Source organism: Gossypium hirsutum, chromosome D11 (genome assembly GCF_007990345.1).
Source record: "Gossypium hirsutum isolate 1008001.06 chromosome D11, Gossypium_hirsutum_v2.1, whole genome shotgun sequence".
In the NCBI taxonomy this organism is placed as follows: Eukaryota; Viridiplantae; Streptophyta; class Magnoliopsida; order Malvales; family Malvaceae; genus Gossypium; species Gossypium hirsutum.
The window spans coordinates 26,623,604-26,695,692 of record NC_053447.1 but is presented as its reverse complement, the minus strand read 5'-3'; the positions used below and the strand labels follow the sequence as shown (position 1 = coordinate 26,695,692).

The 72,089-nt window shown below is 33.7% G+C and overlaps 3 protein-coding genes across 19 annotated transcripts in view; 1 reads left to right on the top strand and 2 right to left on the bottom strand.

Annotated features, from left to right (window-relative positions):
• LOC107900516 (putative oxidoreductase TDA3) overlaps positions 1-1,855 on the top strand; it is a 1,914-nt gene extending 59 nt beyond the window's left edge. The window contains exons 1-2 of the mRNA XM_016826141.2: positions 1-1,127; positions 1,220-1,855. The exon at positions 1-1,127 is cut by the window's left edge and continues 59 nt beyond it. Of these exons, the coding sequence (XP_016681630.2) occupies positions 347-1,127; positions 1,220-1,602 (1,164 nt within the window). The 5' untranslated portion in view covers positions 1-346 and the 3' untranslated portion in view covers positions 1,603-1,855. The remainder of the gene's footprint in view (positions 1,128-1,219) is intronic.
• Positions 1,856-34,235: 32,380 nt separating this feature from the next.
• Positions 34,236-57,902, bottom strand: LOC107900527 (UDP-glycosyltransferase TURAN). Of its 14 annotated transcripts, none has more exons than XM_041103947.1 (23): positions 57,809-57,896; positions 56,730-56,827; positions 55,694-56,504; positions 54,961-55,589; positions 54,276-54,374; positions 53,997-54,168; positions 41,751-41,852; positions 41,252-41,362; positions 39,717-39,750; positions 39,350-39,405; positions 39,123-39,263; positions 37,750-37,898; positions 37,565-37,654; positions 37,401-37,467; positions 37,262-37,325; positions 37,068-37,182; positions 36,353-36,519; positions 36,166-36,276; positions 35,998-36,059; positions 35,849-35,901; positions 35,673-35,748; positions 34,854-34,982; positions 34,236-34,625 (listed from the first exon to the last, which is right to left on the bottom strand). In XM_041103947.1, the coding sequence occupies exons 8-23, from the start codon at positions 41,342-41,344 to the stop codon at positions 34,602-34,604; spliced, it is 1,431 nt and encodes a 476-aa protein (XP_040959881.1). In that variant the 5' UTR covers positions 41,345-41,362; positions 41,751-41,852; positions 53,997-54,168; positions 54,276-54,374; positions 54,961-55,589; positions 55,694-56,504; positions 56,730-56,827; positions 57,809-57,896; the 3' UTR covers positions 34,236-34,601. The 14 variants fall into 14 exon arrangements, with proteins under 14 accessions (XP_040959881.1, XP_040959886.1, XP_040959887.1 ...); XM_041103952.1 differs by having other exon boundaries at positions 54,276-55,589; positions 55,694-56,052; positions 56,345-56,504; XM_041103953.1 differs by having other exon boundaries at positions 54,276-55,589; positions 55,694-56,052; positions 56,423-56,504.
• A 708-nt stretch (positions 57,903-58,610) lies between these two features.
• Positions 58,611-60,519, bottom strand: LOC121223034 (UDP-glycosyltransferase TURAN). 4 transcript variants are annotated; one of them, XR_005920381.1, is made up of 7 exons: positions 60,084-60,519; positions 59,859-60,007; positions 59,675-59,764; positions 59,510-59,577; positions 59,385-59,437; positions 59,192-59,305; positions 58,611-58,654 (listed from the first exon to the last, which is right to left on the bottom strand). XR_005920381.1 is itself a non-coding variant. In XM_041103963.1 (5 exons), the coding sequence occupies exons 2-5, from the start codon at positions 59,867-59,869 to the stop codon at positions 59,205-59,207; spliced, it is 246 nt and encodes an 81-aa protein (XP_040959897.1). In that variant the 5' UTR covers positions 59,870-60,007; positions 60,084-60,518; the 3' UTR covers positions 59,192-59,204. The 4 variants fall into 4 exon arrangements, 2 of the variants coding, with proteins under 2 accessions (XP_040959897.1, XP_040959896.1); XR_005920382.1 differs by lacking the exons at positions 59,859-60,007; positions 60,084-60,519 and having other exon boundaries at positions 59,385-59,448; positions 59,675-59,684; XM_041103963.1 differs by lacking the exons at positions 58,611-58,654; positions 59,510-59,577 and having other exon boundaries at positions 59,192-59,296; positions 60,084-60,518.
• Between the last annotated feature and the right edge of the window lie 11,570 nt (positions 60,520-72,089).

Here is a 72,089-nt window from a genome sequence, read left to right as displayed (position 1 = left end):
ACCAGAAAGTGGAAGTTAAATGGGCTATAGATTTAGTGGACTAAACCCATTTTGATGGAACTGTGGAATCGACTATAGAATATCCAACCCATTTCCATTTGTCCAACGAAAACTGGTTACATTCCTCCTAGCTCCGTCACGCCCAGAAATTGATTCTAAATAACACGTGTCCTCAAACTACAACTTTCCTACAAAAGGCAATCGGTTTGATATCAAGGCGGTCATATCATCAGCATCGCCGGTATCCATAGCATCGCTCTTCCGACCAATCCGAAAATATCCAACACTCCCCGACCTCGTCATAACCGCCACTTCCACCTCCTGCTTATCGTCTTTATCGCAACCAATGGATGACCGGCAACAACCTGGATCGAAAAAGCGCGTGGTGGTCTGCGGGGGAGGCATAATCGGCGTTTGCACGGCTTATTTCCTTGCCAAGAAAGGCGCAGCCGTCACTCTCGTTGAAAAATCTTCGGTAGCTTGTGCCGCTTCCGGAAAAGCAGGCGGGTTCCTCGCCCTAGACTGGTGCGACGGTGGTCCCGTCGAATCACTCGCGCGTGCTAGCTTTAATCTCCACCGTTCACTCTCCGAAGAACTCAACGGCCCCGACTCGTACGGGTATCGGCCCTTGACCACTCTTAGCATCACAGTAACCGAATCAGGGCCTTCTTCTCCGTCCGGTTCCAAGTCGTCCGGTGACTCTATGATCCCATCATGGGTCGATGGGGCGACACGTGGGCCTAGAACAATCGGGACGACGCAAACAACAGCCCAAGTACATCCTCAATTATTCACAAGAACTCTGCTAAACACAGCCGTCGAGAAATATGGTGTTGAGGTGGTGATTGGGAAACTGGAGCAGCTACGTGTTGAGGAGGGGAGAGTTGGATCGGTTGTACTCGAAGGGGGACGAGTTATTGAGTCGGACTCGGTCGTTCTATCACTTGGGCCTTGGACTGGAAAGTTTGAGATGTTAGCTTCAATGTTCAGAGTTTCTGGGCTTAAGGCCCATAGTATTGTTTTGGAGCCGAAAGACCCTGGTGCCATAACGCCCCATGCCCTCTTTCTTAGCTTTCATCCGCAGGGCGGCAAAGCCATGGACCCCGAAGTTTACCCTCGTCCAACTGGTAAGTACGACTGTGATTTTTAAAAAAAAAAAATTGCATAGCAATGTTACGATAGTTGTAGTTATAAAAGTAAGCGTGATTTGGAATGGTAGGGGAAGTGTATATATGTGGGATGTCAGCGGAGGAAGAGGTGCCAGATGATCCAGAGCAAATAGTAGGCAACCCAGCATCAATAGCGATGCTAAAGAGAGTGGGTAAAAGTGTTTCGAGCCATCTGAGGGAAGGAGAAGCGCGAGTGAAGGCAGAGCAAGCTTGTTTCTTGCCATGCACCGACGATGGGGTGCCGATAATAGGAGAAGTTCCAGGGATGAAGGGGTGTTATGTTGCCACTGGTCACAGTTGTTGGGGGATACTCAATGGTCCAGCTACAGGTGCTGCTGTGGCTGAGCTTGTTCTTGAGGTACGTGCTACCATTGTTGATCTTAGTCGGTTTAGTCCTGCTAGATTTATTGGGCGTAGGAGGGTTAAAGTTTAAGTTGTATTTTCAGACACCATTTTTATGAAGCAAGTAAACGACCATGGGGGGATCAGATTTACCTTTATTTGTTTGTAAATTAAGGCAGAGATAAGCACCAGTTTGCTCTAAATCGTCGGTGGGATACCCCTCAACTGTGCTTGAGCTTTTCAAGTTATCAAATTCCACCTCTTTTAGTTTTTGTGAATGATACAACTTTAGAATAGTTTCACTGTACTCTTTTTGAAAATTTTAAAATTTACTTTTGAGATCATGAGTTTTTATATTTTTATTTTATTTAAAAATTTTGAGTTTTCTATCTAATTTTGCGGTTTTGTAGTTGAAATATTTTTTTAGCTCTGATATTTACAATTTTTTGATAATTTGAGTTTCATTCTTTGAAAGTATATAATTTTTTTAAATAATTTAAATAAAAACATAAAAATTTTAAACATATTTTTAAAAAATAAAATAAAATAAATAAAAATAATTTTAAAATATAAAAATCCCAAAAGTCAGTGTTATCTAAACTAAATCTGATCAGTTAGTCAATCTAATTGGATTGGGAACCAGTTGGGGTATTAATTTGCGGAGAGGTAAAAGATTGGTTGGCTTGAAAACTGGTATAAACTATTTAAATCAATAGTTGAATCGATTCAAATTTCATGCAGTTTGAAGCAAATAAATTATTAAAAATAAAAAATAAAAAAGTATTTAAAAAAATTATAGAAATCGATTTAATTGTATTTTAACCCAATTAAATTTGTTTGTATTGATATGTAGGTCAACCAGTTCTTTACCTTTCACAAGAAGATTGATATCCTAATCGATTCCTGATCTAATTGGTTTGTTCCAATTAGACCTATCCATGGGCCGGGCCAGGCCGAGTTCGGGCCAGGCCCGAAAAAAATTCAGCCTGCCTCTTAGGCCCGGGCTTGGCCCGGCCCGAAATATGGGTCTAAAATTTTGCCCAGGCCCGGCCCGGGAAAAAAATAATAAGCCCGAGCTCGGCCCGGCCCGGGCCGATTTTTAATAAACACAAAAAATATTTTAAAAATAAAAAAATAAAAATTTTTTTAAAGTATTTTAAAATTAAAAAATAAAAATAAAAAAATATATATTTATTATATTCGGGCCGGGCTCAGGCCAAAAAAGTTGAGCCCGAGCTTGGCTCATTTTTTAAACGGGCCTCATTTTTTTGCCCAAGCCCATATTTTGGGCCAATATTTTTACCCGAACCCTCCTATATTTCAGGCGGGCCGTCGGGCCGGGCCGGGCCGCTGGCCCATGGACAGATCTAGTTCCAATTTAGATAACATTGAAATTTGGAATTTTTGACTTTAAAGAGTTCTTATTTTTTTCAATTTTAAAAAAAATATTTTTGAACTTTTATGATTTTTAATTTGAAAAAAATAATTTTTGATACTTTTATTTTTATTTTTAATAATTTATTTGCTTTGAACCAATTGGACTGGTCATTCTGAAAATCAATTTGTCAGATTAGTCCGAAATCGTTTAAACCATTTCTTTAGCTCGATTCAACCAATCCAGGTCAACTTGTTTTTTTATCTTTCACAGACAATACCCTAATCGGTTCCTCATCCATTTGATTTGACTGGTTGGTTCGGTTTAGTTTAAATAATATTGAACTTTGGAATTTTTATGGTTTTAAACCATTTATATTTTTAATTTTTTAAAGAGCTTTTATTTTTTATAATTTTTATTTAAAAAAATATAATTTTTAAATTTATTATATGTTTTTATTTAAAATATGAAAAAAATAATTTTTATTTTTTTAAAAAAAATTATATAATTTTAAAGGGTAATGACGAAATTGATAAAAACATACTAATAACCACGGAGATATTATAAGATGGTAAGAGAGACATGACAAAGTACAGAACATTACAAAGTTTCACGTGAGAACTAGACTTTCAACTCCTAGGTCTAAGGTAGAAACTTGGGAAAGCAGTGACTTCAAATGAAACAAGAGAGTTTTACCTCGTGGAGCAGAGACCAAATCCAAATTGGATGCCATACATATCAAAAACAAAATTATGATACTAAGGTTCCATCATCACCTATCGATATTGGCATTATATGATGTTAATAATACCACAGGTATATTATGAATAAAAATATAATCATCAATGTTATTCACAAAGGCTTTTACTTAAGAATATGATCATGTATAAGAATGTACCATAGGAATTCTATTTCGTTTCAAAAAATAAAAAATAAAAAACTTTACATATCATTAGAAAAGAATGGCTACTAGAATTTGGTTGAAATTTTTTCCTTGATAAAATAAAAGTTTGAAAATGCAAAAATTGAGCAACAAAACTTATTCACACGTGCAGAGGTAGCAAGTGTACACCCCAACCATTTGCATGCACATACAAAAATAAACCCAAAAATATATAGGAGGAAATTTGCTGCACTAGTGTGAGATGACTCATTTAAAAATCATAGAAAGTTTGATAAATAAGAACCACTAGAAAAACAACCACATGCACAAGTGACAAATGTACACCAACTACTTTTGTCTATTCCTTTCTTTATCTCTCTCTTTTGAAATCATTGCTCATAAGCCACTCATCGCTCGAGCTTTAGAAAACTGTTATTTTCAACCTCTTAAGCAATTAATAGAAAGAGCTAATTTGTGGTTAATCTCTACTTAAAAATTTGATACACCATGGTAGTACATCAAACTCTTTGAAAGACAGATTCCATCAAAAGGATTCTACAATTTTTGGTGGAAAAGACACAACAACATTCAGTAACAGTTAAGAGTAAGACTATTTACTCTAAACAATATAGAAATAGAACTTGGGATCTCTCCAGTGGAAAATAAAACCTCACCTGCACTATGAAGGCATTAGGAGGAGGAACTTTGAAGCAAAGAAACCAAAGAAGTATTACAAACTGAATGATTGGCTTCAGTAAGAGCATTACTGGATGAAGTATCTTTGGGAAGCTATGAGAGTGCTTTTGCCATTGTATCTGCGAATTAATTAAAAAAATTAAACAATAGATATTGATAGCCTAGTAATAATACCTTAGCCCAGCGATACTCCTCCAGACAATACCATGGTGTGAATATGAATAGATTCATTCTCTATAACAGTAGAGTGGTATCAAAACATTTAAATTCACATTCAATTACTATATTTATTAATATAAGAAATTCTTAAGACAATCTATCTAAATTTAGAGTTCAAACAGAATAATCTTTCGTATATGGGTTCACTTCCAAGGATGCCTGCGAAATCAATTATAAGGAGAAGAATAAACAACTTATTCATTTATTTAACTACTCTTTTGTTTTAACGGAAGCTCTTCATGGCATTTACAAAAAATAAAAATAATGTTTTTTTTTCTTCATTTCTAAGACATAACCATGCCACCTAAAGCAACATGCTTTCTTTTCCGTGTTTCCTCTCAATATTTCTACTATATTTGGGAGTATATACAGATAAATAAGGTTTATTATTTTTCTACTTCTCGAATATACAAAATTAGTTGTTTTTCTTTACCATTTAAATTAAGAAAAAGAATTGTACGGGTGGGGTGGGGAAGGAAAGGATGTAGTGTACAGCATACTTGAATGATATTATATTCCCTCTGAAGCTTTATGGTTGTTTTCCCAGTGGTTCTTCTTTATCAAGTTTTCTATAAATTTTAAATGAGATTTAACTATTGTTATCTTACGCTACTGTAACAAATTTCTTCCTATATATTTTTGACCAGAGCTATCCCACACTACTACAACAAATTCCTTCCTATATATTTTTGAGTTTATTTTTGTATGAGCATACAAATACCCATCATTATATTACATGGTAAATCCATAATGCAAACAAATAAACAAAAATAACATCATTACGTCAATAACGAAGTTGAGCAAGAAATTTGTCAAAACTAAACTCCATTTTGCATAAAATAAACGTTTCAGCTCAACCAAAAATACAAGCATATTAAAGTAAAAAATTTCAAAGAAATAAAACCGTAAATCCAGATTACAGAAGAAAGGGAAAGGGCATGATACTGCATATGAGGGCTGCGACCAAGATCCCCTCTTCCCCATCTTTCTTCTTTTTCCCCTGCCAAATATGCAGTCAATATGCCAATCCAACAAAATCAACTACCTTTTAAATTTTTCAAATTTTTAGGTTTCAAGTTAAATAGCAGTGGCTGCCACTATTGGATGTAGCTTTACCGTCCACTGCCGCTAAAGACTTCAATAGCAGTGTTAACAAATTTCATATCAGGGACCGCAAACATTAATAACAGTATAAAAAATAGTACCGATATCATTTCGCTTTGTCTGTAAACTGATACCATTTAAAGAATTGGATTAAATAGAGTAACAAGCAATAGGATTGAAGGCAGAAAATCAAATACAGCAAAGTGAGTGCAAAGGCAGAGAGTAAATAACATTAACTGAGTCCTAACTGTAATCCCCAAAATCTTGAATGTTTATTTGTGGGATTTTGTAGTAATTAAGTCTCTGTATTTGTGGTTATATGCTTTGCTTTTGTATTTGAGGTCAGGTGTTCGAGTTGTGTTTTAGAAGTTTTACTAGTTAATTTTAATCAAATCACTGCTCTTGAACCGTTGACTTAAATTTTATTTTGTGTAAATCCATGATAAGAATAAGCCTGCTGGATCACTGGTTAAGCTTATGTATTCTGTTTAGTCTTGTGTTTAAGTCCCAGTGTATGCGTTAGGAAATATTTTTGCTTACTATCGGAAAACTTATTGGTGGTTAAAATAAATTTTAAAACGTTCCTCTTCTTCAAGTTCTTTTCTTTTTCTTTCTCTTCTTCGTTTTGATATCTCTTTGGTTTTTCTTTTATCGATTGTTGGACTTTTTATTCTGATCTGCTGTTCGGGTCGGGAGTAGGTGTTGGAAGTAGCGAGCCTCGACACGTCGATTCAAGTAATCAGTTTTGATCTTTCAGATTCAGATTTCTTTTATGTCATTCCTACTTCAAAATCACTTTAGGTGCTTACAGAAAACCAGAGTTTTTACGAATTTCAGATGCCAGAAAACATGGCTGTCGACGCCATACGGCCATGTTCCAGACCGTGTGGTTGGCCGTGTAATTCACTGTTTTCCAAAAACGAGCCACACGGGTAAAGTACATAAGAGTGTGTCTAGACCGTGTGTGGTTAGGTTAGTGTAGGGCTCACACGGGCGTGCGTCTAGGCCATGTAACTTACTGAGTACAAGATAGAGATCACACGGGTTAGGGATATGGGCGTGTGTTTAAGCCATGTGACTCACTGTTTACAATTTAAGACCACACAAGCTGATGACACGGGCATGTGTTAGGCCGTGTAGAACACAGGAGAAGGCACAAGGGTGTGTGCAAAGCCGTGTGAGGTTATTCGAGCATATGGGTCAGATTTGGAATTTATCTCTGAGGCCGTAAGCGTTGTCTAACATGAACATCGACTTTCCGTAGTGCATTGATGAACTGTATTAGGCTGTATGTGTTACTATCTTATAAATCTGAAATTGAATTGTGAGTATATAAATGGATACTGAATATGATAACTGTTGGTGATACCGATTTGTACCATATGAATATGAATTTGATTTGAATGACTGTGTGTACATTCTGATATCTGTAATTTACATTTGCATTGGGTGGGAATTGTGAAAAGGAGAAAGTGATCTGTATGTTAATCTATATGTTAATCTAGCACTTTAGTGCAACTTTTATCTAGCAGCTGGTCTACAACTACTTTAATATGTCGGATCGACACTACATGGTGTGTAGGGCTGGAGGGGTTTTAAACTCCCTTATCGGTGTGTTGGGGTGGTCGAAGATGGTGTGTAGCGGATAGGGGTAGGAATCACTGTATCTGTTTTTGATCTATTCTGTATCTAAATTGGATTTGTACTACCATTCAATTGATGTGTAACATTGTATTGGGAAGTCTCGAATTCTGAATAGAACTTAAACTTAGAAATTTATTATTATACTATGTTTCTAATTAAATCTATATTGGTTATACATTGAGTTCTCTATTCATTTTGTTGTTGAGTAAATTTCAGGTAACTCACAATCTTGATTGGGTCGGCGTAGTGGGAGCTCAGTCAACCTGCTTAATCACCCTTCTTATCTATATAATTAGTAGTTTCAATAGTCTCTTATGTTATAACTTTTCAAGATTGTTGGTTTGCGACTGAAGTTTATGATTGTTCACTTGTCAGACGGTTTTAATTATGTTATATAAGTTAGTTTTCCTAGCAACATTGGTATAACTCTCTAGACATGGCCTTTACGTCTGGCTGAGTTTAGGGTGTTACATTTAGTGGCATCAGAGCCAGGTTTGTCAACAGCCGGACCGTGTTTTTAGCTTATAATGTGTGTCAAAAGATAGCTAAATGAAAATATGATATCCGAGTCACTCTGGAAATCAATTTTTTTTTATAAATGATCGAGCCTCTAACGTCGAACCTGTAAGTATTTCTATTTTGTTATGGTGATTAATGGAAACACTGTAGTGATTAAATTGTTATCTGGTTAAATACTCTGATATGAACTGGTAGGAGCACTATGTTGAATTCCTGAACTGATCTATGCACTCTGACATTATAGATAGATTGCCCTTATGAGTTCGTGCGGTAGTCTTGGACGTGTGTCTTGTCGGCGTTGTGGACACCGAGGAGGAGCTCGAGTGGAGTTATCCTCTATGGGTAGTATGCCCAATCTAAAGACCAGCGAGATAATTGGTACTTCTACTGCTGAGATGAGGTCCTAGAATCCGACGGCTGGGGACGACATGTTGTCCTAGGCCATGATTCAAGTATTGAAAAGGGTCATCGAGACCCATTCTGGATCTAAAGGCCGAGGGTCGGTTACTGAACAACTCTGGTCAAATGGTACTAAGTTGTTTAGGAGTGTCATTGGAGGCGCGCCTATTGTTGCTGAATATTGGTTTGAAGCCACCGAGCGTATCATGATCAACATTGACTGTACTCCTACTCAGAAATTGAGGGGTGTTGTATCCCTGCTTCAGGATGGAGCCTATCAGTGGTGGCTGACGATTAAGCAAGGTTCTCAGCCGGAACAAGTTGATTGGAACTATTTCAAGAATGCCTTCCAGAATAAGTATGTGGAGCCTAGTTATGTAGAGGCCCACCAACACGAGTTTATGAGCCTAGTTTAGGGTGATCGATCTGTGGCTGAGTATGAGGTCGAGTTTTTGAGATTAAATTATTATCTGAGTATGAGGTCGAGTTTTTGGTAAGGCTGAGATAGTGAAATAGGTGAAGCGTAATGAGTGCGAGCGGCGTGATCGCGAGAGAGATTAGAGTAAGACTAAAAGGGATTCGGGTCCCTCTAGTTTTGGATAGCGCCCTAGGAAACGTGCAAGGTTTGACAGGCCTCTGAAGTTTGAGGCACCAGCTGCAGTGACCAAGGTTTAGCTTTGTAACAATCGTGGGAAGCGCCATCTGGGTGAGTGCTGGAGAAAGTTAGGAGTATGCCTCCGTTGTGGGTTGATGGAGCATTGAGTTAGGAATTGTCCTCGTCAACCGTATCAGATGCTAGTTGTGGCACAAACTTTCGTTCTGAGTTCTACTCAGCCTATGAGAGTAGGTCAACAACTACTTAAAGGTTGTGGTAATGTCAAAAGAGTTAATGGTTCTGGTAGGGGTAAGAGAGCACCGGGTAAAGGTGTAAGTCAAACTGAGGCACGACAGCCTGTACTGGTTTATGCAGCAAGATGCCGAGAGGATAGTGATGATACTGATCTCATAGCAGGTACAATTTTTATTTATTCTGTTCCGTACTTTGCTCTCATTGACATTGAATCTACTCACTTGTATATATCTAGTTCTATTTATGCAAATCTGGATATAATTACTGAAAATATTGTTAGAGAGTTTTTTTATTAGACCATTAGGTCAGTTAGTTCATGTTGATAGGGTATATAGACGGGTACCCTTAAAGATTTAGGGTATGGTATTTCTGGCTGACCTAATAGAGTTTTCTTTTGATGAATTTGACTTGATTCTGGGAATAGATTGGCTCGTAAAGTATCGAGTCAGTCTAGATTGTGTATATAAGAGAGTTACTCTGAGGACAGATGAGAATGATAAGGTTGTTATGGTGGGTGAGCGACGAGATTACCTTACTAATGTAATCTGCGCTTTTGTAGTTGATAAGCTAGTTCAGCACGGGTGCGAGGCATACCTTACCTTCGTATCTGATTCTGTTCCTACAAAACTTTCTGTAAGAGATATTCGCACTATGAGAGACTTTTCGAATTTTTTCTAAGGAATTGCTCGGAATACCACTGGATAAAGAAGTTGAATTCGGTATGATTTGTTACTAGGTACTGTTCTTGTGTCTATTGCACTCTATTGTATGGCATTGAAGGAGCTTGCAGAATTAAAAGCTTGACTTCAGGAACTTTTTTATAAAGGGTTCATCCAATCGAGTGTGTCTCAGTGAGGGCACCGGTACTATTTGTTAAGAAGAAGGACAGATCGATGAGAATGTGCATAGATTACTGACAGCTGAACAAATTGACAATAAATAATAAGTATCTGCTACCGAGGAATGACAACTTGTTTGACCAGTTCTGTGGGGCATCTGTTTTCTCCAAGATCAATCTCCGTTCTGGTTACCATCAGCTCAAGGTTAAAGAGACTGATGTGTACAAGACCGCCTTCAGGACTCGTTATAGACACGAGTTTCTGGTAATGCCTTTTGGGTTGACGAATGCCCCGACAACATTCATGGATTTAATTAATCGGGTGTTCCAATCGTATTTGGATAAGTTTGTGGTAGTCTTTATCGAATACATACTAATTTATTCCAAGAATGAGTCTTAGTATGACGACCATTTTCATATTGTTCTCCAAACACTTCAAGAGAAGCAGTTGTATGCTAAGTTTAGCAAGTGCGAGTTTTGGTTGCGAGAGGTTTCATTTCTAGGCATGTGGTGACTATTGAAGGGATCCGGGTCGATTCCAAGAAAATAGAAGTTGTAGTTGAGTGGAAATAGCCAAAAAATGTCCCTGAGCTTCGTAGTTTCCTGAGTTTAGAAGGTTACTACTGAAGGTTTGTCGAAGGATTTTCCTTAATTGCGTCACCTCTAACGAAGTTACTGCATAAGAACGCCCTATTTTTGTGGTCTGAAGAACAACAGTCTAGCTTCAAAAAGCTCAAGTCTGTTTTGACGCAAGCTCCTGTTCTAGTTCAACCTGAATCGGGTCGAGAGTTTGTGGTTTTTAATGATGCATTGCACTTCGGGGTAGGATATATTTTGATGCAAATGGTAAGGTGGTAGCTTATGCGTTGTGATAGCTTAAGACACATGAGGGTAACTACCTTATACACGATCTTGAGATGGCTGCAGTCGTGTTTGGTCTAAAAATCTAGAGGCATTTCCTATATGGTGAGAGGTGTATCATTTACACTGATCACAAGAGTCTTAAGTATTTGTTAACTCAAAAGGAATTAAATCTTTGGCACCACAGGTGGGTTGAGCTGCTTAAGGATTATGATTATACGATAGAGTGTCATCCTGGTAACGCTAATGTGGTAGCCGATGCTCTTAGTAGTAGAGCGATGTTTACTCGTCTGAGTATAGTTGAGGATGGAAGACTGTTAGTTGAATTACAGGTTAAAATAACTTGGGTCAAACAGATTCGAGTTAAATAATTGAACGGCGAGTCTCTAATTCAGTGACTGCAATAGATTGGTTCGAGCAAAACGTCAGATTTTAGTTTGGACAACGACGAAGTTTTTGTCTTTGTATCTCATCGTATGACGTTAAAAAAGGTTAAACCTGAACATCAGTTGCCCTCAGGATTTCTTCAACTGGTTAAGATTCCTCTGTGGAAATGAGAGCGTGTAACGATGGATTTTGTTAGTATGTTGCCACCTACTAAGAAAGATTTAGTTTGGGCTATCATTGATCGATTGATCAAATTCGCTCATTTAATTCCTATTAGAATAGATTACTCACTGAAGAAGCTTGCCAAGCTGTACATTGCTGAGATCATGAAACTACACGAAATTCCATTCTCGATTATCTCTGATATATATCCGTGGTTCACATCTCGATTTTAGAAGAAGTTTAATGAGGCTTTAGCCACCCGACTTGATTTCAGTACTGCGTATCATCCTCAGACAGATGAACAGTCTGAGCGAGTTATTCAGATCCTGGAGGATATGTTTCGGGGTTGTGTAATAGATTTTCGGGTAGTTGGGAAGATTATCTACTGTTGGCGGAGTTTGCATATAATAACAGCTTCTAGTCTAGTATTTAGATGGCACCTTACGAGGCTTTGTACGGTCGTAAGTGTCGTACTCCTTTGTGTTGGACTGAGTTAAGCAAATGTTAGGTTTTGGTCCCGAGCTAATTTCTAAAACTGAGAATATTGTCAAGTTTATCCGAGGTCATCTTAAAACCACTTCTAATTGACAAAAATCTTATGCTGATTTAAAGAAAAAATATATTGAGTTTTCTGTAGGTGATCAGGTGTTCCTGAAAATATCCTCATGGAAGAAAGTCATTAGATTTAGATATAAGGGCAAGTTAAGCTCGAGGTTCATTGGACCTTATAGTATCCTGAAACTTGTTAGACTTGTTACTTATCAACTAGAATTACTTTCAAGGTTGGAATGAATTCATGATGTGTTCCATGTCTCGATGCTGAGATGGTATCGATCCAATCCGTTGCACATTGTTCCAATTGAAGAAATTGAGGTGCAATCAGACTTAATGTTTAAGGAAGAACCTATTCAGATTTTAGATCATGACGTTAATGTGTTGAGGAAGAAAACTATTCCTCTAGTTAAGGTTTTGTGCTGGAATCACGGCACTGAGGAAGCCGCTTAAGAACTTGAAGATTTGATTCGACGATAATAATCGTATCTGTTTAAGTCAAGTAAATTTTGAGGCTAAAATTTTTTTTAGGGGGAGAAAGTTGTAATACACCAAAATATTGAATGTTTATTTATGGGATTCTACTGTAATTAAGCCTCTATATCTGTGGTTATATGCTCTGCTTATGTGTTTGAAGTCAGGAGTTCGAGTCGCGTTTTAGAAGTTTTGCTAGTAAATTTTAATCAAATCACTTCTCTTGAACCGTTGACTTAAATTTAGTTCTGTGTAAATCTGTGACAAGAATGAGCGTGTTGGTTCACTGATTAAGCTTCTGTATTTTGTTTGGTCCTATGTTCGAGTCCTAGTGTATGCGTTAGGAAATATTTTTGCTTACTGTTGGTGATACCGATCTGTACCATATGAATATGAATTTGATTTGAATGACTGTGTACACTCTGATATCTATAATTTACATTTGCATTGGGTGGGAATTGTGAAAAGGAGGAAGTGATATGTTCTGATTCAGTGGCTTCGCCGCAATCTATATGTTAATTTGACACTTTAGTGCAACTTTGATCTGGCAGCTGGTCAGTAACTACTTTAATGTCTCGGACCGACACTATATGGTATGTGGGGCGGAAGGAGTTTTAAACTCCCTTATCGGTGTGTTGGGGTGTTCGGAGATGATATGTAGCGAATGAGGGTAGGAACCACTGTATCTGTTTCTAATCTGTTCTATATCTGAATTGAATTTGTACTACCATTAAATTGATGTGTAACATTGAACTGGAAAGTCTCTGATTCTAAATACAACTTAAACTTATGAATTTATTGTTATACTATGCTTTTAGTTAAATCTATATTGGTTATACATTAAGTTCTCTACTCATTTTGTTGTTGACTGAATTTCAGGTAACTCACAATCTTGATCGGGCAGGCGTAGTAGGAGCTCGATCAGCCTGCTTAATCACCCTCTTATCTATATTATTAGTAGTTTTAGTAGTCTCTTATGTTATAATTTTCCAAGATTGTTGGTTTGCGATTGAATTTTATAATTGTTCACTTGTCAGACGATTTTAATTATGTTATATAAGTTGGTTTTCCTTAGCAACATTGGTGTAACTCTCTGGACTTGGTCTTGATGTCCAGGCCGAGTTTAAGGTGTTACACTAACTCAAAAAGTGATGACTCAAGTTTCAAAATTTACCTTAATTAAAATTTTGCTCTTTAGTTTGATCTATCGAAAGCTTGAAGGCAAGCTCGTTTTCGAGAATAGACTTTAGGAAATATAATTTTACTAGCTTTTATGAATTTATAATAAGCTGGACTTATTTTAAAATGCATAAATCAAAATAGAGTTTTTCTAACCTAAATAATATAAAAAATAAATAATTACTGAAAATGGATAAATGACCATTATTTACGAAATAGGCATTCTCTATAGTAAAAAATGGTGTGGCCTAACCAATTGGCGAATTATTTACGAAAATAGGCAAAAACAAACAGCAAGCAAAGACAATATTAAAATGAAGATTCAGGTATCATACCTGATGAAGCAATGGATTCCAAAAATCACAGAAACAAAAACGATAGAGAAAATCATTGTATAGTGTGTCTATGCCTTCTTTTTGGCTGTCGGTTACTTAAAGCTAAAAATATATGGGAGGAAAAATTAGAAATGAGACTGACAGAATAGAGGGAAAAGAAATGTTAGAAAAAAAAAGGAAAATGAAGAGAGAATAAACTTTGAAAATATGCCCATTATCACACGCCCCAAAAAATAAGCCCACTATGTTGCCCTAAACCAATGGCCCCAAAGGCTCAGAACAAAGAACACGAACCCGAACCAACAATCTCCCAAACTGACCTAGCTAAACAAACCACACTCCAAAATAGAAATTAAAAAGCAAAAAAACACGTAGTAGATGATAAACTGACTAAAGAACAATGACACCAACATCCATAGATTTGAAAAGACAAACCAAAACAGTGTTTCATAAGGCTGAAAACCAAAAAATCAGACCAAAACCGGCTAAAAAACAAGGAAAGACAAATGCAAACTTATTCTAAAGATGAAAACAAAAAAACCCATAGAAAAAAAAGAATAGAAGCATAGATCTTAAACTAAAAAATACATGAAAAGGAAAATACACGGTTAATGTAAAGATTCATACCAGAAATGACTTCCATGAAGCAGGGGATTTCAATATCACAAAAAATAGAAACGAAAAAGAAAAGCAAGTTATGAATGCAAGCTAAGAATTTTAATAGAACACTCGTCAATTACTAATTTGTAACAAAATGACGACTAATTTACTTGTAAAGATTAAGGCTTGATTTTCTGATTAGATTAGTGACAATAAAAAGAATCCAATACTAGATGCAAAAATTAAAGTAACCTTGCAGTTTAAGGAATCTAGTGAAATGAAGAATGAATAAGTAGAAAATTTTGGGTATGAAAAGTTTTTGAGAAATCAATAAAGGAAACAAAGTAGTAGATTAGAAACCCAAAGTCTCAAACACAAACAGGAATAGAGTTAAGCAGGCTCAAGCTTCGAAGGACTGACTTGTTCCCTAACTATTTAGATCCTCGCCTTTTTCATCTCAATTTACTCATATAAACCCCATGTTTTTCGTTGTTGCCAACAGGTTGGTTTATCTAATATTTTGGATTTTACTAATTTCTATTTTATGTTTTAGAATAACTAAAAAAATTTAAATTAAAATATGCCACTAGTTTCTAAAATATTTTTTCGACTAATCCTTTGTTACAATTATCTTAAGATTTAGTTATTTTTATTTATATAATTAGTATTTTTTCATCAAAATTTACCTATTGAATACATTCATACAAGCAAATTTGGAAGATTTGGAAGAAAAAAAAAGGTAATGGGTCAATAATTTAAAAAAAATAAAAGATTTAATTTTTAACCTTTTTTAGTACTTCAATGCAATTTCAAACTTTCGTAAGTAAAATAATTAATATTGTGGAACAAGAAGTTTTACGTGTTGGAATCCAGTTGTTCCATTCAAGTCTATATAATTTAAAATTAATTAAAGAAATTCTTAAGCTTGAAGCATAGATCTGAAACCAAAAAAAAAAAAAAGAGAAGGTTTATTGGATTTTATGAAGGATTTAAGAAAAATCTCTCTTTTCAAATGAGAGAAAGTATGCCAACAAGTTAAAGCTGGTGGTTTTAAGATTGAGGAGAATGCTAAAGCAAAACATCTCCTTCATCTATAAGTTTGGAGAGAGCCTTGTGACAAATACAGAAGATTTTTGGGTTTGGGTTCGTAGGCAAAAATACTGCATGATTGATATTTGTCCTATATCGATTGATGAGGCTAACTACTATCTTTTTTGCTTTGATGGGTTTTTGGAGTAATATAAGGCAAAGTCTCACTTGGTCAATAGGAGATGATACTAATGGGTAATGGCTTTGGGAAGTACTTCAACAATGGTTCACACCGAACTGGTGTACATGAAGGTGAGGTAGCTGTCAAACTTTCAAGATGATTGTTGGCCTATTTCAGATACTCGGAGACTATCGATTCCACAAGGTATACAGAACAAATTTTTCACAGCTTCCTTAATTGACTAGTTATGCAAATAATTTACAATGCTCCTCCCTTTTTTTGTGATTGTGTTACAAATAGTGCATTATATTTGGAATGTTCTATTGGAACATTTGGAAAAAAACCATAAATGAATGGAATCGATCTTAGCACACTTTATTGCTTGGACTAGACATTTGTTTGAATGGAATAAAGGTTTGTCTGAATGGAATAAAGGTTGCATCAGTATGGAGATCAACAACTAGGCAGAGACACTGGCCAGCTGAGGATATTCAAGGAACCCCCTCCAGCTATCGTTGTAGTAGCCTGTGATTTGCATTTTGTCCCAAATGATTTATATTGTAATGTTTCTGATTCATTAAGACATTAGACGTTTTGCCTCTTCACCATTCAAAAAAAAAGTATATAATATTATGAAACCATCCAATCGTTCGTATAGAAAATTTGATAAAAAAGAGATCATGTCAACACACTAGTATAGAACTTAGCGACAGAATAGCTGAAGACTCAAACAAAATAGACAAGTTTTGTAAAATGGAACAAATAAATGTCAAAATCTTCTTGAGGGAAACAAAATAGCCATTGACCTTCAACAAGGATATGTACATATATATATATTCATATCCACATATATTTGTGGATATGTATGCATGCATACACATATGCAGGCATGTATACACTCATATATTAACGTGTGTGTGCGTGTGTTTTTTTTGCCTTTGGTTACCTAAAGCTAAAAAAAATGAGAGGAAAAATTTTAAAAGAGACCGAAAGAGAGATAGAGAATTGTCGAACAAAAGAAGGTACCAATGGATTTAAGAGATAGATTTGAGGATTTAAATTTTGATTGATGGGATGGAAGCTGGCTTTTGATCGAAGGTAAGACGCCAGAAGGTGTGAAGGCTGCGGCAGGGCCTAAGGTTTGTTATGAAAGGACAAGAAAGGAGAAAGAGAGAAGGAAAACAAAAGAGAAAGAAAGGAAAATATCAAGAAAAAAAAGGAAACATAGGAGAGAATAAAGGGGAAAGGAAACGTGAGAGAGATGCTTAAACAATTTAGACAACTTCTTTATTATTTATTTTCAAAAAATTCATTTTGGAAATTGTTTTTGAATTTTAAATTATAGTAAAAATGGTATTTGTGTTTGTTATTTATTGGTCATTCGGGAGCTATTTTAAATTTACTGTTGGGTTTCATTTATGGTATGGAAACATTAATATTTTTTATATTTATCTCAAAAAAAAAATTTGTTGCACTCTACTTAACCCTAAGTGCCTTGAAAATGAAATATCATAAATAATAATTTATTTTTGGTAGAAAGGAAAATAGACCAAGCCTAAATACAAGAAAAAAAAACTAATTACTACTTGGTTCCATAAGAATACTCAAACGGATATTGTCTTCTAGTAAGGCCTTGATCTTAGACGGCGGTTCTTCAAGTACCAGTAAATGATCAATATCATTACTAATCATCTTTGCTAGATGATCAACTACTTTATTATTTGTTCTGTGGATACTCCTGAAATTCACTTTCCAATCTTTAAGACACAAGTTGTAATGCGTTGAAATTGGGGTTAGAATTATTGAGGTTAGTAGGTTAGGTTAGTGGTTTGGTGGAACTGTTAAGTTTTTTTTCGTGTTCTAAAAGTAGAATGAGTTTACTGGTTTAGTGGTTAGGTATTTGGTAACTTACCTTTAGTCTCGGGTTTGAGTCCATGTGTGTATACAATATAGGAATTTTTCTTTAAGTATTTTTGGTTTTATTTAAAATCTAAAAGGTTTAGATAAATTTGGTATTATTTATTTTGTTTTGGAATTTAGTTTTAAATAATAATAAATTCTTCCTAAAATTTCTCTCACGTTTCCACTCTCACCCATGTCAATTTTCATCCATAAATTTCCCCCAATATCAATTTTTACTTTCTTTTTGATGTAGCCTTCCTTTAACCATTATTTTGCTTTCAATTTCCCTTTGGCCCTGGGGATTCTTATCTTTTATTTGCCATTGTTATACGTCAATTGTTGTAATCTTTGTCTCGCCTCAATTGTTCTTTTGCTTTTGTTCAAACAAGTGTAGATCGGGTAAGTGATTTGGTTTGGTTAATGGTTGAGTATAGATATCATTTAGTTTCACATTAGTTCCTTTAATTTTCTTTTCCTGTACTTGTTTTCGATCAAGATTTTTATGGATTCGGCGTGTTGCATAATTGAGTTTCATCTCAAGGTTATTGAGGTGCATCGATTGATTTTTAGAGCCTGGAATTAATTCTTTAAGGTGTGTTTCTGAGCTATGATAGTTAAGGGTCGATTTGATGTTATGTTTCACGAATTTCAGCCAAATTTGGAGTGGTTTCAATGCCACACAGGCGTGTGCTGGACACGGTCGCTACTGTTGAAATTAGGTTATTTGTGAGTCACATGGCCGCGAGACCCCTATAGGGAAAATTTTCATTTTTCACACGGACATGTGCTTAAGTTACACGGCCATGTTTCTCTGCCACACGGGTATGTGTTTCATTCAGACGGTTGTGTATCTCAGCCATACAGATGTGTGTTTTAACCACTAGGCCGTGTCATCCCTGCTTCCTAAATGAGTTAATTTTGTCACACGGTATAGTGAGTTACACGATCTGGCCACATGGCCATATATCTCAGTCACACGGGCATGCCGCTTCTTCACACAGTCGTGTACCTCTATCACATAGTCTGGACCTTTCCACATGGCCTAGACACACGACTACATGGTCCTATTTTTACAGTTTTTGTTCCTTTTTTGTAACTAGCTTGCTTAGGTTCCTATGCAATCCAACACTCATTTAAGCCTGTGTAAATGTGTTTGAGATACTGTTACAGATCGAGGGGAGTCTAGTAAGAGAGTATTATTGTATGATTTGGTTTTGTATGTGAGTTCGTTTGATTTGATTATGTTGATTACATAAATGCTTGAATATTGTGTTTGTTAATTAGATAGGTAAAATGTTGTTCGTCATGTAGTAACTATTTTCGAACATGTATGATTTTGATTTTGTTAGTTTGAGTTTTTAGTCATTTAGGTTGATGGTTAAGGAAAATTGAAAATAAGCTTATATGTTACTGTAAATTGTTTACGTCAGCATTTAGGCTTGGGATATGTTTGAAGAGAAGGAAGTTTGATTCGACAATTTAACTGCAACATTTCGTTATAGTGGTTTTACCGTATTATAATATATATGTCAGCTCAGCTGCATATTTTCATTTTAGTGGCTTAAATCTACTATCGTAGTGTGTAGGGTAGATAGGTCTATCATAGCCCTTTGGGGTGTGCAAGGTGGATGAGCCTACCATAGCCCAATGGTAGTGTGTAGGGTGGTCGGAGTGGTGTTCTGGCTGGTTGGGTGGGATTTTTGGTTGTTGCATATATTTCGCATATGAGTTTGTGTTGTTTGTATGATCGTTGGGATATTTATGAAATTTTCTGAATAGTAGGTTGTGATTAAGCATCATGGGTGTCTGGAATAATGTAATTGTGTATTGAATGATCAATGGAAACTTTTCGTATATCTGATTACCGATTCGAGATTTTCATATGTTGTCTATATATACTTATCTGAAATGTTTATTTTAAAACTTCTTCATTTTCCTTTTGCTATTGTTTCGGACTCATACTGAGCTCATGTAGCTCACCTCTTTTAGTTTTCCTTTCCAGGTAATTTGTGAGATTAGGCGTTGGACTCGGTAGTTCGGGTGTCTTAAAATTTCTCAAGTGTTTTTTGGTTTTTAATAAGTTTTCATGAATTACGATAAATTGTTTTATTTTCATTTGGATTGGAAATAAGTTTTTATGGGACCGTGGATAAGTTTTAATTGGACTCGTAAAGTTTGATGGTTTCCTTTGAAATAAGATTGTAGTTTTCGTACAGGGATTTTTGTTAACCAAACTACTACGATCTTTAATAATCACTTGGGTTTTCAATTAATAACTTATGGTTTTTCGATTAAAAGAAAAATGGGTTAATTTTTTCGCATCTATGATGTTTTCGGACTTTAGATTAAATGGTGTCTAAATCGATCCGTTTTTGAAATTTTGAGGGACGATTTGTTAAATCTGAAATGTTTTCTATCAATTTGGTTTTCTTAAATCTTGACGAAAATTAAGTCTCTGTTGTAAAAAGTAAGTTAAGTTTTTATCGGATTTTTGTTAGACATAGAAAGAGGATTGTTTTTAGAATTTTTAAACGATATTCTGTTTTTGGCCATTTTAGCGGCCAAAGTAACCTTCAAAATCCAATCGAAACTTCTGGGTCGAGTTTTGGGGTGTTACACAAGTCATTAATCATTTGAATTTCAATAACATTGCTAATCGTTGCAAGTCCAGTTTGAAGAATTTCAATACGTAAAGCATTGTCGGTCTCCAATTCAACTTGTTTAAATTCTTTATCCCAGGCTAGTCTTAGGTCTTCAAGAATTACTTTGGCTTCAATCTGGAAAATATTTGTTATACCTATTGTCTTTTTGAAACCAAACAACTAGCCACTGCTTGATCCTCTTGCCACTCCATCGATTGATGCTCCTAGACATGATATTGTTTATTAATAATTTTGAACATTTTATAATTTAAAACATGATATTGTTTATTAATAAATTTGAACATTTTAAATTACAGTTTTAATGCAATATTTAAAATATTAGTATGACAAAAATGTGTTCTCATGTTTAAAATAAAAAAAATTCAAAATAAAAAATTGTTGGTAATCTATAAATATGAATATTTTAAATTACAATAAACGTGCATATAGTTAAGTGAAAAACTAATTTTAAATAATAGGATATTGCTTTTCTATAATTTTGAATATTTTATTAAATAATAAAAATATAAATTCATATATTAACGTGTAACGTGGTAATATTAAAAACTAAATTCAAAGCTTGCAAATGCAAAACTTAATAGCAAAAGCATGATTTGAATTTTAGGTGGGGTAAGTCACCATTTCATATCGACCTCCATGTTACCATCAAATTATTATGGTCCAAAGGAACATGCGCAAGAAAAAGAACAATCCATTTATGGTGTGACCATCTTGTATTTCACATTGAAAACTCAAATTAACTTCTCTTAATTTCAATAGTATTTGATGAAAACATTTACATCTAATATCATCAATTAGCATTAAAGTAGAAAGTGTCATTGTGATAGTAGAAATTGTAAGAGCTCGTTTTTAGTGAAACCGGAACAATGGTTTCCGGACCACCAATCCGAGTCCGTAAGAAAAATTATTTTAAAATTATTTTATGGTCTACCATATGATAGGAATATCATATAAAAATTTCGTTAAGAAAATTTTTCCGGTTACATGTTTAATTAGATGGAAAGGACCAAATTGCATAAAATAAAAAAGTTGAGTTCTAGTAGCTATAAGTATCAAATAGCTATGAAATTCAAAATTGGAGGTCCTTATATGATAAATAGACCATTAAGAGGAGTTAGTAGATAAGCATGATGATTCATCCATGGAAATTTAAGAAAAGAAAAGGACTAAATTGAAAAGTAAATAAAATAAAAGATGATAAATAAAATAAATATCTAATATCATCATTTTATATCATCTTTCCCAAATTAAAAGACATGGAAACCCTAGCTAAGAGAAGAGAACTCAAGCAAGTTTATTTGGCTTAATTGGGTAAGTATCTTTATCCCATTTTTAATGATTTTTATGTTTCCGAGATCGAAATAGTTTAATCTAACTATATCAGGGATTAATTTGCAAAGTTATCAAAGTACTAGGGTTTTTCCATGAATTTCTAGGGTAGAAAATGAAAGGTTGTTGATAAATAAACAACTTTTGTAAAGTGAATTTTGATGAAATTGTAATTTAGGGACTAAATTGTAAAGATGTAAAATTCATGGAAAAATTTTAAATTTTATGAAATACATGGACTGTTATTTTTATATGTAAAAATCATCTAGGCTTGGAATAAAAATCATCTAGGCTTGGAATAAGGATTAAATTGCATGAATTTCATTTTTCGAGCTTAAGGACGAAATAGTCATTAATTAAAAGTATAGGGGCAAAATGGTAATTTTGCCTAAGATGTGAATTGAATTGAATTGAATATGAATTGTATTAAATTGATATTAAATTCATTCGTATAGATCCAAATAACTCAAATACGAAGTTAGATCGTGGAAAAGAAAAAGTGTCGGGTTAGAAGATTACAATTCACGAACACTTGTCAAGGTAAGTTCGTGTAACTAAGTGTATAATTACTATTGATATGAAATTGATTACATATCCAAAAAATCCCGATACACGTTAAGTCCCGTTTGAATAGATGAAATTCGATGGATACAGGATTTCTGAATTAGTTGTGGTCCTGCATATGTTGCGGACACACCACAGCTTGAAAGAGCATCCCATTATTAGCCCTCTCAAGCTTCCCGTTATATGGTTCCTTCGAGCTTCCCGTTAATAGCTCTTCGGAGCATCCCGATCGGTTGTGATCTTGCATGTGTTGTGGGCACACCGCAGCTCTTATGAGTATCCCGATATATGGCTCTTCGTAAGCTTCCCGATTAAAGGCTCTTTGTGAGCTTCCTGATTAATGGCTCTCTAGAGCTTTCCGATATGGCTCGCTTGAGCTTTCCGATATATGGCTATCCGGAGCTTCCCGATTAATGGCTCTTTAGAGTTACCCGTTATTGACTCACATGAGCTTCCTGATTAAGGCTCTTATGAGCTTCTTGGTATACAGCTCAGATAAGCCTCCCGTTACATGGCTCACACGAGTTTCCCATTATAAGGCTCGAGAGAGGGCTTCCCGATTATGTAAACTAATGAGCACTCCCGAATATGAATTGACGGATTATAGAATAATACACTTCATGTGTACTACCCGTGTGTCCATCGATATTTCAAATAAATTCAACGGGCAAAGTTTTGACATGGGATAATCTGAATTTGAGATGAATTATTATGGAAATGTACATGTTATATGGATATATGATGTGGAAAGCATATGTACATGAAAACTTTTACATGATGAGCTCATCCTTGATTCTTGATATACACATAAAGTACATGACTAACATGTTTCTTTAGATTATTTGTGTTTAGGCAAATTGCCAAATTTTCTTTGGATGAATTTTGCATGCTTACTTTAAATATAAAAGAATGGTAAGTTAATTTCCCGTTATACGAACTTACTAAGCATTAAATGCTTACTTTGTTTCATTTCTCCTATTTTATAGTAATTCGGAAGCTTGTTGGGTTGGAAGCTTGGCGGAGATATCTCACATTATCAATCTATCCAACAGCTCGTTTCAGTATAAATAGTAAATTAAATTTTAGGTTATAATGGCATGTATAAGCTAAATATGACCAATGTTGGCATGTAAATTATGGTTGGAACAAGCCATTGGTATGACTTATAATTGATATATGTTTTGGTATGTTTAAATGATAGTGAACTAATAGGTATGGTTTGATTTGGTATAGTTAATACAAATACGTTATATATTATTGATCAATTTGGTAAGATTGAATACTTGGATGTATGAGGTAATATGATATGTTTAATACATGTATTTGGCTTGTTTTAGTTGCTTGGTTATGGCTTATATATGTGCGATTTGATGTGTTTAGGTTGAAGCTAAAAAGGGTGAGAAATATGGCTTGAAAAATGATTTTATTTTGTCCACACGGGTGTGTGTTTTAGCCGTGTGTGACACACGGCCTAGGACATGGGCTTGTGTATTGGCTGTGTGTCCCCAACATCTTTAAAATTTCAAAATAGAATGCTTAGAATTGATCACACGGCCTGGCACATGGGCGTGTGGCTTGGCCGTGTGACCCCTGCACCTACACATGGCCTAACACACGGGTATGGACACTAGCTGAGACACGATCGTGTGCGCTATTTCGATTACGCACACGGCCTAAGATACGAGCATGTCTCTTGGCCGTGTGAGCCACACGGCCTAACCACATGGGCGAGTGTCCCCTGCACCTAGGAAAAATTTTGAGATTTTGCGAAAAATTCTCTGAGTACTCGGTTTAGTCCCGGCTTATTTCTAATGTATGTTTTGAGCCTCGAGGGCTCATATAAGGGACTTTATGAATAATTTTTGACATGAATGTTAAATGTTATGAAATATTTGTATTTGATTTGTAAATTTTGGTAATGTTCCATAACCTTATTTCGACGACGGATACGAGTTAAGAGTGTTACAGAAATTAATAAAATTCCCTACCCCAGTTGATTTAAGGGATAAAACAATTACTCTTATGGCCCACTTATTCCTTCTGTTAGTTCATGCCCAACATTCTATGCTGAGACAAATCTCAAGTGACATCTATGATCTCATGAGAAACTTGGAAATTCTTCTTTTCTTGGTGTATGGCTTGACTTTATGGTTGGGAGATAGGCCATTTTACCAAAATAACTCAAAAGAATAAAATACACCTAAATGACCTGGAATGAATAATGTTGAGGGATTTTGGACACTCCATGGCCAATATCCATGTCCCCAATCCTTAAAAAATCACCTGATGATTGGAAAAATGTTTAAAAAAATACTTTTTTCGGAGCAGGCCATTGCATGGCCGACACCCATGTATTTTTTTCCACCTATACTATACTAGTATACATATTATAACAGTATCTAAAAAATTTTGGATTTTTGCTTTGTGGTGGCCGACATTACTTTTTGATTTTTTTTTTTAAAATGGTTTTAGTTTTCTGGTGGCCAACACCATTTTTTGATTTAAAAAAAAAGTTTTTTGGTTTTGGCTTTGTGGTGGCGGACACCACTTTTTTATTTTTAAAAAAATAATTTTGTTACTTTAGCATTTACTCCCCTTCACCTCATCCCCTACTCCCAAATGGGTGTTATGCTAACCTAATGTTAAGAAAAAGGAACAAGCTTTATATGGTAAATTGGATCTCCCCCAAGCTCAAAGTCGTTGAAACTCTCCTTCAACAGGCAAGTTTTTCCTTCATTTTCATAGTTCTTTTTCTTAATTTCATTTTTAGTGTCAATTTTGAATTTTATTGAAGCCAAGATTGATTTGTCCGAGCCCAAGATAAATCCAATTGAAAACCCAAAAAAATTCAAATTCAAATTGAATTGCCATATTAGACTTTAATAATTAATATAATTATATGATATTACTTAAGATAAAAATCAAAGATCAATATTTTGTCAAAAAAATCAAAGATCAATAAATAATAATTATTTATTTTATGAAAATTTATTCATAAGCATTATATATTCATATTAAAATTTTATTAATAGAAAAAATTAATTAATAATAAATTTTTATGTTAAATTATAAAGTGAAAAAAGTAGAAATTAAAATAATGTATTAAAAAACATCAAATTGTACTTGTTTATCACATTGCCGAAAATTCTAATTTTTTTAATATTGAAATTATAAATTTCAAAACATAAAAATCAATTAAATAAATTTTTGAATTTTTTTATTTAATAATGTTAGTTGATTTGATATTGTAATATTGAAATTAATTAAATTAATCTCCTTCTAAATTTTAAAATTTTATTTTATGTTTCTATATTGTTCTTAATAAAATCAACTCGATAACTCATATTTAATAATTGCTTGTGAAACTTAAATTGCTTTTGATTATATAATATCGAATCTTCCATACTAAGCTAAAATAAAATAAAAATCATTACAATTAATTAAAATAATTGTTTGTTCTTCGTTTGGGTAAAGAAGTTATGAAAAAATTCTGGGTTTTGTTTGGCATGAAATATAACATTAATTAATTTTATTTAATTGTAAGGATTTTCTTTGCTTTTAGCTTAGTACGAAAGACTCAAGATCATATAATTAAAAAAAATTGGGTTTCATGCATAATTATTAAAAATGATTAATTTGAGTTGATTTTAATTTGGGAAACCTAAAATAAAATTTTAATATTTAAAAGAAGACTAATTTAATTAATTTCAATATTATAGTAACAAATTGGTTGACATTATCAAAGGGTAAAAAATTTTCAATAACTTATTTAATTGATTTTGATGTTTTAAAATTTAAAATTTCAACATTGAAAATTTTTTTAGAACTTTGGGCAATGAGATAAATAAGTACAATTTGGCAATTTTTAAAGCATTATTTTAGTTTCTACCAATTTTTTCACTTCAATCCTTAATGTTTTTTTTACCCCAATCAATATTACAAAGAAGGATATTTTTTGGGTGACCAAAATGAAATCAACCTAGAGGATAGATGGCCAAAATGAAAGTGTGAACATCGTGTAGCTTGTACAAGTTAACCATCGTTAGAGATTTAATGGTTGGATGTCTAAAATGTAAGCGACCTAAAAGTTGAGTGACAAAATTGCAACGGTTTCATTTTAGGTGACCGAAATAAAAACGTCTTAAAAGTTGGGTTGCCAACTAGGTAGTTTACCCTAATAAATATATAAAATTAATGAACTCCTGTGATTGGCTTGGTAGCCAAGGCCTGTTCATCTTACAACTTGCCTAGGTTTGAACCTCCGGGGAGAAGTGGTAGACCTTTATTTGGATAACTCCCTTTGGGAGTATTATTTTTTACGCTTGTGGTAATATTTAGTCACTTTCATGTCTTATTTTTAATAAAAAGAAGGAAAATTTTTGCTTATTTTGAAGGTTTTATTTTGTACAAGTGGTTTTATTCATATTTCTAATTTTAAGTTTAAATTTATACTAATTATTCTTTATTTTATGTCTAATTATTTTTTGGGAGTATTATTTTTTACGCTTGTGGTTTTTTTTCTTAATATTTTTACACTAGTAACCAAATGAGACACTAGTGTTATATTTATGGCAAATTATTAAACATGATTTATTATACATTACTAATAAATTTAAATTTAAACCATATTTCTTTTAATAAAATATTATCTACAACTATATAAACTAAAATTTTTAAAAATTATTTAACAATTAAACAAGTATTAAGTTTATATTCATTAATATCAAGATAAGTTTGATATACTTTAGACTCTAATATTCATTAAAAATTTATTTCTTATATTTATAAATATACAATATAAAAATTTCCTTAAAAATAATCAACAAACTAGCGCCCTAAGAAATGAACCTGGGATACCGCTCATCTAACTTGTGGTTATGCATACTTGTGGATATGCATGAAGATAATTTTTATAAATCATCAACTTTGGATTCTAAAAAAGTAACGTTGTAGCTACTTCAAAACATACAAGAAATCTATAGCGGCCAAAGATGAAAGATAAGGGGATTTACATTCATAATTAACTATGATTATTCTGATTTATTTTATTTCCATCTACCTATGATGAAGAAGGAAGTTATCAAGCGATAATTCATGAGTTTGGTAATAACAACCATAATAGTGATTCGAAAGACTATAACGTTAATGAATTTTGAAGCAGTTCTCCAAGAGACTCTTAAGCTATAATTGAATTTTTCTAGGTTAGTATTCTTTTGTCTTTTATGTAGGCACTATTTTAAACAAAAAAACATTAAATTATTCTTAAGGTTTGTAGTTTTGTTAACAATGTTGGCTCCGTTAATAATAATGTGATTTTATTATGTTATGAAAACTTGTTGAAAATTAATTGTTTAATATGATTTGATTATCAAAATGAATGAAATATTAAACCTTTATTCATCTAAAACTTGTCCTTTGTTCATTTTTACAACAAACAACTATTAATGGAAAAGTGAAGGGAACTCGAGTCTTGAAAAATATGATTATATCTGCATATAATTGCTTATATATTATTTATCTAATTACTAACGTATAATCCCTAAAGTTTCTGATTATTTTAATCTATTCTAATGTTATTTTAATTGATATTCTTCAGAGTTAGGGCTCTTAATGACATTGGTATTATGTTAGTTTTTATTATTTTTATTCACACAAGCATTTGTTGTATAAAGTTTCATTAAATAAAAATAATTTATTTACACGTATAAAAGCCCATCATATCGAATCTTATTCATTGAAGTGAATGAAATAATAAAAAATTTAAAGGGCATCATTGTGAATATGATAAGTGGTTCTCAACTAGAAATGGAGGAGATATAATTTATGTTCTTAATGTGATATGAAAAATCATTGGTAGCAATACCTGTCATATGTGACAATAAATATTATTTCTCTAGAATAACTAATTATTTGGCACACAAAGTTAGTTAAAAACTCTAGAAAAAACTAATATATCAATATCTGAATGAACAAAATTAGTGATGGTTAATGCATAATCCTCTAGTGACATTCACTGTGATGGATCTCATATTAAGACTGTGAATAAGGAAAATATTATATTTGGTATGAATCACTCTTGCTATGTATTATATTTGTGATGTTTTTTTCTTATCATTTCCATGAAAGGTTGAAAGCAATGTATTTAACTATGAAAGATCCACTTGAATTGTGGAATATTTTAAATGAGAGATATGAGCAATAAAATATGATAATTCTATCTAAATCTCATTATGATTGGATGCACTTGAAGTTGCAATATTCTAAAATTACGAGTGAGTATAACTCTACAGTATTGAGTTCTCAATTAATATTATGTAGGAAGAATATTATTGATGCGGACTTGTTAGAGAACTTTTTCATCTTTTCATGCATCAAACGTGCTATTAAATGAAAAAAGTAAAACCTATATTATTAGATTTGTTCAATTTCTAAAGTGAATGTAGTAATATATAAAGATGAAATCTTTGACGTGGATGTAATAAGTGCCTATATAATAATTGTAAAATGGATGATCATATTAATTTTTCTCACCACTAGGAGTAGAAAAAATGAAAATAAATAAGATAAGAACAAGAATTTCTAAGAGACCGCTTTAAGGAGTGAAGATAATTTATGTTATCAATGTGGAAAAGCCATTGGTTGCGTATCTGTCGTACATCTAAACATTAAATATGAATTGCATCCTTTTTGTGGATTCTAACACTAATAATTAATTATTGGATTTCTTACTAGTAATAAATCTTATCACCACTACAAGTGGAGATATAGAGATAAATAATAGAACAACAAGAGTTATCAATATAACTCTTCAAAGAAGAGAGACAATTTATGAAAAGTCATTGGTTATTTACCTATCGTGCACTTAAAAATTTTATTATTCAATTAGTACTTCTTAAAGGAAAGGAAACATATGTCCAGTAGGCAATACAACAATGCATACTATCTTTAGGGATAATAAGCATTTTTCTTGTTTGGTAATGAATGAACCAATCTTTGGTGGTACAAAATTGATTTAAGGCTCCAAAACAACTAGTATATCGTTACCTATGTTCAATATGGTAATGGAACATATTAATATTTCATAGTACAAAATTCATTCAAGGCTCCAAAAGAGCTAACACATTGTTATCCAAAGAAATAAAGTGATAACTAATGCATTATGTTTTAATCGGTCTCAAAGAAATTATTATGTTTTAAAAGATAAATCTATCATATTGAGACAATGGATGAGGAGATAAATCTATCATATTGGGTAAGAATTTTTTATTAAAAAATTATCTTCTTTGTCTCTATTTTGTACTATACATATATTAGTATGATTAAATTACATGTACAATAAATCAGAAGTTTACTAGTCCAAATATACTAATTAGTTGGCATGACCAGTTAGACCAACCCGATCAATAATGATGTGACAATAGTAGAGTTTACATGGATATTCATTAAAGAACCTAAATATTCTTAACTTCAAAAATTTTCAAGCATTGTTTGTTCTAAAAAAAGATGAACTATTAGAATCTCACTGGCAAAACTTGAGATTGAATCTCTTGCATTTCCGAAAGAAATATGGGCTCATTTATCCAACAAGTGGATATTTTGATATAATTTTTAATAGATGCATCTACAATATAATCACATGTGAGTTATCAAATCGCAATTTGTCGTTTGCGAGATTAATTGTTTAATGATTTGTTTCAAAATAAAAAATTCAGGTTATGCAATCGAGACAGTTTTTACTAATGTTAGTGAGAGCTTTCAATGATTATTGAATGTTAGATTGTTAGTGCGAGTAACAATCACAAAAGCCTGCATTTTATGAGAAATGATTATATGAAACAAGGATATTGTCCCTTTCCAATAGTTTTATGCCACATAGCAATTTCATCCTGAATTTCATGATTTTAATTTGGATTTGATTTTTTTTAGGATGAAAATGTTGATGTGGCATAAAACTATTGGAAAAAGGGATACAAATGACGTGGCGTCACTGTTTCATACAATTTTTTCCCGCATTTTATATGTATAAAATGGGTTAGTAGAATTTATAAAGTATATGCCTCCAGTTAGTAGCTAAACCATATATTTTGAGAACAAAACTTTTTGTATATATATATAAGGATATGATATTTTTACATAAATCGACAGTTGTATGCATCATGACAATAATTTATGATAAATACTCTCCATTACAATTGGCTTTTCGTTAAAAGTCAAATACAACTCATTTTAGAAGTTTTGGATGTTTAGTCGACCTATAAGATTAAATTCCATGAACTAAAACTGTCAGACTGAATTAAAATTTGTACTTATGGTAACCTTTGTCATCATATTTTATCATTTATTTTAATAAGTATTATAATAATGTACTATATAATTATCTTTTGGCTGAATATTTCTAATTCAATATGAAAATATGTTCTTATAAAAACCTATAAATTTTTTTTGATGAACCCTAATAATTATAATTGTCATCATATTAGTGTACCAAAGGACAATATATAAACTATATCAATAAGAATTATTTTTTATTTTTTACATTATATTACTATAGTTTAGAAAATATATATGATATTTTAATTGGAATTATAACATATGGAAACATAACACAAGTTCACAAAATATGGAATTTAACTAGAGAGTTTACAACCACTAAATTTTGTGGAAAGCACGAGAATGTTTGACTTACGAACCCCACATGATTTTCAATATTAATTGGACCGTTATCGCATCTTAACAGTAACTGAGTGGCGGTGCGTGGCCCACTTAATCCTCCTGTTAATTCAAGTCCAACATTCTATGCTCAAACAAATATCAAGGAGAAAACTTGGAAATTTCTCTTTTCTTGGTGTATGGCCTGACTCTGTAGCTGGGAGATAGGGTTAATAAATCTATAACCTTAGGTTTACGAGTGACATCGAAACTAGAGACGTGATCTTTCAAAACTGCAACATCAGCGGTCAATGGTTTCTCTTTTCTCCATGACTGTTGATCTCCATTGGCTACTACAAAAGCTGAAAATTGTTTTTTAAATCCGACATTCCTTCTCAATAATGCTTATATTGGTTCCTTCAGCTGTCTCTTCATTAGAAAGGGTAGTAAAAATTGAGGAAGATGTTCATACTGGTGAACAAATGACATCACATGGCTGCCTGTGATACACTCCAAAAGTGCACGTGTCCCCTAGCTTTTCATATTCCTCTTCATTAGTTAATAGTTTCTCTTTTACCTATTGTAACACCCCTAACCCGAATCCGTCGCCGGAATAGGGTTACACAGAACATTACTGGAGTTTACAGAACAAATAGATAGAAATTTCACATCATATTATATTCATATAAAAAATCAATCAAAATCATACATATTATCCCTTTGAGCCCTCAAGGCCCAAAATACGTGTTAGAAACATATCGGGACTAAATCAGGTACTCAAAGAATTTTTCAAAAAATATTAAAATTTTTCAAAGTTGTAGGGGACACACGCCCGTGTCTCAAGCCGTGCGGACATTTGAAATAGGGGCACACGGCCGTGTCCCAACCCGTGTCCATCTCCGTATAACTCTCTGACTTAGGTCACACCGCCAAGCCACACACCCGTGTGCTAGGCCGTATGAGCATTCTGTTTTGTGCAAATTAAAGATACAGGGGACACATGACCATGTGTCACACACGGCTGAGACACACGCCCGTGCCTCTGCCCGTGTGGACAAAAATAGATTATTTTCCTAGCCATATTTCTCACCCAAAATTGACATCAACCTATACACATTAATTTGCAGACCACCAAGCCATAACAAGACATTTAAATCAAGCTAGAATCATGTCCTAAACATGTGTTATCACAACATACAACTAATATGCCTTTAGTCACATCAAATAACATCTTATAACATGTTAATCAACATATATGCCAAATTTACCAATTCAAACCAATTATCAATATACTTATAAGTTCACCATCACTCAAACATATCAAACGCACATCAAACATGATAAGCCATTTATATATAAATATCAAAATATATCAAACACAAGTCATCTAAATGGCTAATCACAACAAAACATTTACATGCCAACATTTGGCTAAAGTAACCTATACATGCCATTATAACCAAAATTAGTTTACTATTTATACCGAATGGGCCGATGGATAGTGTGAAGTAACTCCGACCAGCTTCTAACCAAATCGAGCTTCCGAATTACTATAAAATAGGGAAAAAAAAACAAAGTAAGCATTTAAGCTTAGTAAATTCGTATAACATGGAATTTAACTTACCTTTATTTCACATATAAGGTAAGCATACAAGAATATCCAAACTAACTTGGCCAAAAGCCTAAACACATATCCTTATCATGTTAGCCATGTGATTCTCATGTAATATTCCATAAACATGGGTAAACATAATCATCAAGCAAGTTCCATATACATGTATCATCCCATTCCACGTAAGATCATTTTCATGTATTTCACATAAATTCCAGTAACAGTTCATGTCATTATCATATAATCTCGTAATAGAACTGTGCCCGTTAAATCGTTTAAAATATCGTTGGATACACGGGAAGTACACACAAAGTGTACAAAACTGTAATTCGTCAATTCATATTCAGGAATGCTCAACCGAGCATGTAAACGGGAAGCTCTTCTGAGCTATATAACGGGAAGCTCAAGAGAGCCAAATATCGAGAAGCTCGTGAGAGCCGAATATCGAGATGCTTATAAGAGCTAAATAACGGGAAGCTCGTGAAAGCTGTGGTGTATTTGCAACACATGCAGGACAACAACCAATCAGGAATCCTTAATGACATGTCATTTGTATGCATCAAATTTCTAAGGTTCAAATAAGACTCTATACTTGTCAGATATGTGATCAGTATTTTACATGGCAATTACACATTTTACACACATAACAATATTCAATTCAAAACATACAAATATACAATTTAGTTACACGAACTTACCTCGACAAGTATACGTAGATTTGTAAGCTACTAATCCGATACTTTTTCTTTTCCTCGATCCAACTTCGTACTAGGTCTATCCGGATCTAATTAAGCAAAATAAGCTTGTCTATCTTCAAGCTTCCATGGCTAGGGTATCCATATTTTATTTTAGGAAAGATGATGAAAATTTGTTTTATTTATTTATTTATCATCATTTTATTATTTACTTTCCAAAATTAACCTTAATAATTTACTAAATTCCAATGATGAATAATCATCCTTATCTACTAACTCCTCTAAATGGTTTATTTATCATATAATGACCTCAAATTTTAAATTCCATAACTATTTGATACCTTTAGCTACTAGAATTCAACTTTTGCACTTTATGCAATTTGATCTTTTTCATCAATTTAGACATTAAAAGGTAAAATTTCTTAACAAAATTTTTATACTGTATTTCTATAATACTGTAGACCATAAAATAATATTAAAATAAATTTTCTTTCTATCTCGAATTTGTAGTCCCGAAACCACTGTTTTGATTTCACTGAAATGGGTTATTACACCTATGATTATGGATCTTCATCAACTTCCACATCATATGTAAACTAAGGGTGAGCAAAACTCGATTTGACTCGAAAAAATAAAAAAAAATTTAAATTTCAAATTAAACAAATCGAGTTATTCGAATTAATTAAATTATTCGAGTCAACTCAATTTTTTTTCAAATTTCGAGTTCAAATCGAGTTTGGTTTTCAAATTCGAATAACTCAAATAATTCAAATAAACCGAATACCAAATTATAATATTTTACATTTTTACCCTAAACTCCCAAACCTCTTTACTTTCTCCCAAAATTTTTACTCCCTCCCACTTTCCCCCTAAAACTTTTACTTTCATCTGCTCATACATTGTTAAGTAGCAGAATGATTTCTGTATTTGGTTAAGTAGTTTACCGTGAAGCTCAAGCTGACCAAACAACAATATAACACATTGGTAACAAATCACAAGCACGCTGATTAATCTGAACAATCGTTAAAATGGAACCGTGGGTGATTTTTTTCCCACTATGATCAGCTGGTAAAAAATCACTAGAAACCATGTATTTATATCAATTTAATAATAATACATTTCAGGGATTGAAGCAGTCAAGCACCCTATAAACATGAGAAATCCAAACCATGCGATCATATGTATGCTGCCACAAATAAAAACTTACTGTCATTTTGGAACTATAAGGACTATAATCTAAAGTCCTAACCAAAGGGTTGTGATATTCCCTGGGAAAATTGGAGTAAGCATATGTCCCATGAAGCAAACGCTTTGACTAAAAACTAACATATGTGGCAGAGGCAGTTGGCTGGAATGGCTAACTTTGACACAAGACGGCTGAAGTTAAGGTTAGTTCAAGTTTCTGGATATAACCTGCAAATTGAAGTCCATTTATTCAATTACAAATGGGTAAATTAAAGGAAATCTTTCATTTGTCTTTTATTAAAAAGCATGCTGAAAGGGGTAATACACCCTGAATGGTAGGAAAAGGAGAGAAATGAATAAGACAGTTTGTTGAGAAACATCAGATAAAGTGGAAGTAAAATATGAAGGGAAATAGAACAGAACAAAAAAAAAAAAAAGATTGCTGAGTTAAATAACCTCTGATATTAACGGCTTAGCATGTTCTTCCCACTCAGTGGCCCATCTTGCTGAAGAACCTGTTTCCAATGCACCGTTCTTGAGAGATTTCAGAGCATCACATTCTTTTGGAAATCCCCTGAAGAGCATCTGCCAATGTTGATACGTACAATAGAAAACCAAGGAATATTAGAAACCGCCATTGTAACAATCTCAGGAAATGTAAGTCACAAAATAACAAAGAACTATTTAATTAGTTATTCTGGTCCCAGTTTATAATAAGGTTCAACAGCCAATCACAAGCTAACACCAATTAGTAGTAGGTGTAGGTACCCAACTTCAATATAAGACCACAGGTAACCTAATACTTGACGGATGTGGGATGTTACTGCTACACAATCCCCTTAACGTGTAGCTCATAGCGCCTAAGGAGCTATGGTTCAAGGGTCATCATGATAAGATCAATTGTTCAATTTCAAGGAGTTTGTTGATGTGGATTAAGTTCATGAGATTTTCGACCTCCATGTGGAGTTTGCTGTAATGAAGTGTCAGTTGCAAGCATGGTTATCAAAACTAGACTGGACTGAATGGTTGAATCGTGAACCAGTAGTCCAACCAGTACCATAAAACCGACAAGGGTTCAACTAGTAAAAACCAATCAAACCAGTTAAAAAACAAGTTGAACTAGATTGAAGCTAGTTTATGTTTATGAATGTTTATGTTTCTATCTTTATATATTGTGTTTATTAAGATTCCTAGGCAGGGTTGTATCAAGATATTGTGCGTCATCCACCTTTATTTGCAAGTACCAATTGTCTTTGTTAAGTACAAAACACTTACCAAAAGCTCATCAGCTAGCTCTGATGACGATGAAAAGAGCAGACCATTTTTCTCAACCTCCACAAGCTCGTCAATGCTTTAGAAGTCAAACCAGTAGCAGATAGTAATAGACTTTAGCATTAAAAGGTATCAAATTATAAGCCAATAAACCATGAATGATAAATGCACAAGTTTACCATGAGTAGGAAACAGCACATACTGGAAGCCCACAACCAAACATATCCACCACCTACAAGCCAATACAAGTTCGGTGAGTGATAAAGGTTTATCGCTGCAAATGTTCTTTTCCTAAGAAGGCTTTAACAGGAGCACCAGAATGACATACCTTCATCGGAAGGTCTAATCCTGAGGAGGAAGTATGCAGACAAACACCTAAATCTGCTGAACCTGTAAAATCAAGCAAGAACTTGGATGTAAAACAGGTAGCATGAAGCACATTTCCCTTCTTCCGAATGAACTAAGGGGAAGAGAAAATAGATTACAAATATCGTACCAAGAAGCAATGGATATTCCTCAGCTGACAGCCACATGGTACGAAATGCAACACGTTTGAGGTTTAGCCTCTTTATTTTCTCTTCATACTTTTCCTTTTCAGGTCCTTTGCCTAAATGAATATTGGAAATTTTTAAGAAACAATGGAGCACAGAAGCAGGTGCTTCTGGGACATACAGTACCGTTACCTGTAATGATGAACAACAACCTAGGGTACAAATATTGCTTTCCACCAGAGATCTCCTTCCAGAGGACCCCTTCATCAGCAGAATCATTTTCATCCAGTAGAGCAGCAACTCGTCTATCATACATCACCGCGGCTTCCAATAGAATCCCAAAATCTTCATCTGGTGTCCTGGAAAGATGTTATTCTCGAGAATGAATCACTTAATAGATTTATAAATACTCACCACGCAAAAATAAGCATGTGCATACTTGAATAAAAGGGAGGAAATGGTTCAATTAAATAATCTTAAAATAGGATAGGAGAAACTTCTACAGTGAGCATAACTATACTTCAATAAAAGAATAAAAAATGTTGAAAGTGAGAAATTAAGTAATCTTAAAATAGAACAGAAAATAAACTTCTTCCATCTAGGATCTAAAGCAACCAAAACACAAATAATCTCAATCAGAAGTACTCAGAAAAAACCATAGGTCAGCAACATATTAAAAAAAAAGATATCATGCAAAAAGTAAGTTTCAAGAACAAAACTTGTCAACTTGAGCATTTTTTATATTCCATAGACTAACATCTATTCGAATATTCTTTCCGTTATCACTCTTACTGGGTAAAAGTTTAATGAGGCAAGAGCAACTAAGGGTACAACAAAGAATCAAAAGAAAAGAAGAAATATGGAGCGCAAGAAGTGCAAATAGGGCATTCATGGAGGATGGTCTCACCAGCTTGTACTGCTTACAACAAGAGCCGGCCTATTTGGCTTCAACAAGATGTCAGTGTCAACCAGAGTTGTAAATAATGTTTCATTTTGGTCAGCTGCCCCAATTCCTGTAGTTGCTGCATGATGGGTAAAATCAGTCAAAAGTGTTCTTTAAGGCTGCTAATCAAAATAAATTTGATTATTTACTAGACTTACTAGCAGTTACACAATCTCGAACCCCAAGAGGGTGACAAAGATACCTATTTAATCTGCAAAACAACTAAGGAACGAACTCCATTACAAAATAAATCTTAGAGCACGAACCTTTACGAGAACTCAATAACATGAACCTCACCTTATGCTTCTCCTGAAGTGAAGTTGGACAAAAAAACTCGGGAGGCTGATCATATAAGACTGTCGCTCTATAAATTTAACCACATGCAATATAATTAGACATTTTCCCATAACATTTCATCAGAAAATGAAAATAATTAACCAACAATGAGCTGGAAATCTTACCTAATTCCCCAGTTTTGAGCTAATTCATGCTGCATTGCCCTTGTTACACATAGGGAACCATTTGCCATTTGCCCATAATGCTTCTCAAACCTAAGCAGATGCTTAAAATTCAAAACCAGATCCATCCATTGCACAGCTCAAGAAAGGTCCTCTTGACAATACCAAACAGGAGGCTTATAACTTACCAATGGTATATTGAGACAAATGGGCTGCTTCTTCCCACAGACAATCCAAGTAAGGTATATCCAAAATTATGCCAATCAACAATGAATGCCGACTTTCTCAATGAGCTCGCCCACTTTACAGCCACTAATGTTGGAACAGAAGGAGGATTCTATACAAATGGATGAAATATCAAGATTGTTTCAGAGGGAGAAAAAGGAATTTCTTAAAACAATGAAAGAGCAAGACCTAGCAAAATTTATGTAAATGAAAAATTAGGCATCTACAACCTTTAAAACCGACAATGAGGAGAAAAAACAGCTAACTAAAAAACAAGATACTGATAACCACGGAGATATTATAAGATGCTAAGAGAGACATGACAAACTACAGAACATTACAAAGTTTCACGTGAGAACTAGACTTTCGACTCCTAGGTCTAAGGTAGAAACTTGGGAAAGCAGTGACTTCAAATAAAACAAAAGAGTTTTACCTCGTGGAATAGACCAAATCCAAATAGGATGCCATACATACCAAAAACAAAATTATGATGGTAAGGTTCCATCACCACCTATCCATATTGGCCTTACATGATGTTCATAATACCACAGGTATATTTTGAATAATAGTATAATCATCAATGTAATTCACAAAGGTGTTTACTTAAGAATATGGATCATGTATAAGAATGTACCATAGGAACTCTCTTTCGTTTCAAAAAAAAAAAAACTTTACATTTCATTAGAAAAGAATGGCTACTAGAATTTGGTGGAAATTTTCTCCTTGTTAAAATGAAAGTTTGAAAATACAAAAACTGAGCAACAAAACTTATTCACACATGCAGAGGTAGCAAGTGTACACCCCAACCATTTGCATGCACATACAAAAATAAACCCAAAAATATATAGGAAGAAATTTGCTGCAGTAGTGTGAGATAACTCTGGTTAAAACTCATTTAAAAATCATAAAAAGCTTGATAAATAAGAACCACTAGGAAAACAACCACAAAGCCAAAAAAACTCATTCACACATGCAGAAGCAACAAATGTACACCAACCACTTTTGCCTATTCCTTTCTTTATCTCTCTCTCTTTTGAAATCATTGCTCATAAGTCATAAGCCTGCCACTCATCGCTTGAGCTTTAGAAAATTGTTATTTTCAACCTCTTAAGCAATTAATAGAAAGAGCTAATTTGTGGTTAATCTCTACTTAAAAATTTGATACACCATGGTAGTACATCAAAATCTTTGAAAGACAGATTCCATCGAAAGGATTCTACAATTTTTGGTGGAAAAGACACAACAACATTCGGTAGCAGTTAAGAGTAAGACTATTTGCTCTAAACAATATAGAAAACAGAACTTGGGATCTCTCTAGTGGAAAATAAAATCTCACCTGCACTATGAAGGCATCAGGATGAGGAACTTTGAAGCAAAGAAACCAAAGAAGTATTACAAACTGAATGATTGGCTTCAGTAAGAGCATTAGTGGATAAAATATCTTCGGTAAGCTATGAGAGTACTTTTGCCATTGTATCTGCGAATTAATTAAAAAAATTAAACAATAGATATTGATAGCCTAGTAATAATACCTTAGCCCAACGATATTCCTCCAGACAATACCATTGTGTGAATATGAATAGATTCATTCTCTATAACAGCAGAGTGGGGTTCGGAACCTATCAAAACATTTAAATTCACATTCAATTAGTATATTTATTAATATAAGAAATTCTTAAGATAGTCTATCTAAATTTAGTGTTCGAACAGAATAATCTTTCGTATATAGTGCATAATGTAAAATTTGGGTTCACAAAATCTCCATCAAACAGGAAAATTTTCGTAACTTTTTTTCTTATTGAAAGCTGTTAAGTAGTATACACGATTCTATCCTATAAATTTTACTATAAAGTATAAATTCCATAGCAGGAAAAAGGAAAGAAAAAAAAAAGGTGTACAATTTAATTCATTATTCCGTAGAAAGGTATACCTCCATAAGCAACAATGTCCACTTCCAAGGATGCCTGCGAAATCAATTATAAGGAGAAGAATGAACAGCTTATTCATTTATTTAATAACTCTTTTGTTTTAACGGAAGCTCATCATGGCATTTATAAAAAATAAAAATAATGTTTTTTTCTTCATTTCTAAGACATAACCATGCCACCGAAAACAACATGCTTTCTTTTCTGTGTTTCCTCTCAATGTTTCTACTATATTTAGGACATGTCAGATAAGCATGTCATTACATAGGACTAGTATATACAGATAAATAAAGTTTATTACTTTTCTACTTCTGGAGTGTGGCAAATCTGTGAGGACTGGAAGGTAGAGGATGCCTATTTTGGCATATAAAAATTGCATATCAATAAGTACTAATCATCCTACACAAAGAAAAAAAACACAGTACTTATTTCCCAATACTGGGCTAATTTACAGGAACTATCCTTACAGAAAATTTCCTTTAACCACGACAATTGAAAGTATGGAAGCTTAGAAGTAGTAGAAACCAATCTTTATCATAACTAATTTCTTCATCTAAACCTTCTAAAAACAATGGAAATGGTTCAGGCTTATCCACTAAGGCTTAGGCATGAATTGAAGGAAAATATAAGAACCAAAGAGATTGGTAACCATAGTAGAATATTGATGTAACATAAAGAATGAGAGAAAGTCAACAGTCTTCTCCAAAGTATATAGAGAGGCATAACCAGCAAAATGTTTGTGCCAGCCATTGCTACCTTAATGCCTAGATATGTCAAATCTATAGATTATGTCAAGCTTTGTTCCTATGAAGATTAATTAAGTACTATAAAAATAATATAGAAACATAGTTTGGGGGTATTCATTCTGTTCAAAACAAATGAACAAGAAGAACCAACACACTGGCTTTTCTACTTTAGTATAAGTATCCCTGCACAAACCAATTCCTTAGGCTCCACATGGTAATTCATCTTCTAAGTTTGCTTTTTGCTATTAAATGATACACTTTACTAATAAATAATAAAAGAAAATGGTAGAAAGCAAAATATAATTACTTAAAAATTAATAAAAGACTTTGTACCTAGAAAAAGATTAAAAGACTAAAACAAATCATCAATCCTAATATAATTATTTAATATGAATCTAAACTGCGACACTTTTTGTCCAAGAAGGAAGTTTAACATTTTAACTTCTCATTCTTCAAAATGCTAATGTGTCTCCGTATTTAAACTCATTTATTTTGCCTCCAACATAAAAGGCAAGTAATAAAACCAAATATTAAATGAACATTTTATCATGATGATGGTTATCCTTCATGCCAATACCAATTATAATATTACATGATGAATCCATAACGCAAACAAATAAAAAAAAAACATTATTGTGTCAATAACAAATTGAGCAAGAAATTTGTCAAAACTAAACTCCATTTTGCTTAAAATAAACGTTTCAGCTCAACCAAAAACACAAGCATATTAAAGCAAAAAATCTCAAGGAAATAAAACCGTAAATCCAGAATAAAGAAGAAAATTACTGCAACACCTGACGCGCAAGGGAGAGGGCATGATACTGCATACGAGGGCTGCGACCAAGATCCCCTAGAACCACCACACATGCTCTTCCCCTCTTCCCCATTTTTTCTTCTTTTTTCCCCTGCCAAATATGCAGTCAATATGTAAATCCAACAAAATCAGCTACCTTTTAAAATTTTCAAATTTTTAGGTTTCAAGGTTAAATAGCAGTGGCAGCCACTATTGGCTGTAGCTGTACCGTCCGCCGCTAAAGACTTCAATAGCAGTGTTAACAAATTTCATATCAGAGATCGCAGACCCTAATAACAGTATAAAAGAAAATAATGTCGATGCATTCCGCTATGTTTGTAAACCAATACCATTTAAAAAATTGGATCAAACAGAGTAACAAGCAATAGGATCGAAAACATAAAATCAAACATAACAAAGTGAGTGCAGAAGAGGCAGAGAATAGATAACATCAATCGAGCCCTAACTCAAAACCAGATGACTGAAGTTTCAAACTTTACCTTAATCAGAATTTTGCTCTTTGGTTTGATCTGTTGGAAGCTTGAAGGCAGGGATTGGAGGATGAAAATTGGACAAGACTGGGCCAGAGTTGTTGCGAGAAGCTCGATTTTGAGAATTTTAGAATAGACTTTAGGAAATATATTTTACTAGCTTCTATGAATCTATTTCTCAGTAAATCATGGATGTGTTTTATTTGAAATAAGCTGGACTAATTTCAAAATGCATAAATTAAAATGGGTTTTTCTACCTAAATAATATAAAAAATAAATAATTACTAAATATGAATAAATGGGCCCTTATTTACAAAAATAGGCATTCTCCATAGTAAAAAGTGATATCGTTCGAATAATCGGCCCACAATTATTTAACTAATGATAACTCTGCTTAAGAAAAAAGAATTTTTTATGAGTTTCTAAAAAAAAATATGCCGCATGGCTATATGAATACAGGTTACGATAAAAAATTATTATTTTAATAGTATCGCCGATGTATCAGACAACATCGAAATAAGTTAATATCTTTTTAGTTACGATTTCGGCCGATTTTTGAATTTTTTAACGTTTTTTCTAATTGTAAAATAAAAGGGGGTTGGTTTGGTTACCCAACCCCCACACAATAGGTTTATAGAAACAAAAAAAAAATAGCAGCCAGGAAAAAAATTTAGGAGAAAAGTGTGTTTGTTTGGAGGTTTGAGGAGATAAGATTAAAGATTATTAAACTATGTTATAAATTTTAAAAAATATATGATTTGTACTTATTTCAAAATAGATTATTATTAGATTATTAAACTTTTAGTAGTATTATAGTTTATAAGACTTTTTTTTTTCATTTTGTAGAATAATATTTTAATGGAATTGATTTGTTAGAAGTTGATTTAGGATTGATAACAGACTCAAATAATATGTAAATGTAAATGTTATTTTATTTTATTGATTATTTCAATTATTATTTTTAAAATGATGTATTTAAAAATTATTTATATATAAGGTAATTTATGAATCAATTTGGTATCATATTTGAAGTTAATGAAAGAAAAAAAAGTAAGAAAAAAATGTATTTAATATTTGTGCTTTCAGGAATATTTATATAGTATTTGTAATAATTTTTAAATTAAAAATATTAATTTTTTATATATTTATGAAATTGATGCGGATGGATATAGTAAAAAAATTAAAATATTTTCCTTCCATAAATAATTCTGAAATATATTTATTTAGCCTATCCAACCAAGAGAGTGTGTAACACCCCTTACCCGTATCCAACACCGGAATAGGGTACGAGGCATTACCAAAACACATACACTTGTAAACGTATTTAACCGAGTTATAAAATTTCATCAAAATTAAAACTTTCAAAATAATTAACATGTTTCTATAACTTTTCACAATATATCCTCAAAATATTATAATCATAATAATTAGGGCCTGCGAGACCCGATACATACTCATGCAATTTAATGCTTCATTTCCATTTCATTCAATTCGCAATTTCTCATGCTCATAATTTAAATCATATCACTAGCAATTTCCATTTAATTCATGTACAATTCAATGACATCAAATTCAAAACTAATACGTATTTACCATTTAACTCAATGTTTATTGATTATACCATTCAATAACACATTTATGAAATTCTCAATTTAGCAATGAAAATATCACTTTAGTTTGAATAACAACATCGTCCTGATATAAATTCACTACCACTTATCCATTTACTTTAATTCTTTTGGGCCCATTTGTCACTTACCATCCTTAATCAAATTAGGGAACGGTCACGAAAAATTGAGTACTTCACTTTCACTTTGCCATAGTATAACTATGGTCTTACGTATGATCACTTATCACTTGTCCCTGATCAGATAAGTGTAGCCACCTATCACTTTGTTTCTTGATCAGATAAGTGTAGCCACTTATCACTTTGTCTCTTGATCAGATAAGTGTAGCTAAAGCTATCACTTATCACTTTGTCTCTTGATCAGATAAGTATAGCCGAAGCTATCACTTATCACTTTTCACTTGTCACTTGATCAGATAAGTGTAGCTAAAGCTACCACTTATCACTTTGTCACTTGATCAGAAGTACTCAAATCCGGCGTTCCGCTCAATTTGATCATTTATTCATATATCAGGCTTACCAACATGTGTTAATTCATAAACCATTCATGGTATTATTTCATGCCAAATCATATACTGAATATACCATACACACATACTATGAAACTTTATTTTCACACATGAGCTTAAACCATGACCAATAATGCACAAAAATAAGCATCATTCATATTTCATCGTTTATGAGTTATAATCAAACATATGACCATTTATACACGAATCATTCATATATTTCCCAATTTTCCTCCTCCTCCTCTCCATTCCACATCCTTAATGTGTATAACACACTTAAACAACATTAACCATAATTTCAACACTCACTAACATGTATATTCAAAGCTGTTTATCCGAGTCAGAGTCACTAAATTATTTTTATCCGGAGCTACAGAGCTCCAAATTAAGATCCGTTAATTTTCCCTGAAACTAGACTCACATATCTTCATACCATAAAATTTTCAGAATTTTTGGTTCAGCCATATAGTACAGTTTATTCTTTAAAATTTCCCCTGTTTCGCTGTCTGACAGTTCCGACCACTCTTCACTAAAAATTAATTATCTCATTGTACAGAATTCGGATGATGTTTTAGCTTGTTTCTTCTAAAAATAGACTCATTAAGGATTCTAACCATATAAACTATAACTCATAATCATTTCTGTACAATTTTTAATGATTTTCCAAAGTCAGAACAGGGGAACCCGAATTCATTCTGACCTTGTCTCACAAAATCTATTATATCTCATGATTTACAATTCCATTGCTCACGTCATTTCTTTTATAAGAAACTAGACTCAATAAGCTTTAGTTTCATATTTTATTCATCCTCTAATTCAATCTCTACAATTTTTGGTGATTTTTCAAAGTTACACTACTGCTGCTGTCCAAAACTGCTTTAGTGCAAAATGTTGATTTCCATTTTGCCCCAAATTTCACAGTTTATACAATTCGGTCCTTTCTCAATTAACCCCTCAATTAATCTAATTTTCTCAATTAGTACTTTACTAGACATTATAAGTTGTTACACAAATATTGAAATTCAGAATTTCCACATATAACTCTATCTTCAAACTCTTTTACTATTAGGTCCCAAACATTCACTTTCTATTCAATTCTTTCAATAAAATCAGCATATGAACAATTTAAAGCTCTAATTTCATGCTAAATAATCATATACTTCCAGCACATATTCATATCAACTTTCAACTTCTTTCATAAAATCAAAAACTAATGGATTTAACAAGTGGGCCTAGTTATAAAAGTCATAAAAATACAAAAATTTCAAGAAATAGTCAAGAATTGAACTTACTTGTAATAAAAATATGAAGAACCAGCTTGAAGAAGCCCTTCCATGGTGTTTTAGCTGATGAGAATTCAGAAAAATGAAGAGAAATCTAGATAATTCCACTTGGGTCCTAACTTTATTAAGCAAATTTTGCAATTTTCCAATTTTGCCCTTAATTCTCCTTACTTTCTTGCTGATTTCATGCCTCTGCCGTCCAGCCCAAATAGACCTTGGGTCTATTTGCCTTTTAAGCCCTCTTCCTTTTATCATTTAAGCTATTTAATCATTTCCCAAAATTTTGCATTTGTTACAATTTAGTCCTTTTTGTTCAATTAATTATCGGAACTTTAAAATTTCTTAACGAAACTTTAATACTAACTTTTTAACACTCCATAAATATTTATAAAAATATTTATGGCTCAGTTTAAAATCCCCGAGGTCTTGATACCTCATTTCAATTCTAATTATTTTAATATTTATTTCTAGTGCACTATTCACTATTTCAAAAATTTTCCTAACTTCATATTTAACTTATACTTACTAAATTAATAATATTTTCTACCCATTTGTCGAATTTAGTGATCTCGAATCACCGTTCCAACACCTCCGAAAATTCAAGCCATTACATTTTTTTTGGTCGGATTTGTGGTCCCGAAACCACTGTTCCGACTAAGCCTAAAATCGGGCTATTACAGAGTGTGAGCTTTAATTTTCTTTTAATATATTGATTTTAGTTAGCTATTTCACACTTTATTTTATTTATTTATTAAGTCGATAATTAAAATTATAATTGTTTCTGTAAATATCAAGATGCGTTCTTTGATTAAAGCAAATGATCACACAACAAATATGATCCATGTGTTGGTAAAAAAGTGTTAATTTTTTATTCCATAGTATATATGTGAAGTTGGACATAAATTTTTATTAAATTGAGAAATTTTAACTAATATTGTAATTTAATATAATTAAGGTGCGTACTACATGTTGAGGTTGCGTGGCCATGATTCGAGCTACCGACTGGACCAACAGATTATGCCCTACCTAGACGTCGCTGAATTTGGATCAGTTGCATTGATCTGGATGTGCGGTGAGCGCAACATCACATTGGAAGATGTCATACTATAACTATGGCTCCTTGTGGTTGATAATGCGAAGGACTTGCTTGGACACTCTTCCGAGGATGGTGAAGTGTTTACAACTTCAAAATTTTCCTATTTGAAGGCAAACTTCGAAACATTATCAAGCAATGCGACTGAGGAAGAGAAGATTTGCACTACTCGAGCATATATACTGCAACTTATAGGGGATACTTATGTCGAACACCAATAATAATAAAATTCACTTGATACATCTACCCTTATTATCTTATTTGAAAATTGCTCGTTCGTATAGTTGAGAATTAGTAGTATTAGCAACGTTGTATCATGAGCTACGACCACAGTGAGTTAGACGGCCTGACCACACAATCGTGCAACCCTAAATTACACTACCATAGTAGTATTAGCATATTGTTTTAGATGGCACGATTATGTCTTAGAAGTGAACAAAAAAAGCATTATTTTTAGTTTTTTTTTACAAATGACATGAAGAGCTTTCGTTAAACAAAATAGTTAAACATTATTATTACTAAGCTATAAATATTTATCCACTAATGTTCTTACTGAAGCCAATCATTCAGTTTTTAATACTACTTTGGTTTCGTTGCTTCAAAGTTCCTCCTCTTGATGCCTTTATAGTGCAGATGAGCTTTTATTTTCCACTAGAGAAATCCCAAGTGTTATTTTGTATATTGTTTAGAACAAATAGTCTTACTCTTAATTGCTACTGAATGTTGTTTTGTCTTTTCCAACAGAAATTGTAGAATTCTTTCAATGGAATCTGTCTTTCTAAGATTTTGATGTACTATCATGGTGTATCAATTTTTTAAGTAGAGATTAATCACAAATTAACTTTTTCTATTAATTGCTTAAGAGGTTGAAAATCAATTTCAAAAGAGAGAGATAAAAGAAAGAAATAGGCAAAAGTGGTTGGGTGTACATTTGTTACTTGTACATGTGTGAATGAGTTTTTGTTGGAAAATAAATGTGAATTTGGATGAACGATGCGTTTATCTGCGTTTAGTGTAAAAACAGCGGTGGCGGTGAGATTAAATACTGTAGCGATACTGTAGCATGAGACAAAAAATAAGCTAAACGCACCGCACCGCACTCAATCGCCCATCTAAACCCACCCTAAATATTATAAATTAGCCCAGTATTAAAAGTATAATGGGAAATAAGTATTGTGTTTTCTTTTTCTTAGAGTAGGATTTATCACTAGAAGCAGAAAAGTAATAAACTTTATTTATCTGTGTATACTAGTCCTATGTAATGACATGCTTATCTGACATGTCTTAAATATAATAGAAATATTGAGAGAACACACGAAAAAAAACATTATTTTTAGGTGGCTTGGCTATGTCTTATAAATAAAGAAAAAAAACATTATTTTTATTTTTGTAAATGCCATGAAGAGCTTCTGTTACAAAGAAAGATTAGTTAAATAAATGAATCTATTCATATTCACACAATGGTATTGTCCGGAGGAATATCATTGGGCTAAGGCATTATTACAAGGCTATCAAATTCTATTGTTTAATTTTTTTAATTAATTCGGAGATACAATGGCAAAAGCACTTTCATAGCTTACTGAAGATAATTTATCCACTGATGCTCTTAATGAAGCCAATCATTAAGTTTGTAATACTTCTTTCGTTTCTTTGCTTCAAAGTTCCTCCTCATGATGCCTTTATAGTGCAGGTGAGGTTTTATTTTCCATTAATGGGATCCCAAGTTTTGTTTTCTGTATTGTTTAGAGCAAATAGTCTTACTCTTAACTACTACTGACGGTTGGTGTGTCGTTTCCACCAAAAATTGTAGAATCCTTTCGGAGGAATCTATCTTTCAAAAATTTTGATGTACCATCATGGTGTATAAAAGTTTGAAGAAGATATTAACCACTAATTAGCTCTTTCTATTAATTGCTTAAGAGGTTGAGAATAACCGTTTTCAAAAGCTCAAGTGATTTATGAGTAATGTTTTTAAAAGAGAGAAAAAAAAAGGAATAGACAAAATTAGTTGTTTTTCTTTACCATTTAAATTAGGAAAAAGAATTATTGGGTTAGGTTGGGTTGGGGTGGGTGGGGGAGGAATGGATGTAATGCACAGAATACTTGAATGACATCCTCTTCATTTATTTTAAGAACAAAGACCTTGCCAATATTGTATTCCCTCTGAAGCTTTATGGTTGTTTTCCAGTGATTCTTTATCAAGTTTTCTATGATTTTTAAATGAGATTTAACCATTGTTATCTCACACTATTGCAACAAATTTCTTCATATTTTTGGGTTTATTTTTGTGTGAGCAGGCATGTAGTTGTATTTACATTTGTTACTTCTACATGTGTGAATGAGTTTTGTTGGCTCTATGGTTGTTTTCCTAATAGTTCTTATTTATCAAGCTTTCTATGATTTTTAAATGAGTCTTGACCAGAGTTATCCCACACTACTGCAGCAAATTCCTTCCTATATATTTTTGAGTTTATTTTTGTACGAGCATGCAATAGGTTGGGGTGTACACTTGCTACCTCTGCATCTGTGAATAAATTTTGTTGCTCGGTTTTTGCATTTTAAAACTTTCATTTTCACAAGGAGAAAATTTTCAACCAAATTCTAGTAGCCATTCTTTTTAAATGATAGGTAAAGTCTTTTTTTTTTGAAAAGAATGAGAATTTATGGGGTACATTCTTATACATGATCCATATTCTTAAGGAAAAACCTTTGTGAAATACATTGATGATTATACTTTTATTCATAATATACCTATGGTAATATTAAAATCATATAAGGCCAATATTAAAGGTGTTCATGGGTCGAACCGAGCCATAATAGAATTTTAAACTCGATTGCTAGTTCTCGGCCCGAAAAGTGAGCCTAATTTTTTGTCCAAACCCAACTTGGATTATAAATGTCAAGCCCAACCCATATTAGATTTTTGGTTCTTATAACCCCAAAGAAGAGAATAAAATTGTGTTAAAAATAAATAATAATTAAATAAGCCTACAAGAGAGACAAAGATCAAATGAATAATCAAGAATAATAATTCATAAGCTTCTAATTTGGTCTGAAGCCAATGCATCACAATACTGAAATGTAGAGGCAAGCTGATGCAATACAAGCCCCTCTAAGAAGAGTGAAATGACAGTAACAACTTTAGCATGATAAGGTAGTCATTTTAAGGTAATTTATACTTCTAAGAAGAGACCAAAATTATTATAAAAAAATAAACTCAAGCTTAAAGTAAATTGCAATAGACTATTGCAACTCATTACCAATGTCTAAATACGACTTCATGTTTTATATTTTATAAAGAATCAAACACTAATTCAAATAGTTTGAGATTATCAAGAGATAAAAAATAAAATAAATGTTCTACAATATCCAAACAATATTAAAAACAGTAACGGAAAAATTTTGAAAGCAGTAGTGAAACAACATTAAAAAGGCAGTGAAACAATACTAAAAACAACAGTGAAACAACCTACAATATGTAATCCACCAACGAAACTACCCAACGACAATAGTGAATGCTGGCGACATTAAAAACGGCTGGAGCAAAAAAGATGATAATAGTGAACGTTGGCGACAAAGGAAGCAACAGCTTCGCTGGCTAGTCAACGATACAACACCACCTAAGGATTTTTGGTTAAAATAAAAATTATTTTGGGGCATTTGGGAATAGTGGTAAAGGCAAAGGTACAGTGTTGTTGTATTCAGCTACTATTCCCACTACTCCCAAATGCCCCGAAATGGTTTCTATTTTAACCAAAAATTCCTAGGTGATGTATCGTTGACTAGCCAGTGAAGCTATTGCTTCCTCTGTCACCAACGTTCATTACTATCGTCTCCTTTGCTCCAGCCTTTAATTTCTTTTTTAGCGTTTTTGCTTCTTGAATTTTTTGATTAATCAATGAGTTCTTTTCGTTCTTCAATCACTTAATGCATCGTTTTGTGTTTTTCTAATGTTATATTGAATTCATTACTAAAGATTGTTTCTTTGGTCTATTCTTTGAACGAGGGATACACGGATTTTAAGTTTTGAATTCACGGTTAAAGTGTCTCAAAAGCTTGAATTCCGAATTATTTTAAGGTTTTTCAACTGTACTAAAGTTAACAACTTTTTTTAAAGCTTGAACTTTTTTTTGTCGTAGGGTATTGGAATTCACTATTTAAAGGTTCCTAGTTATTTAAAGCTTAAATTCACTATTAAAGTGTCTCAAAATCTATGAACTTTTATTGATGTATGATGTTGGAGATTCATACTAATTTACATGTGATTTAAATTTTTAGATAACGGTAATTATTAAGGGTCAAAATGGGATTATCCTAATTCTGAAGACTCAAGCTTTGTAACTTTAATTTTTAGCTTAAATTATTTACCCTAAAATCAAACTATGTTAGCTAGATTGATTATTAGCATTAAAAATAACTTGAATGACACAATGTCGAAGAAAGATAGTCGAGCTATAAGAGAAAGCATGATAAGCACATCATAATAAGTTTATTCTCAAATCAAAAGTGATAATTGCTTTTTTATCTTTTATTACATTTGGGGCAAATTAAAGTATTAATTCCTTTTCTACACTTTAAATTTGGGCATTCTGGTTGGTTGATTACATTTTGCAAGTTGCTTTTGGTGCTATCATTGCTATTTTTAATGTTGTTCCACTGCTACTTTTAATGTTATTCTGCTACCGCTTTTAATATTGTTTGGATATTGTAGAACCTTGATTTTATTTTTTCTTTTGATAATCTCAAACTATATGAATTAATGTTCCATACTTTATAAAATATAAAACATGAAATCGTATTTAGACATTATAATGTATTGATAATGAATTGTAACAGTCTATTGCAATTCACTTTAGCAACAACCATGTCTAGACTTATTTACTTCAGCAGTTGCCTTATCTGCTAATTTTTGAAATGAAGATGATATTATGAAAATTTGTTTGGCTATAAGATGTTCCTATTGTTAGTTTTTCATTTGATCATTGTCTCCTTTATAGGCCTAAATATTATTTTTTACAATAATTTTTATCTCTTCTTAAGAGTATAAATTAGATTCTGTTGCATATTGCTAACCTCAAAATGGCTATCTTATCATGCTAAAGTTATTATTGTCATATCACTTTTTCTAGAGAGGCTTATATTGCATCAACTTGGCTTTACATTTGAGTTTTGTGATACATTAACTTCAGACCATATTAGAAGCTTATGAACTATTGTTCTTGATTCTTCATTTGATCTTTGTCTCTTGTAGGCGTATTTAATTATTTTTTATTTTTAACTCAACTCGATTCCCTTCTATAGGGTTATAAGAACAAAAAATTTAATAAGGGCCAAGCTTCGACTTGAAATTTATGATCTGGGTTGGGCTTAGACGAAGAATTAGGCCCACTTTTTAGGCCAAACCTAGGCCTAACAATCAAGTCTAAAATTTTGTAATGACCCAACCTGACCCATAAGCACCTCTAATTTGGTCTAGCCAATATAGATAGGTGGTGATGGAATCTTAGTATCATAATTTTGTTTTTGGTATGTATGGCATCCTATTTGGATTTGGTCTACTCTTAAACCCTAAATCGACTTACATACAACTCGACTAAACCCGAACTGACCTACACTCGAACCGAAGCCACAAACACCCTAAATCAATACCAAAAAGACACTAAACTAGACTCAAATTAACCTAAACTAAACCCTAAAACCTAAACCAACCCGACTAAAACTTGAACCATACTAAACTCAAACAGACTTACACCCAAACTGTACTAAACCCGAACTAACTAGGAAAATAACACAAACCGAACCTAAAATCACCATAAATCAAACCCAAAAAGCCCAAAACTAGCCCCTAAAAGTCCAAAATCAAACCTTAAAACAAGTTGAATAACCCTAAAATACTTAAACCAAACCCTAAAACGACTCGAACGCAACCCAACCCAATCAAACACAACCAAACCTGACACTACAAAACGGGACAAGCCTGACACCACACTAAAAACATAGCCCCAAACCTAAACACTATAATCCCGAACCGAACCCACAAACACCTTAAAACGATACCAAAAAGACATTGAATCAAACCCAAAATGACATGACCGAACCCTAAAACCTAAATTCACCAACACAAAAACCAACCTATACCTGAACTGACATACACCCAATCCATACTAAATCCAAACCGACCCAATCTTAAATCGACTAGGAAATAACACAAATCACACCCAAAATCACCATGAACCAACCCCTAGAAAAAATTGAACCAAACCCTAAAACAACCTAAACCAACACTAATACAATCTAAAACGACCCAAACCAAAACAAAAGAACAGGAGACTAGCACAATTCAAGAAAGCAAAGAAATCCAACCCGAGTTTTCTTCATTGGACTCCAATTTTGGGCCATTTTGAAAGCGACTTGGGTATTTTATTTTGTCTGCTACTTTAAAACTAATAGAATTATTGCGTTGTTATTTTTTTTTATTTAATTGAAGTAGTCATTTGATTATTGCTACTAAGAAAGTGAATCCTTGCTCTTTCTCACTCGCCACTTCAATTCGTGAGCAACTGGGCTCTAAGACGGTCAACTAGTTAGCGTTCTTATATATAGAGAATAATTTGATGACAGAGATGTTATCATAGTCGCTTTGCTAAAAGCCTATATAAAAAATAAAGGTTGCGATTTCGATTCTGGAATTTATCTATTTGCCTTGTAACGAAACTAATTCTAATGTTTCAACAATTGTCCACCAAATTAGTAATATTTTTCTTAACCAAGATTATTTGATATCATTGTATCAAACATATATTTGGACAAAAAACCAACATTGATTGAAAAATAGGTAATACGTTAAAAAAAAACCAACGAATATGACAAACAAGTATTTAAGATAATTTATTAAAAATGAAAAGTCAAATACTTGGTAAAAATGTGTACGAAGTTTTCATTTATATATTAAAATAAAATCAATAAACTCCTTGGTCAAACATTTTTTCCCACAAAATTGTCGATAATAAATTCATTTATTTTTATTTTATTTGAAAACTTTGTTTTAACACTTTCCTAATAATTTGACATCAAATGCAAATACACTCAAAAGATAATAATATTATCGTTAATCCAGAGTAAGTTGTAATCTTTGTAATGAAAAGAAAAACAAAATGGCAAGGGTAGGTGAAATACAATAGAAAAATTACTAATGTACCAAAAAATAGAAGAATAACAAAAAAAAGTTTTTATTTGTTTGCATTTCAAGAAAACTGCCCGAACCCAATCCAACCCACTCGAACACAACCAAACCTAATACTACAAGACGAAACAAGCCCAATACCACAATAAAAAACATAAGCCCAAACTGAGACCCACACCTAAGCGTAACATAAGCCCAAATCTAAGCATGACTTAGGCCCAAAAAAAAGCCCCAACAGTATTTTCCTGAGAAAAAAAAAGGACCACAACGTGATCCATAGTTTCAAATACGGAACGAAATAGATTTTCTCTAAAGCTGAAAACCAAAATCTCTGACAAAAATCAAAGATGAAAAGGCAACAAAACAAAGGTAGGGGATTTCAAAATTCACAAAATATAGAAAACTAAAAACAAAAAATTCACACTGATGTCTCAAGCAGAAAACAAGAAGTCCTTATCAAAACAAACTGAAATACAAATAAAAAAGCAAAGATCTGAAACAAAAGCAGAAATGAAAACGCAAATGGAAGAGAAAACTAAAGTAGAAGTATAGATTCATACCTGAAATCAGTCTCCGATAAAGCAGGGGATTTCAAAAATCACAACGAACAGAAACGGAAGAGAAAACTTAGGGCTTCTCTCTCTCACGAAAGTAGACAATAAAACAACCAAAAAGAAACAAACAGACCCAGATCGATAGATTTCAAACACAGCGAAACAGTGATTTTTACACCTGAAAATCAAAAACCATAAAATAAACCAAAATATAGAAGTAACAAAGCATAGATCTTAAGTTAAAACATAGAAAGGCAAAGACAATGTTCAAGTAAAGATTCATACCTGATGACGCAAGGGATTCCAAGAATCACAAAAACAGAAACGGCAGAGAAAATTACTGTACAGTGTCTGTGCCTTTTTTTGGCCGTCGGTTACCCAAAGCTAAAAAAGTAATGAGAGGAAAAATTGAAAAATGGGACACACGGAGAGAATGAAGGGGAAAGAAACGTTAGAAAAAAATAAAAGGAAATTGTGGAAAGAAAAAACTATGAAAATATGCCCATTATCACAAGCCACAGGACCCAAACAGAAACCCCAAATTCATGCCCAAAAAAACAGGCCCACTATCCCAAGTCACCCCAAACCAATGGCCCCAAAGGCCCAAAACAAAGAAAACGAACCCGAACCAACAACCTACAAACTGACCCAGCTAAACAAACCACACCCCCAAAACAGAGATGAAAAAGCAAGAAGACAAATGTTAAGGAAAAGAACGACACCAACATCCATAGATTTGAAAAGACGAACCAAAACAGTATTTAATAAGGCTGAAAACCAAAAACTCAAACAAAAGGCGACTGAAAAACAAGGAAAGAAGCATAGATCTGAAAACTAAAACAGAGATTAAAAGGCAAAGACAAACTTATTCTAAAGATGAAAACCAAAAAACTCACAGAAAAAAAAGCATAGATCTGAAACTAAAAAATACATGAAAAGGCAAATACACATTTGAAGTAAAGATTCATACCTGAAATGACTCTCCCATGAAGCAGGGGATTTCAATATCACAGAAAACAGAAAACTATCTTTCTGCAGTAGAGTCTGTGTGTGTGTGTGTGTGTGTGTGTGTGTGTGTGTGTGTTTTGCATGTGGTTACACAAAGCTAAAAAAGAATGACAGGAAAAAAATGAAAAGAGGCGAGAGAATCCGCGAAGTACAAGAACAGAGGAAGAGAGAATAAAGAAAACAAAATATAAAGAAGGAAAATATTACAAAAAAAGGATGAAAGAGGAGGGGAAAGAAACATCAAGAATTTAGAGAGCAGTTAAGCTATTTAATGTCTATCTAAAGTACGGTAAACATAATACACTCATTTAATGAAGAAGCAGCTGAGCTACCTATCTAATTAATCCTTTCAACACATACGTAAAGGAGACTGACACAGTTCAAAGAAGCAGAGAAATCCAATTCTTCATTGGGTTCCATCAGTTTTGGGGCATTTTAAAGGCCACTTGGGTTTCTTTTGTCTGTTACTAAACTAATCGTCAGTAGTCAATAGTTTCTCTTTTAGCCATGGTTGTGGATCTTCATCAGCTTCCACAGCATATGTAAAACGCATGCCCCTCAAAGACTCCTTCCCAGCAATGCTCATCATATCTGCACATTCAGCAGCATTACCATGGTGAGGCCAGTAGCAATTGAGGTTTGCCTTGCTAGTAGGGGGAATTGGGGATCAATGAAAACTAGTGACTCTACATTACCTACTCCAAGATTGGATGACTCCCCTGGTTTTATTTTCCCATTTTCTTCAATCTGTTCAAATTGTTCATGACAAGCCCCATGAATGATGCTATGCAAATTGATGCTATGCAAATTATCTGCTGAAACAATAACCACTTCATTTGGATATGTTTCTGGAACTGTTTCACATGAATCACTGACTTCGTCATATTCATCCAAGTTATCACAATCATCTTTGTATTCAAACTCATCTGATTCAGTATAGCAGGGGAGCTCATCCATTGTGCAAACTTTAACTTTCATCTGCTCTGGCAAGCTTCGGCAACTAGCAGAATGATTTGTGTATTTGGTTGAGAAGTAGTTTACCGTGATGTTCAAGCTGATCAAACAACAATATGACACATTGGTAACAAATCACTATCAAGCTGATCACTCTGAATGATCGTTAAAATGGAGCCGTGGGTGATTTTTTCCACTATGATCAGCTGCTAACAAATTACTAGCAACCATGTATTTATATCAATTTAACAATAATACATTTCAGGGATTGAAGCAGTCAAACACCCTATAAACATGAGAAATCCAAACCATGCGATCATATGTATGCTGCCACAAATAAAAACTTACTGTCATTTTGGAAATATAAGGACTATAATCTAAAGAGTTCTAACCAAAGGGTTGTGATATTCCCTGGGAAAATTGGAGTAAGCATATGTCCCATGAAGCAAACACTTTGACTAAAAACTAACATATGTGGCCGAGGCAGTTGGCTGGAATGGCTAGCTTTGACACAAGATGGCTGAAGTTAAGGTTAGTTTTTCTGAATATAACCTGCAAATTGAAGTCCATTTATTCAATTAAAAACGGGAAAATTAAAGGAAATCTTTCATTTCTGTCTTTTATTAAAAAGCATGCTGAAAGGGGTAATACACCCTGAATGGTAGGAAAAGGAGAGAAATGAATAAGACAGTTTGTTGAGAAACATCAGATAAAGTGGAAGTAAAATGTGAAGGGAAATAGAACAAAAAAAAAAAGATTAAGGATGAGTTAAAGAACCTCTGATATTAACGGCTTAGCATGTTCTTCCCACTCAGCGGCCCATCTTGCTGAAGAACCTGTTTCCAATGCACCGTTCTTGAGAGATTTCAGACCATCTGCCAGTGTTGATACGTAAAATAGAAAACCAAGGAATATTAGAAACCGCCATTGTAACCGTCTCAGGAAATGTAAGTCACAAAATAACAACGAACTATTTAATTAGTTATTCTGGTCCCAGTTTATAATAAGGTTCAACAGCCAATCACAAGCTAACACCAATTGGTAGTAGGTGGAGGGACCCAACTTTAATATAAGACCATAGGCAACCTAATACTTGACGGATGTGGGATGTTACTGCTACACACTCCCCCTAACGTTTAGCTCATAGGGCCTAAGGAGCTATGATTCAAGAGTCTCATGATGCGATCATGAGTAATTGTTCAATTTCAAGGAATTTGTTGATGTGAATTAAGATCATGAGATTTTCGACCTACAAGAGGAGTTTGCTGCAATGAAGTGTCAGTTGCAAGCATGGTGATCAAAACTAGACCGGACCGAATGGTTGAATCGTGAACCAGTAGTCCAACCGGTACCATAAAACCGACACTGGTTCCATAAAACCAACACCGATTCAACTAGTAAAAACCAATCAAACCAGTTAAAAAACAAGTTGAACTAGATTGAATCTAGTTTAAATATTTAATTTTGAGGTTATAATTTATAAAATGAATGTTTATGTTTCTATCTTTATTGTTTATGTTTCTATCTTTATCTATTGTGTTTATTAATATTTTTTCCTATTTTTTCTTTTTTATAAATTTTCTAGAATATTTTGAAATTCTTTATTTTGTCATGGTTGAACCGGGAACAGATGGCCAAGCTGGTTTGACCACCAGTCCGAATCTTACAACATTGATTGCAAGTGGAGTAATTTTCAATTGATCCAATAGTGCTCCAACAAATTATCTAGATCTAGGTGAGAATGGATGCTTAACTAGTACTATCATGTTTCCTAGGAAGGGTTGTATGAAGATGTTGTGCATCATCCACTTCTATTTGCAAGTACCAATTGTCTTTGTTAAGTACAAAACACTTACCAAGAGCTCATCAGCTAGCTCTGATGACAATGAAAAGAGCAGGCCATTTTTCTCAACCTTCACAAGCTCGTCAATGCTTCAGAAGTCAAACCACTAGCAGATAGTAATAGACGTTAGCATTAAAAGGTATCAAATTGTAAGCCAATAAACCATGCATGATAAGTGCACAAGTTTACCAGAGTAGGAAACAGCGCAAACTGGAAGTCCACAACCAAACATATCCACCACCTACTAGACAATACAAGTTCGGTGAGTGATAAAGGTTTATCGCTGCAAATGTTCTTTTCCTAAGAAGGCTTCAACAGGAGCTCCAGAATGACATACCTTCATGGGAAGGTCTAATCCTGCGGAGGAAGTATGCAGACAAACACCTAAATCTGCTGAACCTGTAAAATGAAGCAAGAATATGGATGTAAAACAGGTAGCATGAAGCACTTTTCCCTTCTTCCTAATGAACTATGAGGAAGAGAAAATAGATTACAAATATCATACCAAGAAGCAATGGATATTCCTCAGCTGACAGCCACATGGTACGAAATGCAACACGTTTGAGGTTTAGCCTCTTTATTTTCTCTTCGTACTTTTCCTTTTCAGGACTTTTGCCTAAATGAATATTGAAAATTTTTAAGAAACAATGGAGCACAGAAGCAGGTGCTTCTGGGACATACAGTACCGTTACCTGTAATGATGAACAACAACCTAGGGTACAAGTATTGCTTTCCACCAGAGATCTCCTTCCAGAGGACCCATTCATCAGCAGAATCATTTTCATCTAGTAGAGCAGCAACTCGTCTATCATACATCACCGCTGCTTCCAATAGAATCCCAAAATCTTCATCTGGTGTCCTGGAAAGATGTTATTCTCGAGAATGAATCACTTAATAGATTTATAAATACTCACCATGCAAAAATAAGCGTGTGCATACTTGAATAAAAGGGAGGCAATGGTTATAATTGAAATTAAATAATCTTAAAATAGGATAGGAGAAACTTCTACAGTGAGCATAACTATACTTCAATAAAATAATAAAAATTGTTGAAAGTGAAATTAAGTGATCTTAAAATAGAACAAAAAATAAACTTCTTCCATAGCAACCAAAACACAAATAATCTCAATCAGAATTTATCAGAAAAAACCATAATAAGTCAGCAACATATTAAAAAAAAAAAAGATATCGTGCAAAAAGTAAGTTTTAAGAACAAAACTTGTCAACATGAGCATTTTTATATTCCATAGACTAACATCTATTAGAATATTCTTTCCATTATCGCTCTTACTGGGTAAAAGTTTAATGAGGCTAGAGCAACTAAGGGTAAAAAGAAAAGCAGAAATATGGAGTGCAAGAAGTACGCAAATAGGGCATTCATAGAGGATGGTCTCACCAGCTTGTACTGCTTACAACAGAGCTGGCCTATTTGGCTTCAACAAGATGTCAGTGTCAACCTGAGTTGTAAATAATGTTTCATTTTGGTCATCTGCCCCAATTCCTGTAGTTGCTGCATGAAGGGTAAAATCAGTCAAAAGTGTTCTTTAAGGCTGCCAATCAAAATAAATTTGATTGTTTACTAGACTTACTAGCAGTTACACAATCTCGAACCCCAAGAGGGTGACAAAGATACCTATTTAATCTGCAAAACAACTAAGTATGGAACTCCATTACAAAATAAATCTTTATGAGAACTCAAGAACATGAATCTCACCTTATGCTTCTCCTGAAGTGAAGTTGGACAAAAAAAACTCACGAGGCTGATCATATAAAACTGTGGCTCTATAAATTTAACCACATGCAATATAATTAGCCATTTTCCCATAACATTTCATCAGAAAATGAAAATAATTAACCAACAATGAGCTGGAAATCTTACCTAATTCCCCAGTTTTGAGCTAATTCATGCTGCATTGCCCCTGTTACACATAGGGAACCATTTGCCATTTGCCCATAACGCTTCTCAAACCTAAGCAGATACTTAAAATTCAAAACCAGATCCATCCATCGCACAGCTCAAGAAATGTCCTTTGACAATACCAAACAGGAGGCTTATAACTTACCAATGATACATTGAGACAAATGGGCTGCTTCTTCCCACAGACAATCCAAGTAAGGTATATCCAAAATTATGCCAATCAACAATGAATGCCGACTTTCTCAATGAGCTCGCCCACTTTACAGCCACTAATGTTGGAACAGAAGGAGGATTCTACACAAATGGATGAAATATCAAGATAGTTTCAGAGGGAAAAAAGGAATTTCTTAAAACAATGAAAGAGCAAGACCTAGCTTTTCGAGCCATCTGAGGGAAGGAGAAGCGCGAGTGAAGGGAGAACAAGCTTGTTTCTTGTAATGCACCGACGATGGGGTGTCAATAATAGGAGAAGTTCCAGGGATGAAGGGGTGTTATGTTGCCACTGGTCACAGTTGTTGGGGGATACTCAATGGTCCAGCTACAGGTGCTGCTGTGGCTGAGCTTGTTCTTGAGGGACGTGCTACCATTGTTGATCTTAGTCGGTTTAGTCCTGCTAGATTTGTTGGGCGTAGGAGGGTTAAAATTTAAGTTGTATTTTCAGACACCATTTTTATGAAGCAAGTAAACGACCATGGGGGGATCAGATTTCCCTTTATTTATTTGTAAATTAAGGCGGAGATAAACACTAGTTTGTTCTAAATCGTCGATGGGAAACCCCTCAATTATGCTTGAGCTTTTCAAGTTATCAAATTCCACCTCTTTTAGCCTCTCTGATATATAGGTATTTTAAAAAGTTTCAAAATTAGTTTCTATTGTTTTTTTTTTACAATTTACTTTTTTGTAAGAGGTGTGGATTAAATTTTAAAAAATTTGTAAATGTTAAAGGTTAAATTGTTTTAAAAATTTTAAAAATCAGTTGATCTACGAATTAGTATAGACTGGTTGAACTGAATTAAAAAAGCAATTGAACTGGTAGTTGAACTAGTTTTTATAAATTTTTAAAATTTTAATGATTTATATGCTTTTAACCAGTTGCACCAATCGTTAAGGGAATCAATTTGTCAAACTAATTTAAAATTGTTTCAACCATTTTTTTAGCTCAGTTCAACGAGTCTGTGTTGGTCCCCTGGTCTTTTACCTCTCAACAGATAATACTTTAATCAGTTCTTCATCCATTTGATTCGATTAGTTGGTCTGGTCTAATTTAGATACCATTGTATTTTGAATTTTTTATATTTTTAAATCATTTTTTTATTTTAAAGAGTTTTTATTTTTTTATTTTAATTTTAAAAAAATTATAAATTTATTTTATATTTTTATTTTTATTTAAAATATAAAAAAAATCTTTTAAAAAATTATGTTCTTTTAGAGGGTAAGAACCAAATTAACAAAAAATTGTAACTATTAAGGACTAAAAGAGTTATTTTACTTTAACTACAAAAAGTAGATGGAGGGACCAAAATTTTTAAATAAAAAATAAAAGAATTTAATATCTCAAAATTAAAATATAAGGATTTTTATAAGAGTATAAATTTTTTTGATAAATTTAAACGAATAATAAATAATATTTAACCTTATAAAAACCAAAACACACTATCTATAAACAAAACAAACCGTCTTTGGATACTTGAGTTTAGATTTTTTGGGGTTTGAAATCAAATTAAGTATTTTGAATTTAAAATTTTTGGGGTCAAGCGAACTTACATAAATTCAAATAATTTATGATAATACAATTCAAATTCAACTATTAAAAAGAGTAGAATCTGTATAGAAGATCTCATTATAATAGAGATTTATATATCAGAATTAAAATTGCTTAACATATTTACTCTCTTTTTTAGTTTTTAAAAAATATTATAAAACTAGAAAAAGAATTGTATTTAAATAAGAGATGAAAAAAAGTATAAAACATAGTATGATAGAATAATTGTATTTTTTTACTGTATATAAGAATTGTACAAGCCTCTGTTTGCATGCTTTATACGATAACTTCCATGAATGAAGACCTAAATGCAAACTAATGAATTAAAGGAATTTATTTCTTACAAATTCTTTGAGGAATGGTTAGGAGTTATGAGCATCCATAGTATATGATTTATAATACTTTTTCTTGGTTAATACAAATAACATACTGCCCTATTGAAAACCAGTTGATAAAACTTTGGTTAAAAGAAAAAGAGTACAATCTGTATTTACTCTCTTAATGGTGACGTCATTTAACATTTTTTAGTTAACGCATTCCAATTCTTTATGTCACCCTTCCAAGTGTCGAAGTTGGTAAAATAGATCAACCAAATTATTATTTGAACCAAATTGTTGGACTTCTATATCACATTTCTTCTCAAGATCATGATTGAAGATTAATTTTGGTGAAATATGTTTTATTTTATCTCCTTTGATGTATCATTCTTTTAATTGAGCTATACATGCTGCATTATATTCGTATAAGATGGTTGACATCTTTTCTTGTCTCACTACATATCTTCTTCCCTAAGTATGGAACGAGAAAAATAAAGGCAACTCTTAAGATAATCCACAAATGGAGCAAGAGAATGAAAGTCTCACTACATCAACAAACCAATGACGCGACAAATGAGATCTTGAGCAACTTAAGGATGAGATGTGAAACATCACAAACAAAGTAAAAGAATTGGCCTCAGGGAACAACGACAGATGGACAACACACTAAAAAGAGGAGATTAACTTGACCAAACATGGGGAGGTTGATACTACTTTTATAGATAACTCTCCCAATGTTTCCTTACTCATTTTTTAACAATTTACCTCCTAGGCCATGACGCCAAATAGGCAGAGAGATGATACAAAAAGTTGACAAAGGAAAACACATCTTAAAAGTAAAGTGCTTGTGGATGAAAAAGGGGAGACCATAAAAGCTAAGATGCATGGAGGCTATAGAGTAAAGGTTGATTGCTCATTCACCACTTTCCAACCATGAGATGCTAGGAAGCTCGCATCACCCCAAAAGGATTTCAAATACTGATCATAGAATCGTACGATGGCGCATCAAACCCTATTAATCACATAGAAATATTTTGAATGAACATATCTCTAAAAATAACTATGCCTCACCAACCTGATAGCCACATGTACCTCGCTAAGCCGACTCTATATACCTTACCAAAGAATTATGCCTTACACTGCACAATCAATGTTATCTACCTTTTCATTTCCTTGTCACATTGATTTCACTTAATCCCATCACAACACCAACCTATATAAACATGACCATCCATAGCCATTAAGGGCACGTGTTTAAGGATCGCTAGGACTCATCAAACCTACTATTTAGATAACATGCAATATAAGATCCAGAAAGAAATCTTGTATATATGTCACTCAAAAACCTACACAGGGGGCATGGAAAACTTCCATTATCTCTAACTTCACCCGTTCTCTACCATCTTCTCTCAAATACTTAAAAATTCTTAGCACAACCACTAAATAACTATCACCAAAAGTTACCTTGAACTCTTTCCATAAATAAATTTAAATTTTATAGGTTTGAATAATTATTATTTATATATATTTCATATATAATGATTGCTTTGCCTTTTAAAAAAATATTAATTGCATTAAAAAACATTTTATATTGATAGTATTTTAAAATTTATTTTACTTTAGAATTTAACATAAAAATTTATTATTTTTATTTCTAATAAATTTTATTATAATTATATAATATTTATAAATATATTTTCATAAATTAAATAATTACATTTATTTATTTTCATTTTAAATCTTATAAAACAATTATATTAATGTATGTTTAGTTATAAATTTGAACATTTTCAAGTTCTAGATAAGCTCCATCTTGATTTGAAACTAGATTGATCTTATTCTCAAATTGTTACAGGTTCAAGTTTTCTCAGACTCGAGTTAATTCAAATTTGGATATTCTCAAGTTCAAAATTTCTTGACTTATATTTTTTTGAAACTCATGCTTTCTCAAATTCAAATTTTATCAGTTGAGGCAAGCAGTCAAGCTCGGGCATTTTACCAAAAAAAGCTCTTTTTTTAAAAAAATTACCGAAATAGGCCTATTATTTAATTATTTACCTGAATGGTCCATTTTCTGGAAAATCGCGTCCACGTCAGCGCGATGTCAGGGGACGCGCCAGGAAATCGCAGCCACGTCAGCGCAATTTGCTGACATGGCAACAAATCACATCCTAGAGGGCGCGATTTGTTGCCACGTCAGCAAATCGTGCTGACGTGGACGCGAGTTCATGCCACATGGCGCAGTCCGGGGGACGCGATTTTGCCGTTTTTCCCACGTTAGGTTTTTTGGGTTTTTAGGGCTTAGGGTTCAGGCTTTTTAGGGTTTTTAGGTCCTGGAAGAAATAATTTCGAGTTGACGTTTCTGATCAAATAGTATAAAATCGCTTCTAGCAGGATGCTATTTGAGAAGAATATGTGAAATCGCGCCCTCGTGGACGCGCTTTTGCTACAGTAGGTCATGGAAGAAATAATTTTTTTTGACGTTTCTGAGCAAATAGTATAAAATCGCTTCTAGCAGGATGCTATTTGAGAAGAATTTGTGAAAATCGTGCCCTCGTGGACACGCTTTTGCTACAGTAGGTCTTGGAAGAAATAATTTTTTTTGACGTTTCTGAGCAAATAGTATAAATCGCTTCTAGCAGGATGCTATTTGAGAAGAATTTGTGAAAATCGCGCCCTCGTGGATGCATTTTTGCTACAATAGCATGTTTGGGCTGAGTCTATAAATTAGGCAGGAAATGTTCTCAAAATGCATAAGTCACAGCAGAAACAATTTAGAGAGGCTAAGAAGGTTAGAGTTTTAAATATGAGTGAACGTATTAGTGTTGTTATTTACTATGATGGTAAGGTTTGCCACACCAAAAATAGTGTTGTTTTTTTGTCGGAGAATACGGTGCGACTGATTTTTAACCAGAAATTCGTAAAAGAATTAGGCGTAAAATTTTCGGAACGACGCCAATGAAAGTTCTGTCTATCACGTATCGATTTTGTTCTTCTATTGATCTGGTGACATATGACTCGTTCGACATAAAATGTGCTCGTAGCTTGGAGGCAATGGTGCAGACTCATCTTGCTAGTGGAGCACCTTATATTGAGTTATATGTACAATTTACATCGCCAACTGATGTCCTTGCGACCAATGTCCGAGATGTATACACGACCCCTAGCCGTCACTCAGTTAGTGGGTTACAAAATACGGAACAACCCGTGTTCGGTAGCGGTGTCAAATGCACATCCCCTGCAAGACACTCTGTCAGTGGATGAGACATGTACGTCGGTGGCTTGATGTTTGATGCTGAAAATACGTACTGGGGAACGGCATCAAGTTCTAGTCGGTGGCAATCTACATCCAATTGGGGACGTTATCAAATGCCCAGAAGAGGGGATGAGTACTCCCTACGACGTCAACCGGTGAGGGGACCTCGTACGCTACAGACGATTGTGGGTTAGAAGATGACTCCGATGTGGATCCACCTCGAAAGCCTGGGCCGGATAGTGCAGAAGTTGGCTTATTTTTTGAACTGGAGCCTATTCCAACAGAACCTGAAGATGCTGAAAGGAGTTCAAATGAAGAAGAAAATCTACGATTCAAAGCATACTCACCTCTAGCCCACATGCATAATGTCGATCTGTCTGCAGATGATGCGTTAGAGTTTCCAGATCTACCACACCGATTGCGTGATCGTATAAGTTCGGGTGTAGATTCCAGTGAATTTGAAGTTGGTAATTAGTTTACCAACAAGGATAGTTTTATTGGTGCTTTGAAACAACATAGCATCAAAAATAGCGTTAACTACCACGTCGTTAAATTCAAAACTGATAAGTTTGAGGCGAAGTGTGCGGTCCAAGACGGCACATGTTAATGGAAAATCTACGCCTCGTTAAGGAAAAAGACAGGGTTGTGGGAGATTAAAAAGTACAAAGGTCCACATACATGTGCTGTAGGTATAGTATTGACGGTTTCTGATTAATACTTTTATTATGCAATGTTGCATTATTTAATGTACTCGGTTTATAGGTGTTTCACTAGATCACCCCAAGATGGATTCAGCTATGTTAGCTAGCTTGATACTGCCTACGGTAAAAGCAGATCCCAGGATTTCAATGCCGGTGTTAATTGCCAATATCCGTAGCCAAATGGGGTACACGCCCTATTACCGCAAGGCTTGGATAGCTAAGCAAAAGGCGTTGGAGAAGATGCATAGTGGGTGGGACGCCTCATATAATGAAATATGGCGCTGGTGTCAGGTGTTAGAGAGGTACGTCCCAGGTGCCATCACAGACCTTGAAATGGAACATGCGTACTACAACGGCCACTTGCTACGTGGATGCCAAGTATTCAAATGCCTGTTTTGGACCTTTAAGCAATGCCAAGATGCATTTCCATACTGTAAGCCGTTAATACAAATTGACAGTACCTTTATGTTCAGTAGGTATACTCTTCGGCTATTGCTTGCAGTGGCACAGGATGGCGGTGGGAAAATTCTTCCAACTGCATTTGCAATAACACCGGAGGAGTCATCTGATGACTGAGATTTCTTTCTCTTTAGGTTAAGGAGGCATGTGTGCCCCCAACCTGATATCTGTGTTATTTCAGATCGGGGCGCCAGTATACTAGCTGCATTTGATTGACAGGGAAGCTTATGGCAGTGCACACACCATAGATATTGCCTAAGACACGTTGCTTCGAACGACTACAGACAATATCTATCTAAGAGCGAACGACGACAAGTAACCAACATGGGTATTTAGTCTATATTTGTGTTATTTCGTTTGTCAATTTGAATTAGTTTTATTAGTAGAAGTGGTATAAATTATTCGCTATGATCTTATATTGGCAGGGTATGAAATAAATAAAGATCGTTTTCACGAGATGTTGGTAATTTTACGTTCAATTAACGGAGAAGGGGCAGACTACCTTTGTAACATACGTTTCGAACAGTGGGCACAAGCATACGATGGCGGCCTATGATATGGCCATATGACGTCGAACCTGGCTGAATGCATAAATTCTGTTCTTAAAGGAACGCGCCATCTACCGATAACATCGGTTGTGCGAGAGACATATTTTCGTTTGGCGGCGCTATTTCCAAAGCGAGCAGCAAGTTATGTAGGCCAGATGTAGGGAGGACATGTATGGTGCAGTAAGGTAGTTCAAGAAATTAACAAGGCCAATGCGAGGGCAAATACCATGCTCACAGTGTGTCACGATCGAGACAATTTATGGTTTCGCGTGATAGAGTTTGACAGACCGCACCAAGGTGTTGTTGGCAGGCAATATCGTGTACACTTGCGAAATAGGACTTGTGACTGTGGGATGTTTGATACACTTCGTTATCCATGCGCGCATGTTATTGCAGCTTGTCAGAATCTCCGTCTGGATCCGATGAGTTATGTGGACGAAGTGTACAAATTAGAAAACATGTACAACGTCTGAAGACACGTTTTCCCACTAGTCCCAGATGAACGTAAGTGGCCGTCCGTATCTCTTGCTCCTTTTAAGCTGTTATCGGAGACAGAATTACGTCGCAAACCAAAGGGTCGACCTTGCTCGACTAGAATACGTAACAATATGGATATCCGAGAAACAGCCAGTCAAATGAAGTTGTGCGGATGGTGTAGGAATCCAGGCCATACAAGTCGATCATGCCCTAATCGCAATAGTTGAATGTCATTGTAAAAAAATTAAGTTTGTGAAATTATTAATTGATAAATTGTATTAATGGTTAGTGAAAATTTCAAATTATATAAAATTATTAATTGTTAGTACCGGTCAAAACATTTTTCCAAATCTAACATTATGTGAATGTAAAATTATTAATTGATAAATTGTATTAATGATTAGTAAATTTATCAAATTATATAAAATTATTAATTGTTAGTACCAGTCAAAACATTTTTCTAAATCTAACATTATTTGAATGTAAAATTATTAATTTAGTTTAGGGTTTTTAATTAAATTAGTTTAGGGTTTTAAAGTTAATGGTTAGGGTTTTTAAGTTAAGGGTTTAGTGTTCTTAAGTTAAGGGTTAAAGTTTTTAAGTTAAGGGGGTTAGGGTTTTTAAGTAACGGGTTAGGGTTTTTAAGTTTAGGGTTTAGGGTTTTAATTAAATTAGGTTAGGGTTTTTAAGTTAAGGGTTAGGGTTTTTAATTTAATAAGGTTAGGGTTTTTAAGTTAAGGGTTAGGGTTTTAAATTTAATTAGGTTAGGGTTTTAAATTTAATTAGGTTAGGTTTTTAAGTTAAGAGTTTAGGGTTTTTAAGTTAAAAGTTTAGGGTTTTTAATTAAATTAGATTAGGGATTTTAAGTTAAGGGTTTAGGGTTTTTAATTTAATTAGGTTAGGTTAGGGTTTTTAATTTAATTAGGTTAGGGTTTTTAAACTTAATTAGGTTAGGGTTTTTAAGTTAATGGTTAGGGTTTTTAATTTAATTAGGTTAGGGTTTTAAGTTAAGGGTTTAGGGTTTTTAATTAAATTAGGTTAGGGTTTTTAAGTTAAGGGTTAGGGTTTTTTAATTTAATTAGGTTAGGGTTTTTAAGTTAAGGGTTAGGGTTTTTAATTTAATTAGGTTAGTGTTTTTAAGTTAAGGGTTAGGGTTTTTAATTTAATTAGGTTAGGGTTTTTAAGCTAAGAGTTAGGGTTTTTAATTTAATTAGGTTAGGATTTTTATGTTAAGGGTTAGGGTTTTTAATTTAATTAGGTTAGAGTTTTTAATTTAATTAGGTTAGGGTTTTTAAGTTAAGGGTATTAATGGTTAGTAGAATTCTCAAATAAGATCAAAATATTAAAATTATTCAAAATATTCAAAAATTTCTATTTTATTACATCAAATAAACTTCTATTTTATTACATCAAATAATATCAAAATAACTAAAAAAATTTCTATTTTATTACATCAAATAATATCAAAATATTTAAAATATTTGTACAAATAAATTTAAATACGACAATCAATGTCTATGCCCGGGGGATTCAGTGCCACATGGCGGCCATCGACGGTTACGCGCTGGATTCCTCCTTTCTCTAGCTTCCGGCGGCGGTTGTTGTTCCTCCGGCGGGGATTCTGGTTCTTCCGGTACGGCATTTGGTTGTCGAACTTGGGACGATGATCCACCTTCAAAGAATAGTGTATGTGGAGGTGTTTGCATCACGAACAGCGACGGTGTTTGAAACCCATACGTTGGTGGGGATTGGTAAAAAGTAGAGCTCCCCGACAGCCCCTCTTACGATCCCTCGTGCGCCGCTGGCCTATACATCGGCGGTCCACTTGGCATAACAGGAAATGGAGCTGAACCGGGCATTTGGCTCCAACCTGCTATAGGACTCGGAAAATGATACATATAAGGGTTAGGATACATATAAGGGCTAGGAAACGCACCTCGCATCATCTGAAAAGGCAGTTGCGTGGGTATTATCGGTTGAACTGCTGCGTTGGGTGACTGTGTCGGTGCTCTCATTGGGCCTGGTGATTGTATGGTCGCTGATGATGAGCCGGGTGAATGTCTGGGCCTCGTTGAGGGGTTGCCTTCGTCGTCTTGGATTTAGAGGCCGCGCATTTCCCTTTCGACACGTATTTGTCGTTGCCTCTCTTCTGGCGTCAGTAAATACGGCTTGCCATGGATCCTAAACCATGGCATGTATTCTGGAACGCACGCTAACTCCAGAACGATGATTGGTTCCCGAGTAGGTATATATTCATACCGATCTTCCCATATTTCCATGTACTCGGACCAGTATCTTGTCCAATCCATATTCAATTACCGAAGGTCGAATTTGTGTTGATCGTCAAACACCTCAGGATCCACGGGAATCGGTTGTCTACATCCAAACTGTCGTAGCACTCTGCCTGTCTGGTACGGTTCTACGGTTGCGTAGTTGATCAACACGACTTTCACGTACCAAGCTTGTGGATTTTGTAAGAACTCTTCCGGGATTATTGCCTGAATTACCGGATCCTCGTATGGTGTCCATTGAAACTATATGAACATGATAGAAATATTAGTTATATACATAATCCTAAATACTAAATACTAAATATTAATCGACTAGCGAATGTATGGAAATATCTATTTTATTTAATACTTGTGCTTCCGACCATTGGTCCAATAGAAGCCGTATATCTTCAAGAGAGGACGGTAATCGAGCATGACTTGCCGAATGGTTCCACCTAATTAAATAAATTTTTAGCATACTTTTGTTTTTAAAAATCTACATGATAATTGTAAAATCTAATATAAAATTTACCTCGTTATGAGTGAGAATGTATATGGGTGGTCCATTCGAGGACGTAGAAATGGAAAGCGAAACCGTGCCCACGACTGCAGTAGTGACAGGCAACCTCTGATTTTTGCTCTCCTCGGTCGCATCGCCCCGCACATCTCCTGATATAATGTTGCCAAGACGGTAGACCTCCAACTCAATTTACCGGCTGCTCTAAAATCAACGAGTTTCAGCAGCCATCTTAGATGTACGCGGCTCCGTGACGTGTCGGGCATCGGATAACCTCCAATTAATTGAAGAATGTATGCTCGAGCATATTGGATTCTTTCAATTTCGGTTGAATCTTCATCTGGATCAGGGAATGTGTCATGTAACCAGCCCATCTCGATTTTACCTCCCTCAATTTTCTCCGAAATAGTGCCCAAAAGCTCGTAGCACACTGCCCCCCAATCGCTAGATTTGGCAGACCCAGTGACTGGGTTCCCGTCCACCGGCAATCCCAATTGCAGACTGACATCTTCTAGAGTGATAGTGCACTCTCCACATGGAAGATGGAATGTGTGCGTCTCGGGTCTCCACCTCTCGATCAACGCATTGATTAGTTTCAGGTCCACCTTGCATCCCCGGCCTACCGTCGCCACGTGTCAAAAACCCGCTTCCCGCAGGTAGTTCTCTACCAACGGTGATGGAGGAGCTTGCATATTCCGAATATTACATTCCAATACCCGATCTACAGACTTTTATAAAAAATAAAAAATTAATAATTATCTAAAAATGCATAAATAAAAAATTCTTAAATAATATTTAAAAATTAAATTTAATACTTACCATTTTCATTTGTTCCACCGATATGTGATGCTTATCAAGACGAGTCAATTCTCCGGCCATTGCTGAAATCATACAAATTTTTACGGTTTAAAAAACTTTAAAAAAATATTTTTAAAATTATTTAAAAAAAGGGAGTTAAGAGAAACTTAAGAGGAACTTGAGAGAAAATTGAAATTAAATATGGATTTAAGAGAATTTTTGAAGGAAATTGAGAGAAAACTGAAAGGAAATTGAGAGGAAATTTGAGAGAGGATTAGTTTGTGAAAAAAAGGGGTGGGGGTATTTATAGTTTTTTTTACCGTTGGGGGGGCAACGGTCAAATTTTTGACCGTTGGAGCACTGTTCACGCGCGGGGCAAGTCGCGGCCACGTCAGCGCGCTTTGCTGAAGTGGCAGCAAATCGCGTCCTAGAGGGTTCGATTTGTTGCTATGTCAACAAATCGCACTGACGTGGCCGCGATTTCCTGGCGCGTCCCCTGACATCGCGCTGACGTGGACGCGATTTGCCGGAAAATGGACCATTTCGATAAATAATTAAATAATGAGCCCATTTCGATAATTTTTTTAAAAAAATGGCTTTTTTTTTGTAAATTACTCGTCAAGCTCAGAATTGTCTTCCTTGGTCCATGTTGAAGTGGCAATGACCCCTTTTCATTTGGCACCTACTTGCATGTTTTATGAGTAGTTTCAGTTGATGTTCAAGGACAATGTTGAAGAGTGGATAAGCTAAGGTTTGGGTTTTAAAGAAGAACAGATTGGATAAGGGGCCTACAATTACTCTACCAAGCTCATGAATTTAATTGAACTTCTTTAACTAGAAACGGTTTGTGAGGGTTCGGACCGCAATAACACCCGACCATCTATTAGTAAAAAAGAACAAAAACAACCAATGTAGAGTAGTTATTTCAGGGTGAGCACATATGAAACCATGTGTAAAAGAATTCGTTTATATCAATAATTGTGTTAATAATTTATAAAAATTAGATCAAATCAAAATTTCATATATAAAATTTTACAAAATTAAAGTTCATATATACTGTTGAGTATGACTCCCATTTCAATCAAATTTGAGAAATAATCTTTCAGTTAAACTCTGTTTATTTGTTTCAATCTAACTTTAATTAGTCTAGATTATTTTATTATTATTTGACCTATTAATTTAGCCTATAAATAGGCTCTTTTACAACCTTAGAAAACACACCAATTAGATATTAGAACTCATAACACATTTAGAGAATTTTGTGTTTACGT

Excerpts from the sequence above, each read along its gene's own strand:
- LOC121223034 (XM_041103962.1), bottom strand. Across the intron at positions 59,438-59,674 it reads GCTCAAAACTGGGGAATTAG|ATTAAATAGGTATCTTTGTC; the intron begins GTAAGATTTCCA and ends GTTGTTTTGCAG. Across the intron at positions 59,306-59,384 it reads TCGAGATTGTGTAACTGCTA|CAACTACAGGAATTGGGGCA; the intron begins GTAAGTCTAGTA and ends CCCTTCATGCAG.
- LOC107900527 (XM_041103951.1), bottom strand. The coding sequence starts at position 41,344 with ATGGGGAAGAGGGGAAGAGCATGTGTGGTGGTTCTAGGGGATCTTGGT. Across the intron at positions 37,468-37,564 it reads GCTCAAAACTGGGGAATTAG|AGCGACAGTCTTATATGATC; the intron begins GTAAGATTTCCA and ends TTAAATTTATAG. Across the intron at positions 37,183-37,261 it reads TCGAGATTGTGTAACTGCTA|CAACTACAGGAATTGGGGCA; the intron begins GTAAGTCTAGTA and ends CCCATCATGCAG.